This window comes from Pinus tabuliformis, chromosome 7, assembly GCF_031772625.1.
Source record: "Pinus tabuliformis cultivar Carrire ecotype Pingquan chromosome 7, CPIR1, whole genome shotgun sequence".
Lineage (NCBI taxonomy): Eukaryota > Viridiplantae > Streptophyta > Pinopsida > Pinales > Pinaceae > Pinus > Pinus tabuliformis.
In genome coordinates, this window is record NC_142293.1 from 1,558,022,959 (window position 1) to 1,558,095,047 (window position 72,089).

At 35.3% G+C, this 72,089-nt stretch overlaps 3 protein-coding genes and 1 pseudogene across 3 annotated transcripts; 2 read left to right on the forward strand and 2 right to left on the reverse strand.

The window, feature by feature from the left end:
• Positions 1-5,228: 5,228 nt before the first annotated feature.
• On the reverse strand, positions 5,229-8,675 carry LOC149253924 (benzyl alcohol O-benzoyltransferase-like). Its single transcript, XM_089454627.1, has 4 exons — positions 8,259-8,675; positions 8,077-8,171; positions 5,375-5,474; positions 5,229-5,285 (listed from the first exon to the last, which is right to left on the reverse strand). The coding sequence occupies exons 1-4, from the start codon at positions 8,673-8,675 to the stop codon at positions 5,229-5,231; spliced, it is 669 nt and encodes a 222-aa protein (XP_089310753.1).
• Positions 8,676-27,007: 18,332 nt separating this feature from the next.
• LOC149253925 (glucan endo-1,3-beta-glucosidase 14 pseudogene) lies at positions 27,008-37,882 on the forward strand (annotated as a pseudogene).
• A 3,325-nt stretch (positions 37,883-41,207) lies between these two features.
• Positions 41,208-42,774, reverse strand: LOC149253926 (benzyl alcohol O-benzoyltransferase-like). The gene is made up of 3 exons (XM_089454628.1): positions 42,564-42,774; positions 42,213-42,475; positions 41,208-42,122 (listed from the first exon to the last, which is right to left on the reverse strand). The coding sequence occupies exons 1-3, from the start codon at positions 42,772-42,774 to the stop codon at positions 41,208-41,210; spliced, it is 1,389 nt and encodes a 462-aa protein (XP_089310754.1).
• A 1,284-nt stretch (positions 42,775-44,058) lies between these two features.
• On the forward strand, positions 44,059-45,780 carry LOC149253927 (benzyl alcohol O-benzoyltransferase-like). Its single transcript, XM_089456966.1, has 2 exons — positions 44,059-44,590; positions 44,722-45,780. The coding sequence occupies exons 1-2, from the start codon at positions 44,159-44,161 to the stop codon at positions 45,598-45,600; spliced, it is 1,311 nt and encodes a 436-aa protein (XP_089313092.1). The 5' UTR covers positions 44,059-44,158; the 3' UTR covers positions 45,601-45,780.
• The last annotated feature ends 26,309 nt before the right edge of the window (positions 45,781-72,089 follow it).

Below are 72,089 nucleotides of genomic sequence, written 5' to 3' on the forward strand. Positions count from 1 at the left end.
TTGTCGGATTTATGATGATGGGTTGTACATTTTCATTCACAACACAAACTCTCTAGATACACTACCACTCAAATCAAGTCGCGAATTTCAAAACATTTAAAGAAATACTAATATTTCGTGATGACCGCTAGATAAGTGTGTTATTTCTTTCAATTGTATGATTTCTTTCGATTAAAGTCCTTCAACGAGTGTCATTCTTCTCACGAGTTATATTCGGGGGTCATCCATCAAGATTACATTTCCTCAATTTATATGTCCCACACTTGGCAGAGGTTTCTAAAATGAGCTTTGCATGTAACCTCCAACTGCTAAGAATAGATCCCTAGATCTAGGGATGCCTTTTGCATGCTGCCTTTTTCTATTTCAGGAAGAGAATCCCATGCATGCAAATCAGTTTTGATCCTTCCCAGAGGGAACTGGTCAACCTGAAGGCAAATGCGACAGCCTACTTGACTGAGAGAGGGATTTGCGCAATTTCTAAGAGGAACTGGGGTGGTTGTCCTAGAGGGATTGCACAATTTTAGGTAGGAGCAGGTCATCGCTGCCCAGAATTTCGCAATTTCTGGGAGGAGCTGGGCTGGCTATCCCAGAGGGATTACGCAATTTTTGGGAGGAGCAAGTGATTGTTGCCTAGAATTGCACAATTTTTGGGCTGAGCTGCAGTGCTGGGATAGATTGCGCAATTTTCCAAAGGAAGATTGTCTGACTGTATTGCACAATTTCTGAGCCCAGCAGGCTGGCTAGTAGATTTGCGTAATTTCTGGAGGGAAGGTTGGTTCCCCTCCAGAATTGCACAATTTTCTGAGGGAGCTGCGCAGCCAACAACTAGCCCAAGTCCGAAATGGCAGACTGTGAGGGGAGAGAAGAAAACTAACATGCACAGGCTGGCAAGATACTGAAAAACCAATGAAGCATGTGTACTTAACAGTGCAAGACATGCTGCTAGGATGGTTGGTAGGGAGGCTCCAAAATGAAGCTAAGGAAAAATTCTGGAGGGTGGTTGTAGCCGCTACAACACTTGGCGACACACTGGTAGAACTCTAGCCCTCTGAATGGACCTTGTTCGTGAAAGTCAAGTCTAAAACCTCTTGAAGTATTGTTCAACTCTCTGTTCATCTTGGTTTCCAGACTTGCTTGATTGTAAGATGTAGTATCTGCCATGCTCTTGGTCGGTCGACACACATTCCAAGCCAAGCCAACACAGTTGTTTTGATTGGGGATGAGGGGTATATTGGTGCACAAGCCACATGGTCGTTATAGTTTTAGTTTCATCTCTGGTTTTGCTCCGCTGCCAGCAGGCCTGGATAGTCCCCCGACAGAGTCACGCAGGAACACAAGCATCACTCCGCTGCCAACGAGCCTGGTCAGTACCCCAGCGGAGTTACTTGCATCACCTCTCTGCGCAGGAATCCTCTCTTCTTTCGCCTTATTCATTTTTCATTTTTTCGAAATTTTTCACATTTTCATTTTTTTCATTTTTCATTTTGTAACTGTGCATAACACTTATTCATTTCAGAGGCGGAAGAAGGATCCTGACTTATTGAGAGCATAAGAGGTTGTTCCTTCAGAGAAGTAGTTTATATATACCTCTGACGTGCTTGTTAAGGTTTTCCCCCTCACCTTACTGTACTTGACCAAGCTGACGAGGATTAACCCAAAAACAATCGACTAGAGTAGGTGACACTAGTTAGCGCGCAAGCGTTGTGTTTTCACCAAGGTTCACTTCGAACAGTATGTATTTTCCATCTACGTATCATGGATTGAAGATAACAAGTTCTTCAGAAAGAGGCAGGATGACAGAAGTAAGTGTGTAAGCAAAGCGAGTAAGCAAACAAGCAGGAAAATAAACAAAAATGCAAATTAAGAAGCAAGCAAACAAACCAAAAGCAAACACTACTCCTACTCCTAAGCTAACGGTGCACGGGTCTGCTCACGTGAAGTGATACTTCCAATGCAGCCACCGATGCATTGGTCGACCCATGTTGGTGAAGGCATGGTTCGAACAACACAGCTGTGTGAACCATCAAACAAGAAATATATAACAATGAAGACAAACACACTTTGAGTTTAAGCATCCATAGAACATAAGTGAGTGCAAGTGCATGACATGCAATCCATGGACTTACCATGATGTTGTGTGACACTACGTGCAAATGCTAAGCATACGCATACTCTTGACTGTGACATGCAAGAAAACAAAAGAAACCAAGACAACTTCCGTCAAGCACGTGTGCTTGCTATGTAAGATTCCTCCAATGCATGAGCGATGGGATCGTGCAGTTCGAGTGGAGGAATCAAAATCTGTGTGTGAGATTGATCTTCAATGCATGCAGATGAGTGATGAGGAGCCTTGGGTGTTTGAAAATTTTCCTGATTGGAAGTGAAACCAAACTCAGGACAGAGAGGGCCTGACATAACCATCATCTCGGGCTGAAGTGCCTCGACAGCCTAGGGGGTTTCGACTTTGTCGATAGGTAGATCATCGGAGACCAGTGTCTTAGACAGATTAACAATGGTTGAATCAACATTGTGATCAGATGAAGAAGTAGAGAGATCACGACAACCAAGATTAGAAAATTCAGGATGTTTGTCAGCATCCTCATGATTTGATGAATCACATAGAGGGGTAGATGAGAAGCAAGAATGTTCACCCTCTGCGTTTCCAGAAAAAGTAGATGAAAAGCCAAGTGAATTTTCAAAGAATAATTGGTCCTCTCCATTTTCGGATGATGGACTGACATCCAGTGTGTTTTGTGAATGATCAATAATGGGTGTATCCGTAGACGAAGATACACATGCGAAATTAGGGATGACAAAATCACCAAACCTGTCAGGAAAACACAGAGGAGGCTCGGACAGAAGGGAGTCATCCTTCGCCGAGGATTGATGCTCAAGCTTCTAGTCATACTCTTCATGAATGGCAACATAGGTTGGTTGTGCAACACCAACTCCGTCAATGGATTGATCCTCATTCACAACAAGTGTAGAGTCCAGAATGGGAGAACACAAGACAGTGCAATCCGGAGGATAATAAAATATGAAGACAGAGGTTGAGGTATGAAATACATGTGACAACCCATGGGATTCGCAACCCAATCTACATGGAAATTGAGAGAAGTGATGTTGGGAGGATGTGACAGTTGAATAGATGTGTGTGCCTGCTCTCCCACATCACTCTGCGGTGGTGGAGTTGTTTGATGAGGGGACGACGGACAATCACTTATGACAACGACCGTATCTGTCTGTGATTGTGCAGCTCCATCACCGAAGTATGCTGAGCGGGGACTTGGGCTTGAACTTCTTCCTTGGATTGAAAGCTTTGGTAAGGAAATATTCAAATCTATCCATGAGATACTAGAATTTCATATGACTTTTTGGAGCTTGAAACTGTAATACACGGAAGCGATCCCAAAATTCCATAGGCGATTCTTGCGAGGTCTTTCATTGTTGTAACAGTTTTTGGTCAAGAGGTTCTAGATCAAAATGATGGAAAGTAGATTCAATGAGATCACAGAACTGCTCAAGTGAGTGCACGCTGCTGGGAGGCAGACTCCAACACCATCGAAGTAGGGATTCGCGAAGTGTGTATACAAGCAGCACGCTAGCCTCTTCTGCATAGAACCCATCTACAAGAAATGCACAGAAGTCTTCTAAGTACTCAGGCCAGGCTACTTCACCTTCACCATCATACATGTACTCGGAAAAGAGATCAACAAACTCCCTTGTGATGTCGAGAGGTTCGGCATGCGAAAAGAATCGCGGAGGGATGAGTGTGATATTATCCATTATAGATGTGCAAAGGTTCAAAACTAGATGAGAGGACACAAATTGTCATCTAGCACTCTTTCTCGCACTAGAAATGTTGATGGTGTTGGACCCGCCAACATGTCAGGGGATCTCCCCGGTAAGAAGTCCCAACTAGACCTCAGACCGTTTGGTGTAGGAGTCCTAGCAGTGGGTTGTATGGTATCACCTTGACCGCGGTTGCATGGAGAGGCAAGTAAGATGTACATGTTGGTAGCAAGGGTGTGACATGTGCAACAATCCAAGGAAGGTGCATGAATGGTTCTAACACACGGAAAATGAGGTGAGTGCACCCCTTGGAAACCTGTGGAAGCACGCGACTTGGAAGGGAACACACGAGCAAAGATGCATCACAAACTGGAAAGCAAGTAAGCTAACAATCCAAAGTGATGGTTAAACCAACATCACATCTCAGTAATATTCATACATACTTATACAGAAAGAGTTCATACATGCATGCGTAAGAAAACAGATACATATATCATTAGGGTAACCAAGATAGATGAAATACAATAACAACATATGCATGAAACATATTGGCTTTGTTATATTAAGAAGTGAAAGTTCCAATCATACAGTACAACCACGACCAACCACTAGTCCTGATAGCAATTCGTTACAGTCACTGCTGCCTGCTCCTTCAAAGAGATGTACTAGCTCTGCACTGTGGAGAAGCCAAGGCTCGTTACAATACTCTCCAAGCTTTCTCTAAGATACTCCTATCGGAAGCTTGGCTGATCAAAATCCATTTAAATGAGTTATGAGGTTCTATAAATAGCAAAGGGTGCCGTGACCCTTGACATTCCCCTTATGCGCATCAACTTGTCAAAATACATGTTCAGCTCCAGTCAGACTTGCTTCTTGTCTTCACCTCGATGAGTGTGCCAATGAGTGGGATTACATGCATGCACATAATGACATCCATGCTCTTGAACACCCTTGCATGAGATTGATGACACTGCTCACCCTGTCTGCTCCATGCCAACTGCTGGGCTGGGTCTATAACCTGTATGGGTGCAATTGCATTAGTCTGTGGATGTTGCACCTCCTGATTTACCTGTTCCTGGTGCAACTCCTTCTCTCATTTGTGCAGCTCCTGTTCTTCCTTGAGTTGTTGCTTTCACGCGATCCTCTTGTCGCGCCATCGCCTCATGGCCTCAATCTCCAAAGCTGATTTCATCACGAGTGGATCTACTTTGAACTTGCAGTTATGCTCCACCTCTGTGTTGTCAACAACCTTCCTCTTGCATTTGTCGCACGCAGGTGTGCTACCTTCTGTTGTCATTGATGGTGCTTCTCGCTATGATGTCGTTGGCATTTCATCTTGATATCTTTGTCTATGAACAACTTGATGTCTTCATAGATAGGCAAGCTCATAGACACTTGCTCGGCTGCATCCCTAGTTTCACTCTCAACGGTGTCCTTTAACTCTGCTCTCCTAGAGGCCATTGTACATGTGCTGCTAAGAGGCAGACGAACACCTGTGATGCCTGGAGCCATAGCAACACTCATAGCAAGAAATTTGTTAGTTGAAAACCAAAACAAACTAGAGGACTAACATGCAACATACCTGTGTGACTGTTTGTGAAGATTGCTCAATTTTCATGGGGAGGTTAGGAGACTGACTGCCAAAACTGCGCAAGGCAAAGTCTGCGTTGTCGGGACGCTGACTGACTGCGAGAAATGCGCAATGCATAGTCCAACCTGGCCCGCTGAGGACTAAAACTGTGCAATGCGCAATTTCAGTCAGTAGTGACATGCAAACCAACAAACTGCATTGCGCAGTTTTTGGGGCCAACAAGGCACTGCCTCCCAAAGTTGCGCAATGAAAGCCTGGAGGTAAGTGTTGGGCTAGACTTGCGCAATTTATGGAGGGAAGGCAGAGCCTTCACTTCCAGAAATGCGCAATGCTAGCCAGGCAAGTCAAGGTACGGGCCAAGGTATCCCAGACCCGCCGAGTCGGGAAAATTTTAAGGATGGAAGTTTATCTTAAAGTTTAGAAACCTTGGCAAATCTTTCTGGTCCCTAATATGCAAATTGTAAAACTTTTGGTGATATTTTTGTAGAAATCTTTAGATTTCCAATGATTTTATATTAGTTGATATAATATTTTGGCGATTTTTAAGGTAAAATAATGGTGTACTATAAAATTTGGGCGAATCATTTTAGAGAAAAACGGAAATTGGTGAATCTTTTTTTTGGAAAAAACATGGAAAATTATCCCACTTGCAAATACTAGCCCCTAAAATTTTCCTGGTCACCGACGAGCGACTAAAAACATAAGAAGTTTGAATGCATGATGAAACTGAGTGTAAACAAGATTGAATGATCATGCATGCAAACAGTAAGTGCAGGATCCAGAAAACGGGAAAGCATGCATGTGTGTGAAGTGGGTCGCCACAACGGCGACCATTGGTGCAAAAACAGTGTCATGCATGCAACAATAGTGAGATGCAACGAAAATTGAAATGGTGCTTCTACAAGCTAACATACATCAAAACAACAACAAGTGCTCATTGAAATCAAGCAGAAAACACTCACACAAAGCGAAACACAAAAAGTGATAGAAATGCAGTGCAAGACATGAAAAGCATACTTACCCTGAAACAACTAAGTTGAAAGTGTCGAAGACTCCTGGATGCAATGTGGGATGTCAGAGTTGCAAGATCAATGTGAGGAATGAGCTCTACAAAGTCTGGTTCATAAGTTTTGACAAGATCGAGGTTATGACGTGCATGCCACAAATCTAGGAAAAAGTGACACTTGGCGAGAGGTTTCTAAAATGAACTTTGCATGTAACCTCCAACTGCTAAGAATAGATCCATAGATCTAGGGATTCCTTTTGCATGCCGCCTTTTGCTATTTCGGGTAGAGAAAACCATGCATGCAAATCAATTTTGCTCAGTCCTGGAGGGAACTGGTCAACCTAAAGGCACATGCAATAGCGTGCTTGACTGAGAGAGGGATTTTCACAATTTCTGAGAGGAATTGGGCTGGTTTTCCTAGAGGGATTGCGCAATTTTAGGGAGGAGCAGGTGAGTGCTGCCCAGAATTGCGCAATTTCTGGGAGGAGCTAGGCTGGTTGTCCCAGAGGGATTGCGCAATTTCTGGGAGGAGTAGGTGACTACTACCCAGAATTGTGCAATTTCTGGGCTGAGTTGCAGTGTTGGGCCAGATTGCACAATTTTCCCAAGGAAGACTGTCTGACTGTATTGTGCAATTTCTGAGCCCAGCAGGCTGGCCAGTAGATTTCCGCAATTTCTGGAGGGAAGGTTGGTTCCCCTCCAGAATTGCGCAATTTTTTGAGGGAGTTGCTCAGCCAACAACTAGCCTAAGTCTGGAATGGCAGCCTATGAGGGGAGAGAAGAAAACTAACATGCACAGGTTGACAAGCTGTTGAAAAACCAATGAAGCCTGTGTACACAATGCAAGACATGCTACTAGCATGGTTGGTAGGGAGGCTCCGAAATGAAGCTAGGAAAAATTCTGGAGGGTGGTTGTAGCCGCTACAACATGTTATCAACTCTTCCCTCGATATTTGTTGTTCATAATGATGAAGTGAGCAAACTTTGGCATGAGCAATTTGGTCACTTAAACTATCACTCACTTAAAAATCTATGTAAAGAAAATATGGTGGCAGGTCTTCCTATGATATCTTGCAGAGATGGTGTTTGTTGCGGATGTGTACTCAGAAAACATCATCGGGATAGTTTTGAAAAACGTGCCTCTTGGCATACCTCAACCCCTTTATAGCTTGTGCATAGTGATTTATGTGGTCCACTTCCAGTTGTTTCATTCTCTGGCTACAAGTATTTCTTAAGTTTCATTGATGATTTCTCCAGACGCACTTGGGTATACTTCTTAAAACTCAAGAGTGAAGTCTTTAACATGTTCTTGGCCTTTAAGGCCTTTGTTGAGAAACAATATGGACATGAAATTCTTAAGCTAAGATCTGATAATGGCGGAGAATATGTTAACAACAAATTCATCAACTTTTGCACTGAGCATGGAATTCAATTGCAACATACTACTCCATATACTCCACAACAAAATGGTGTGGCTGAAAGAAAGAATCACACATTAAAGGAAATGGCCAATTTTATGCTTCAATCTAAAGGACTTAGTCTTAATTTTTGGGCAGAGGCAATTAACTATGCAAATTACATAGTAAATCGCACTCCTACTAAGGTTTTAAAGAATAACACTCCAGAAGAAGCTTGGAGTTGTTGGCTTGATGGGCTTGGACCTAGGTTCGGAGTTAGTTGCGCTAACCAATAAAATCCTACACTAACGAGGCTAGGCGCGTCGCTCATGGTGTGATTCAAACGAGGGGCGAAAGTGAACCCTCCACATCTCAATTGCATTACCTGAAATATCGTGATAAGAAACACGTTAAGTAAATAGAAGTTCAATTGGAATATGAATTATGTTCATCAAAGCATGAGTGAATTTACCTGAATGAGAAGGACGAGAGAATTGGTAATAATTTCTGAGCCTCGCACATCATGCGGGAGATCAGCCAAGCAGGGGAAGGGTGGGTGCAGGTCTTCAAATTCCTCCATGGAAATGTCAGCATCAGCTTCCACAAATAGCATGCCTTCACTTGTGCAGTCCACGAGGAGCTTACCAAAGGGCACTTCTCTCAATCTTCTGGCAAAACGATAGTAAAACACCAAAACCTTCGCCAACACTTCTCTGATAACTTTGGCGAGATCCTCGCCTTTTTTCGACGAATCGAACCGATAAAATTGAAGGACGGGAATAGGAAATCTGAGATTCAGTGGATCATCTAGATTGGAAAGGAATAGCAACCCTTTGGGAGTAGGGAGGAGAGGAGGGACAAGGATAGCCGAATTTCTGGTGATTTTCATTTGCAGAGGTGCAATGAAAACAAAGTTGTGGAGAATCAATGAAAGGCTATGAAGCGAGCCCGCAATCGAAGATCAACATAGTAGGATGCAGTGCATTGCAGACACAAAGATCTTTCGAGAAGGAGGAGACGCCGAAGCCTGCATTTGGTGAGATATATAAATTGAAGCCCACGTTTCTCAAGTGATGTGACCAATATAATGAATATCATGTGCAATGAAAGACTAACCATGAAAGATCTACAACAAAGGTGACTTCATATGTTTTTATGGAATTGGATTCTTAAATTTTAATTTAATTATTAATAAGTATGTTGATAGGTTGGTTTATTTGTATAATAGTTTTTTTTTTAAATTTAAAGTAAATGGTATGGATTTAATCTTTACTAAATTTTCTAAAATATTAGTATATACCTCAATTTTTCTATAATATTTAGAATGATATATATAAGTTAAAAGTTGAAATTTATGAACAATTTTTTGTTTTTTTTAATTAAATGTATTTTTAAAAGGACACATGTCAACTCCAAGTTAAACACGAACATATCATACTAGATTGTAGAATCATGAGAATCTCTGCTCAACAACTATATATATATATATGAAAATATGGAAAATAAATAATTTAAAATATAAACTAGTACAACCACATTATTAAAAATACAATAATAAAATAATGCTTACATTAACAATAACAAATAAAAAAATAGCCATAAAAATCTTTGTATATCTTTCACAAATAAAATAATTCAATTTCCAGTTTAATTTCACAGAGAGATAATGTAATTAATGCACAATTTCCTCATTATTTAATATGGAGCGGACAAATTGTATTTAAATGATTATGCTAAGAAGCTAATAGACAAAATGACCTTTGCAATAGAATCTGGTGATACAATTTTAGATGAGATTGTGAATTTTTGTTGTTCAAAATACTCTTTTGAATATATAAATGGATTCAAAAAAGCCCGTGACACTCAAATTTTGTAGATTAAAAAATATAATCTTGTGATTCTTAAAAATCTCTGCTTAATATTGAGTAAAATTAATCCTAAAAAATAAAATAAAAAAGAGACCGTATAATTTAACTTTTTTATTTAAAACTAACAATTGGACGTGAAAAATGCATAGAAAAGAACCATATATATTTATTTTTGTCTTTGATTAACATGCAATATTTAAAAAAAAATATTAATGACCAAAAAAATATTTAATATCAATCCTAAATAAAAATATTTCTAAAAAATATTCTAATATCAATCATAAATTGGGATGGAGAATTTCCAGATAAAAGACATTTGAAGGCTGCATTGGCTGAAACGATTTATAAGCATCATAGAGTTAAAACTAGCAAAATTTAACCCCTTTTTTTTTAACTAACAATTGGACGTGAAAAATGCATAGAAAAGAACCATATATAATTCATTTTGTCTTCAATTAACATGCAATATTTAAAAAAAAATTATTAATGACCAAAAAATATTTAATATCAATCTTAAATAAAAATATTTCTAAAAACTATTCTAATATTAATCATTGAGATGGAGAATTTCTAGATAAAAGACATTGAAGGCTGCATTTGCTGAAACGATTTATAAGCATCATAGAGTTAAAATTAGCAATTGCACTGAGAGATGCAAAGGAACTTCGATAAGAGAAGTCAGGGAATGTGGAAGGCAATAAACAAGTGAAATATATTGAAAATGAAATACAATCATTAAACACATAGCAGAACATAGGTATTCCCTCTTAAAGGTTTCTTAGGAAAATTTTGTGTCTACTGTGGATGGCTTGTGTTTTTTTTTTCTATTTCTCTCAATTAATTAAGTAGAAAATCAACTAACTAAAGAATCTGGAATAGGAAAAATTAACAATAAATATTTGGGTGATGTTTTGACATTTGACAAACAATTCCAATGGAATATCTACATCAATTTGTGGATCATATGAATATTGTTCATGCAAAGGCTCAAACAAAAAGGTTGAGTTTGTAGCTTTATAGACCTTTCTTCATTTTTCAAGCAAGTAGGGAGTATCCAAATTAGAGGTCAGAGATGACTCTAAATTGGTGATAGATTGGACATGCACAAATGTTGTGCTGGATAATGTATGTCTTTCCCCTCTATTTTAGGAAATTGAAAATATTGTTCTACAGTTTTCAATGGTACTCTTTCAAACATAACAACAAAGATTGAATCAAAAGGTAGATGAATTATTAGATGAAGCTTTGGAATTATAGCCTATCCTTTTTTGTTTTTATGAGTATTGGGATAGCTAAGAACTCATCATTTTTTGTATCTCTTTGATGTGCAAATATTTCAGAGATGTTTCTTGAAACAAGTGGTTAAGCATCAACTTTTGTTATCATTATGGAAATTTTTTTTGTTTTGTTAATAAAAATGGTGAATTTAATGTCATAATTATAGTGGTTATTTGGACTTTTAGGAAGTGACTCTTTAGATAGTGAATTTTGATGAGTCATTCTATATTAACACACACACACACATATATATATATATATATATATATATATATATATATATATATATATATATATATATATATATATATATATTCTTTGTATTCAACATTCAAGGTGAGAAAGATTAATTTCTACATTATCATCTTCCCAAACTAAATTTTTCCATCACTCTAAATCTTCAATATTAAACACTATTTATTGATATATGGAATTCTTATATTTGATGTAACATCCTCTGCTCATTGTTATCATTATTCCCGATGACTCCAAAAAATGTTACCTCTACTTAAAATGTTGTTTCTATAATAAAATAATTTGCAAGCAGGATTACTCAGTCCCATTTTTATTATCTAATGATCTCTGTGATTTGGTTGAATCTTTCATTACTCCATTTTTGCAAACAAATTTCATTGGGAATTTGGTATTTGGATGAATTAGTCATTGTTATAGGCTTGTAAACAATCTTATTAGGATAGGGTTATCATTCTCAATGACCTCTAATGAAATGAGTAAACAAGAAATGAAAGGTTGGGTGTAGAGCATGCTTGCAAAAGTGGGGAACTCGTTGTTTTCGTGACATTATGCAAAGGAGGGCATTATGGTGGGAAAGATAATTTGGATTTGTTATGAGGGGTGAGTTGGGTATATGCAATTTTGAACCCTAGACCAACTAAGGATGTAATTTTGCTTCCAAATTAGTTATCTTGTTAATAACACATAAAGAGGGGGTACCCTCACAACTCGTTGACAAGTTAAAAGTTTGATGCGTTTGTTGAGATTAGAATGGTAGTTTTCAAAGTCTCAAATTATTTTAAGCGATAAGACATGATGGAGGCATTATGAAAAATGATCCATTTAATCTTTATATAATATTTATTCTATATATGGACAATGAAATACAAGGGAAAGTTACACTAACATAAATGTCCCAGAACAATGAAAACCCTTGCAGGCACAAGGTACATATTAGAGGAGTTCAATTTCTTTGGGGTTTTTTAAAATGACATGAAATAAATTCTGAACACGAAAATTATGAGGTATATGTCAGCTAAAGATATCACCAACACTAAGGAGAAATGAATTTTATCAATAAGCTATTGTAAATAGGAGAAAAAATCAGTTCACAGATAGAATTGTTGTATCAATGAATGTGGTGAAAGTACTTGTGAAAAACTCTGTGATCGGGACAACTGACTCGGGCATTTCTTTTAAGAAATCTTAGCATCTCTATGAAAAGGTTGTTGGATGAATATGTCATTCACATACAATAGTCCTTTGCAAAAGAATTGAAATATTAGTTAAGATGGTTCTCCTGAAATCAACACATGGTTCATCTTTGAACTTTTTTATTAACATTTTTGTTAAAATGTAATTAGGTCAATATTCTTAATCATAGGGAGTGTTTGGCATGGACCAATAAAACAAAACTCGATGCATTTTTTAATATGACACCAATAACTCAAGAGTTTATACTGTAACAACACAACAAAGTGGTTAATGGTCCTTTCCATATATAATTGTCAAGCTCAATATTTTATAGTATGGATCGTTTCTTATGTTGCATTCCAATGTTGCCATAATTTAGGATCTGCTCATAATACATTGATATTTACGTTGTTTACAATTAAGGAATGTGACAATAAAAAATCCCTAAGTCTTGAACTGATGAGGAAGGTATTTAAAGACAAAAGAAATGTCTTACGCGGAGCTAATTGTATGGTAGCTATATATGTATTAGTGACATGCATATGTCTTGAAGTGTAAGGGAGAAATGTAGGGTAGTTATATACCTAGGAGTAAGGGTAAAGGGAAATTCTTGGGTTTTCTCTGGGAGAGGAATGTTTATGGATTCAATGAATTTTGATTGTCTCTTTACTTGTATAGTGGAGAAGGCTTTGTAGAAATATGATGTAGAATTGAAAATGCTCAAGAAGTTTGATCTAAAATCAAGAGACACAATCCTACTCTACTAATTTTTGGAATTCAATTCACAATTTAGAACAACAATTGCACACATGCAATATGAAATAACACACATGCACAATATTTTTCCTCGGGAAAGCAACTTCTAAAAACGACTTATGTCTGCTTGCATTAATCAGATGAATAGATATGTATTACAAGTGAATAACCTATCTCTTTGCTAAATGAGAAGCTCTGACCCAGACTTAGTCAAATTTTACCTCAGCTTCAACCCCTATTTCCTTGCGCAATTCATGAGGAATTAGGCCCCTATTATTTAGGATGTTTCCTCCAATTGACTGCACAATTCCCATGGTTGATTATCTGGTTACATGCAACACTTATACACTCAAGACTAGTCCACAATTCATGTTACACTGCCTTGGAATCTCCACCACAGCTGGGGAACTTGAATTCCCTGCATGCACTAGCTATTTTGGGCTAATTGAACAATTAACTGGATTATCACTAAGTGAGACTGTTGTCCAACTGCACAACTGACCTTCCACTAGTTCTATCAACTTTGAGAACTAGTTTAACTGAAAACAACTTGAAATAACTGACCAAAGCTTCATTAATGTAACAACTTTGTGAGTAAATAGAAATGCAAGAATCAGAACGACAAGATACTCTCTGCTTATCCTTTTTCAAAATAGAAATTCGAACTGATTAACCACTCATGTGAATACGCTCATGGGTATTGTTGATCCAAATAATGACTTCAAAGTAAGTGGGTTTGGTTTTGTCTTTGTTTTCAATGCTAGAAAATAAGGAACTCTAAGTTCCTTTCCTCTTCTCTTAATTTCTTCAATTGTTTCATTACTTGATAATTATAGATAGTTTTCATTTACATGGCTCACTTTTGGAGTGGTTATCAGGAAACCCTACTCAAGTTCCTCAGCCTCAATATGTCGAAGTCCCTATCAAAATGCAGACGAGAGAAGAGAAAGGATTCATTGAAGGATGGTATGAATTCAATTCAGTTTCTCACTTATTTATATGCTTGGTTTGTTGAAATCACATGTATGTTCAATGATTTTTATAAAATTGATTTGTTTTCTTATTTAATGGATTTGCTGCTTTGTTACTTTGTGTTGTTGTGGGTTTTGCGAGACATGTTGCTGATGGCGAGGATTAGGTTTCTCCTGGCCTAAAATGAATGGGATTCTATGGATGTACAATATTTAATAAATTAATCATGTTCTATGGTTATTGTAATATATGATTTTACTTGGTATTGAAGAGGGATATCTGTCTTCAGGTTCATTATAATATTTTTAGGAGTTTACCATTGAAAAAGTTTTATGTATGTAACTTGGTTTTAAAATAATATATTAATGTATGAATTTTGTATGGTTTCTTCTATTTGATTCTCAATATGAGTTTTGTCTAGTTTCAGGTTAATTTACTTTACTGATCATCATTTGTTATGTGTCTTATACGTTACACGTATTTTGGGCAAAATCTTCTATGAGTTCATAGGTAACTCTGATATTTTACTTTTGATTTGTGTTGAGATGAAATATAAGTCTAAGCTTAAATCTTGATTGTTAGGTGTCTCCATGGACTATTTAATTTTACTCTCATTTAAGTTTTCAAGATTAAAATATTGTTTGACAATTAATTCTCAATGTTATGTAGGTTCATGTTCATGTATACACGGCTTATAAAAAGTTCATGCTTTATGAACCTTCTAGTGTTTAGGGGCTTAGCTTCTTCTTTATCTTTTTTATATTGAGAATTTATTTACACTTTGAATTATTTCTACTACTTAATGATTCTTAAAAACAAAAGTTAATTTCATTTGGATGAATGAGATTTGAACTTGGATGTTGGACCTTTATCTGAATTAGTTAATTTCATTTGGATGAATGAGATTTGAACTTGGACTTTTCTCTGAATTAGTTAATTTCATTTGGATGAATGAGATTTAAACTTGGACCTTTCTCTAATAATTATTAACATAACTTTTTATTATTAAATGGTGTTGTTATTGAAGCAACAATTGTGTTCAGTGGGTTATATTGGATTGAAATTTACTTATTTATTTTTCAAAAAAATCGATTTTGGAAGTGTTTGAATTATTTTTTAATGGTCAAAATGAATTCAACACCATCAAAAATTCCTAAAAAATCTAAAATTCTGAAACTTAACAATTGTAACTTAGATTTCCAAAAATTTCCACTAATTTTATCAAAATTATACTCACATTTCCACTATTTTCTAATAAAAATGTCACCTTCTCATTAAACTATTTGTACGTCATATTTTTGTTTCCAAAGAAAATTTAAACTACTGGTCATTAAACCATTTGTAGGTCATATTTTTGTTTCCAAAGAAAATTTAGTGCGTTAACTTCTCAGCGACACGACAGAAACTGAAACTCGAACTTGTGAGGTTACACTTTTTGGTGTTATGAAAAAATATCATTGGCATGGTAGTGAACTTATTGTATGTTCTTTACATTAAATTTGTACTAAAGGCACACGCACAATGCCTAAAGGAAAGTCAAAGCCTTAAATTACATAGTTTTTCTTTCCTATTTTGGGGTGATGGGCAGTACTAAATTGGATCTGAGTACCCATCCCGAAAAGAGAGTTTTCCAAAAGGTGGATGTAAATTTTACATCGCTATCGAAGATTACCACTTTGGGTATTCCGTGTAAACGAAAAATCTCCTTCATAAATATGTCTACGATCTCCACAATTTTGTAAGTGGATTTCACGGGTATAAAGTGAGTAGTTTTAATCAATTTGTCTATTACCACCATAATTGAGTCATGTTTCTTTTTGGTACGAGGTAAGTCGGTGATAAAATCCAGAGATATGGTCTCCCATTTCCATTCCGGAATGGGCAATGGCTGCAACAAACCTATGGGATGTTGATGTTCTGCCTTCACCAATTGGCACTCCAAACATTTGGATAAATATTCAATGATATCCTTCCTTAACCCAGGCAATAATACCCTTTTTTGATGGCTGAAAATAATTTCTGGTACCCCGGGTGACCAGCACATGGTTTTCTATGAAATTCATCCAATATCAATTGTTTAACCGAGTTTTGGTTAGGGACATAAATTTTGTTTTTAAAAGTAAGAAGATTGTCAGAATCTATTTCAAATTCGGATGCTTCCTTTTTCAGTAGGGCCTCCCTTGTCTTTTTCCAGAGGAAGGTATACTCCAGATCTTTCATAGCTACTTCCTTTATGATTTCAGGGATATTTGAGCTTGCTTGGCTCATTTGGACCTCATAAATGCAATGTACTTTTCTGCTCAATGCGTCGGCCACCCAATTTTCCTTTCCTTTAAGATGTTTCATGTCGAAATCGAATTCGCTTAAGAATGTTGTCCATCTAGACTGTCGAGCATTTAAGCTAGATTGGTTGAAGAAATTTGTAAGGCTGCTATGATCAGTTAATAGCAAGAATTTCTTCCCCAACAGGTAGTGTCGCCACATTTTAAGTGCATGCACTACCGCTGTCAACTCAAGGTCATACACAAAATATCGTTGTTCATATTCCTTCAATAAATATGATTCATAAGCAATAATATTTCCTTCTTGTGTCAGTGCTCCACCAACACCCTCTTTACTTGCATCTGTGCAAACCACGAAAGACTTTTCCGGATCTTCCACTTTTAACACTGGTGTGGTGGTAAGAAGGTGTTTCAGCTTTTCAAAACTTTGCTCACACTCGGTTGTCCATTTGAAAGCACGCCCCTTTTTTGGTAAGGAGGTCATTGGAAAGGCGATTTTTGAAAATCCCTCAATGAATCAACAGTAGTACCCGGCTAAACCCAAGAATGATCTGATATCAGCGACATTCTTTGGGGCTATCCATTCCATGATTGTTTTGATCTTCTCCGGATATACCGCTATTCCATCGGTTGAAATAACATGACCCAAGTACAGAATCAGATCTTTGAAAAAGTCACACTTGCTAAATTTAGCATATAATTGATTTTCCTGCAGTGTTTGTAATACTATTCTCATATATTCTTTATGCTCCTCCTGATTCATAGAGTATATTAAGATGTCATCAATGAAAATTATTACAAATTTATCAAGGTAGGGCTGGAAAATACCATGCATCAAACTCATAAAGGTGGCTGGGGAATTTGTGAGGCCAAATGGCAACACCACGAACTCGTAATGACCATAACAGGTATGGAATGTTGTCTTGTAAATGTCCTCCTCTTTTATTCTTATTTGATGGTAGCCCAATTTTAAGTCGATTTTCGAGAACACTTTAGCTCCTTGTACCTGATCAAATAGATCATCAATATGAGGCAAAGGATATTTATTCTTAATGGTTAGCTTGTTTAATTGACAATAATTGATACATAATCTCAGGGTAGCATCCTTTTTCCGTACAAATAATATCGGAGCTCCCCAGTGAGACACACTAGGGCAGATATACTTTTTGTTTAGGAGCTCCTGAAGCTGTATTTTGAGTGCTATTAACTTAGGTATGCTCATGTGATAAGGGGCCCTGGATATAGGGGCTACACCCGAAATGAGCTCAATATTGAAATTGATATCACGTTTTGGAGGTAAACCTTGAATGGATTCCGGAAACACATCAACAAATTCTTGAATGACAAGAATTTTTTCCAAGGATGTCATTTTATTTTTGGTATTGGTAAACCCCACCTGAACAACATATATTTGATAGCCTTTTCTGATACATTTTCCTAACTGATTAGCAATAATAGGACGTAACTTAGTGCTGGTTTTTATTCCTTGGAGTTCCTTACTTTGGCCTGATACAAAAATAAAACTTACAGTTTTCTGTTTGTAGTCCACTAGGGACCAACATTTTTCCAACCAGTCCATCCCGATTAAAATATCATAAGAACCCAAAGGAAGTATATTAAGGTCAACATAAATAGGTTGCCCTAAAATGGTTATGGGACAACATTCTATTTTTGTGCTTACCCTTCTTTTTGTCCCAGTGGCTAATTGAACTAGCCAAGGTTTTGAAAATTTTATGCTCAGTAGTTGACACTTTTCTACCGCCTTAGGACTAACATAGCTTAAGTAGCGCCTGGATCAAATAAAACAGAGACAGGTTGCTTAGCAATCATACCTTCACATTCAATCATGGTGGGTTGAAATTCTGCCTGATGATCATCAAGAGCAGCGTTAATTCTGGGCATGCTCCTTGCCACTTCCCCAACCGTGGATGCTTCTTGCATATTTGATAATTGTTTTGTTCCAGCCCTGTGTGGACAATTTTTGTAATAATGGGGTTCTCTGCATCCCCAACATTGCAGCGGCGGTTTTGATTGTTGATCATTGACAGATCTAGTGACTCATTCTGCTGGTCTGTTCTTAGAATATGCAGTTTTGGGTTGATTCCTGGCTGGAAACTTGCTGAAAGGTTTTTGCTATACATTCCTACTACTAGCAAATTTTGGGTGTCTGTTTGGAATCAGGTTTCTACCCTTCCTATTCAACCCCCCTTTTGGTCCTTCATTCTTCTATTTCATTTGATGGTAGCAAATGTGGGCTTTTCGCATGGCATCGTCCATTGTCTTGGGGTAGTCAAATTCCAGTTTTTCCTTCATAAAGTTGGGTAAGCTACTGATGAAGTGCTGAATTTTGGCCTTTTCCTCTTGCATGTAAGGCACATAACATATCAAGGAAGTGAATCGTGCCACGTATTCATCCATGGTTAAGGTTCCCAATCTTAACTCGTGAAATTCTTTTGCTTTTTCATCATAATAGCACTCAGTTAGATACTTGTCTTTAAAATGTTTTTTGAAACTCATTCCATGTAACCTGCTCTTTGTCAATTTTTCTTACCGTCTTGATTTCCTCCCACTAGAGGGTCGCTTTACCCCTTAGCTGATAAAATACCAATCGTGCCTTCAGTTTGTCAGTGTACTCATAAATCTGAAAGTACTTGCCCATATCGATTAACCAGGCCTCCGCTGCCTCTTCAGATTCTCCCTCAAAGAGTGAGGGCTTGATATTTTTAAATTCTCCTTGTAATTCTGACTTTTGTCTTTTGGTTTTACGTTGGTCGGAGACATTGTCTGAACGTCCTTCTTCATCTTCCCTATGTTTTTCAGCTAACTCAACATTTTCTTCTCCATTCTGAGTTGTCGAGGTCTTTTCCCAGTCTTCCGCACTAGGGTTTGGGTGGCGTTGATTCTATCGATTGGAAAGACTTCTTAGAATTCTCTCCTGCTCTAAATGCAACCATTCATTATATGTTCTTAAATTTGTCATTTCCGCAGGCAGCTGCTGTACAGTTTCGAGTAACATTGCATTAGCTTGCCGGGATTCCTCACCCAGTTGTATCCAAATATCAGATTAGCATTCACATATGTTGTTCCGGGTGATTTAGGTGGTCCGGAGCTCCTCTGCATTCTAAACTTTCTTTTATTTTCACAGTCTCTGTGTTTATACATACATTTACATAGTTAATTATTATATATATATTTATATACTCAACACATTTATTTGAAGTATAATTGTACATATATCCCAGAGAGTCTCGGTGTACGAACCTAAGCTCTGATACCATTTGTAATAGTCACTTTTAACAAAATATAATAACAATATATATATATATATATATATATATATATGTCTATATATATATATATATATATATATATATATAATTTCATTTACCCAGAAACTTGGTTACCGATACATATTTATATTTCTGCATTTAATTTCTGATATGATTTATGGCTATCGTAGAATCGGTCAGCTCACCCTCCAGTTGTATGTGCTTAATACATGCACAGATTACCATGTTGCCACGGAGGTTAGTGTTAGTGGATCACATGACCACATCGGTACCTTGGCATTTACTACCTTTCTCGGGCTTAGTTGGTCCTCGTACGTTGGGATACGTGGCGTGATCTCGGCCGATGATGCTATATTCGATCGCTACCTAGTTCAACATTACAGTGCCATCTGCTCGCCTCACCTCCTTCGATTCTTGTCTAGCGATCCAACAGTGGTGGTTGTTTATTATTTTATCACCTAACTACTTCCTCGCACCCAGCGTCGTGTGGATTCAGTGTTACCTTTGGTTTGCGGCTTCTTGTTGCTCTGCAATGGTGAAATGATTTGTTGAGGGTTACAGTGGGGCAGTCCCTCCTTCTGCGGCTTGCACTGGTTATGATGGTTGGTCCAGAGAAGGAGAGTGTTGTTTGATACAGAATATCAATAGTTCTTTTAATTTTTTGGAAGACATGGCTCTTACCGAGGCTAACAGACTGTTGCCTTTGTCTAGATTGGGTCAAGGGTATCTCAGAGCGATGCCAATAGTTATACTCCGGGGTTCGGAAGGTAAACTTTGTTAACTCGAAGACTCATGAGTTTTTGACAATTTCTTGAGCTTAGAATGATTTATTAAGGGTTTAGGTGAATGTGCAGGTGGTCGCTTAGAGAGTACATCCTCCAGTTTCAGGTATCATTCTTCTTAAAATGAAACATGTGTTTTCACAATTTTTATCTCTGTTAGATAGCCAATTAATAATTTTATGTTTGAATGTGGTTTATGACAGGTATTCTCTTTACCCTGTTCTGCTCATGCAAGCCTAGAACTTACCCTTCAAGATTCAAACTCTTATGGTTTCGCTAGTTGTTTCCAGGTTGGAATTCTGGTCCTCAGCAGTTTAGTTAAAGAGGGGTTCAATGTTCCACTAAGTGGAGAGTAGAGAGCTGCCTAGATTTCTTGTACTCCTTAATTAGTTAGTCGTTTAAGCAAGTTGACAGACTCTGTGTATGGTTTGAGCAATATGGGGAAAATTTACTTGTCCCTGAACATATTTCTTTTTGTTGTTGTATCTTCTTCTTATGTCAATTAAGTTATTAGCTAAAGAGCTCTAAGATTTTGGTCATAATTGACTCGAAGGCGTCATTCTGGAACTGTAATTGTTTGTTCATAGTGGAGTATATGCTGATATATAATACATTTGTAAGTTAACTGATATTTTGGGTATGCCATTTCATATTTCGCAAAGGGTCGGCTGACTCTGTTCTAATCTCAGAGTATTATTGTTATTGAATATTATTTGGTCCTTGTGGATTAACTGTTTTAATAAGGGTTTGTAGAATGAGGGTTTATTCGTAGATTGATAGATATTACATGGGTGACCGATGAGGTGGCACCTCTGCTTTTCAAATAGATCTTCATTGTGTTTTCTAGTTGCATGTTGTAGTTAAATTATGCAGCAGTAACATATGTGTATAATCTTGACACGTATAATACAACTATTCCTTAGGTGTATTCCATGAAGGTTTTGCACAATTCGTTCTGAATACTTAAGAGCGTAATCTCATTTGTTTTATACTAAGTTAAATCTTTCATACACGGCAATTACCTACAATATTCTTTACATAATTTCATCAAAGAGTTTTTATTGTTCCTTATAGTGAGAAACAAATTAAATATACTCCATCTACTGTTTTAATGTATCTTTTTCTAAATAACTTCCTTGCTTATCCGTACTGCATATAGATAATTTCTTTATACTAAAGACAGTAAGATGTTCCTACTTAATCAATTAAATTATTGCCATATAGCATAGTACCAATTCTTAAATTAAGCATTTCATGGTACTTATCTGTTTTAATAACAGCAACAGCTAGCCAACAATCCTCGTTGAAAAGTCTCTCCTCCCTGCCACGAGTTCTGGCAATTACGTCCAGACTCTCCCCCCAACACTTTCTTTTAGTATCACAGTTAATTATTTCCAGTTACAGTCAAGTACCTTGGGTTCCTGGACTACAATCCTAACCCCAAGTCCTGTACTCTTTTCTGACTGTCTTTCTCGAGAATTATCCCATTGGTCTGTTTCCTCCAGCTCCAGGATATCTCCTGGATTCCTTTTCTCCCTTCTAAATCTCCCTTCAACGAAGATTGGGTAACTGTCTTTGTAACTGTTTCTTTTAATCCTTGTAAAAAGTTTCTATTTTTTGTTAAAGTATCATTACCAAATATATAGGTAACCATAATTTATTTTTCTTGGCCTTCCAACCTCAACCACTTATTGTTACACAACATAATGTAATAAAACTTAAAGTAACAAATAATAAAATTAACTTATTGACCTTAGTAATTTCATGCACTTTGGGGTGTTACACAATTCCAATGGAATATCTACACCAATTTGTGGATCATATGAATATTTTTTGTGCAAAGGCTCAAACAAAAAGGTTGAGTTTGTAGCTTTATAGACCTTTCTTCATTTTCCAAGTAAGTAGGGAGTATCCAGATTAGAGGTCACTGATGACTCTAAATTGGTGATAGATTGGACATGCAAAAATGTTGTGGTAGATAATGTATGTCTTCCCCCTGCTTTAGGAAATTCAAAATATTCTTCTACAGTTTTCAATGGTACTCTTTCAAGCATAACAAAAAATATTGAATCAAAAGGTAGATGAATTATTAGATGTAGTTTTGGAATTATAGCCCATACTTTTTTGTTTCTATGAGTATTGGGATAGCTAAGAACTCATCATTTTTTGTATCTCTTTCATGTGCAAATGTTTCAGAGATGTTTCTTGAAACAAGTGGTTAAGCATCAACTTTTGTTATCATTAAGGAAATGCTTTTTGTTTTGTTAATAAAAATGGTGAATTTAATGTCATAATTATAGTGGTTATTTGGAATTTTAGGAAGGGCCTCTTTAGATACTGAAATTTGATGAGTCATTCAGATAGTAACACGTATATATATATATATATATATATATATATATATATATATATATATATATATATATATATATATATATATATATATATATATATATATATATATATATATATATATATCTATATATATATATATATATATATATATATATATATATATATATATATATATATATATATATATATATTCTTCGTATTCAAAATTCAAGATGAGAAAGATTAATTTCTACATTATCATCTTCCCAAACTAAATTTTTCCATCACTCTAAATCTTCAATATTAAACACTAATATTGATATATGGAATTCTTATATTTGATGTAACATCCTTCGCTTATTGTTATATTTATTCCTAATGACTCCAAAAAATGTTACCTCTACTGCAAATGTTGTTTCTATAATAAAATAATTTGCAAGGAGGGCATTATGGCGGGAAAGATAATTTTGGATTTGTTATGAGGGGTGGGTTGGGTATATGCAATTTTGAACCCTAGACCAACTAAGGATGTAATTTTGCTTCCAAACTAGTTATCTTGTTAATAACACATAAAGAGGGGGTACCCTCACAACCCATTGACAAGTTAAAAGTTTGATGAGTTTGTTGAGATTAAAATGGTAATTTTCAAAGTCTCAAATTGTTTTAAGTGAGAAGACATGATAACGACATTGTGAAAATTTATCCATTTAATCTTTATGTAATATTTATTCTATATATGGACAATGAAATACAAGGGAAATTTAAGTTTCTATATATCTTCTAAAGGATGTAGCGGGAGGTTAAATTTAAGAAGAAAGCTACACTAACATAAATGTCCCAAAATAATGAAAATCTTTGCAGGCACAAGGTGCATATTAGAGGAGTTCAATTTCTTTGGGGTTTTTTAAAATGACATGAAATAAATTCTGAAGACAAAAATTATGAGGTATCTATCAGCTAAAAATATCATCAACACTAGGAAGAAATGAATTTTATCAGTAAGTTACTGTAAATATGAGAAAAAATCAGTTCACAGATAGAATTGTTGTATCAATGAATGTTCTGAAAGTAATCGTGAAAAAAATTGTGATCAAGACAACTTGCTCGGGCATTCCTATTAAGAAATATTAGCATCTCTGTGAAAAGGTTGTTGGATGAATATGTCATTAATATACAGTAGTGCTTTGCAAAAGGATTGAAATATAAGTTAAGATGGCTCTCCTGAAATTGACAAATGGTTCATCATCTTTGAATTTTTTTATTAACATTTTTGTTAAAATGTAATTATGTCAATATTCTTAATCATGGGGAGTGTTTGGCATGGACCAATAAAACAACACTCGGTGAATTTTTTAATGAAACCAATAACTCGGGAGTTTATACTATAACAACGCAACAAATTTGTTAATGGTCCTTTCCATATATAATAGTCAAGCTCAACATTTTATAGTATGGATCATTTCTTATGTTGCATTCCAATGTTTCCATAATTTAGGATCTACTCATAATACATTGATATTTATGTTGTTTAAAACTAAGGAATGTGACAATAAAAAATCCCCAAGTCTTGAACATGATTAGGAAGGTATTTAAAGACAAAAGAAATGTCTTACACGAAGCAAATTGTATGGTAGCTATATATGTACTAGCCACCACATGCATGGGTAATCTGAAGTATTAGTTTTTAACATGCATGCTTTGTGTAAGGTTTGCTAGGATAGAAGGTTTCTCTCAAGGATAAAGGTTGTTGCATGTCGAGTAATGATTATCATGTTTCTTTACCAGGCATCTACGTTAAGAATGGATGCCATATGAAGCTTGCACCTAGATGCTTGGATGTGATTCTTTATGGATTGAATAGGTGTGGGTGCAATAGGGTTGATCTATCCTAGTGTGAAATTTGCAATGTGCATGTGAAATCATCTTTCTAATATGCATATGTCTTGAAGTGTAAGGGAGCAATGTAGGGTAGTTATAAACCTAGGAGTAAGGGTAAAGGGAAATGCTTGGGTTTGCTCTGGCAGAGGAATGTTTATAGATTCATTGAATTTTGATTGCCTTTTTACTTTTATAGTGGAGAAGGCCTTGTAGAAATATGATGTAGAATTGCAAATGCTCAAGAAGTTTTATCTAAAATCAAGAGACCCAATCCTACTCTACTGATTTTTAGAATTCAATTCACAATTTAGAATAACAATCACACACATGCAATATGAAATAACACACATGCACAATATTTTTCCCAAGGAAAACAACTTCGAAAAACCACTTAGGCCTACTTGCATTAATCAGATGAATAGATATGTATTATAAGTGAATAATCACTCTCTGCTAAATGAGAAGCTTTGACCCAAACTTAGTCAAATTATGCCTCAGCTTCAACCCTTATTTCCTTGTGCAATTCATGAGGAATTAGGCCCCTATTATTTAGGAGTTTTCCTCCAATTGAGTGCATAATTCCCAAGGTTGATAATTTGGTTGCATGCAACACTTGTACACTCAAGACTAGTCTACAATTGATGTTACACTGCCTTGGAATCTTCACCAGAGCTCCGGAACTCGAATTCTCTGCATGCACTAGCTATTTTGCGCTGAGTGACACTGTTGTCTGACTACAACACTGACCTTCCACTAGTTCTATCAACTTTGAGAACTAGTTTAACTGAAAACAACTTGAAATAACTCATCATATCTTCATTAATATAACAATATTTCATTTCTTTGTGAGTAAAAAAAAAAAAAACAAAAACAAAAACACTTCCTTATAAATAAATAGAAATGGAAGAATCAGAACACCAATATATCCTTTTTTCACATTAGAGATTCGAATCGATTAACCACTCTTGTGAATACGCTCACAGGTACCGTTAATCCAAATAATGACTTCAAAGTAAGTGGGTTTGCTTTTGTCTTTGTTTCCAATGCTAGAAATTTTGTCTTTGTTTCCAATGCTAGAAAATAAGAAACTCTAAGTTCGTGTCCTCTTCTCTTAATTTCATTAATTGTTTCATTACTTAAAGTTCGAGTCATATTTTTGTTTCTTAAACTACCTGTCATTAAACCATTTGTAAGTCATATTTTTGTTTCCAAAGAAAATTTAGTGCGTTAACTTCTCAGCGACACGACAGAAACTGAAACTCGAACTTGTGAAATTTGTACTAAAGGCACACGCACAATGCCTAAAGGAAAGTCAAAGCCTTAAATTACATAGTTTTTCTTTCCTATTTTGAGGTCAAATTGCATTCTGTTTTAGTAGCAAAACTTCAGGTATGTAAGCCGTTAAAATTTACTTGTCTTCAGATACCACATAGCCCTAACATAATTAAATGGCATATTAGCTAATATTTTTTTAATCAATAGTTTAGTTGCAACGGTTTATAGATATGTTAATTGCATTGTGATATCTAATCACTTTATATTTACAAATAAGATTACGGAGTGAGACCAAGATTGTAGGCTTTTATAGATATATAGATTAAAGCTGTGTAGGATTGATAACAAAAAAATATTTTTATTTTATTTTTCTATGAATATTAATTTTTGTAAAGTATATATCTTTATGTATATAAATTTTCTTTTGCATATATTATTAGTTGAAATTTATTTATAAATTTTCTAACATTCTATGTGAGACACATAAACTTTATTTAACTTTTATTATGTGTGTGTTTCTCTAACCAATTTGTTTCTCTAACTTTGCAGTTCAAATAACAACTATATAAAATATAAAATTGTTTTTGTTAGTAAGAAGAAAATGCCACTATTATATGAAATGATTATATTTTTATGATTTGTTAATAACATAATATCATCCATGTAAATTAACAATAACAAAACATAAATTCTTATTTGTATGCTTTCTTTATTCTTTATGATTCAAGTTTCTAACTAATTTATATATAAGTCAAATAGAGGATACATTCTTATTTAATTTCTATTTTGATTGGTCCTTCTAATTTTATCATTTATTGAAATCCTCAAGTTTACAATGAACTTTTCATATAAATAGAAATGAACTCTTCGCCACTCTACTTGAACTCCTACTTTCTCCATCATTGTTCAAAGCATTAATAAATATTGTTTCTTTAAATATTTTTCAAAGCATATTTAAAACATCAACTAGAAGTTATGAGATGGTAATGGTTGAAGCATCAATGGCTGCATGTTGTGTTAATGTAGGTTTTTGAAATTTGAAGGGTTCCTGCATCCATTAAGGCCAAAAATTAGGTTAATGTGGGTTATGGTTGTATGCTTTTTGGTATTTCACATTGCAGGGGAAAATGAGTCGGAGGAATCATCACAACCAAACACTGGAATTGGTGTAAACTATGGAACAAAAAGGAATAAATTTACATCACCGAAGCAGGTAGCCAAGATGCTTGGAAACATCATTGTCAATAGAGTCAATATCTACAACTCATATTCCTCTATACTGTAAGCATTTTCCAACACAGGCATTGCAGTTGTTGTGGGTCTTGAGAATGAGAAAGTCCATAGGATAAGTGAAAGTCCAACTACAAGCTAAGCTTGGGTGGCTTAGAGGATTTCTCATTATTACCCTTCAACCCTAATATTTATGATAACCGTAGGGAATGAGGTCCTTACAAATAGTTATGGGTCATTAGACTCTGAACTAGTCCTTGCAATACAGAACATTCATTCTAGTTTGGTTTCTTTACGCTTGGATGACAATATTAAGGTATCTACTCCACACCATATGGCTATCCTTTCAAGTTCCTTTCCTCCTTCGGCCTCCACATTTTCTACTAGTTTGCTACAAATTATGAATCGTCCCCTCCAGTTCTTGGATGATATAGGTGTTCTATTCATGTTGAATTCATATCCTTATTTTGCAAACAAAGACAATCCCAAAGAAGTTTCAATGGACTATGTGATGTTCGGGTAGTCTTTAGGGGTTTCAAATCCAAAAGGGTTCACCTATAACAATATGCTAGATGCTCAAATTCATTCCATTTACTCTGTTATGGTTGCTTTGGTTCACAATGACACTATCCCTGTAACTGTCTCTGAGACTGGTTGGCCTTCCAAAGGAAACCCAGATGATATAGGATTGAATCCTAAGAATGCTAGAAATTATAACACCAGAGTCATCAAACATGTTACTTCCAATGAAGGAACTCCAATGAGGCCTATAGAGTCATATATACCTTTATTTTTGCACTTTTTAATGAGAACCATAAACTAGGGCCAACCACTGAGAGGAACTTTGGGCTACTAAACCCGGACGGTTCAAAATTATATGATGTAGATTTGAGTTGTGGTTGGTGTGCATCTCCTCCTCCACCATATTTTCCTCCTACAAACCCACCACCTAACATGATTTATTTATTCTCAAGACCACCAAAAGGTTCAAGGGGAGGCCTTGGCAGTGTTTTTTATTGCAATGCCAAACCAAGTTCTGATCCATCTGTTCTTCAAGAGTCTTTTGATTTTTCTTGTGGGATGGGTAGTGAAAATCGTGCTTTAATTCATCAAGGTGGACCTTACTATAATCCAAATATTGTTCATACCCGTGCTTCATATACAATGAATAGTTACTATCAGATTCACAGTAGAAACTACTAGAATTTTGATTTCAAAGGCACCGGTATGGTCACATTTACCGATCCAGGTAAGGATTATTCCACTCATTTTATCTTCTAGGGAATGTCTTCCTTTAATTTTTCCTTTTTTTTGGCTACTTGAAAAGTATGATGCATAATTTGTTTTTGTGCCTCATATTTAATATGATTCCATACATTAAATTTCCATATATTGGGAATTGGACATGGAAGTATTCTTCTATATTCCAATTTATGCATTATAATCACCCTCATAATGTATAGTTCAAATTTTTAAACCAAAATCACCATGAAGATACTAGTGTGCAGGTCACTAAAATTTTCAATATAAACTATTAAAATGAGGACCTGACTGGTTAAATCATGTGTTGTTTTGGTTCAGGCTATGGATCTTGTCACTATCGTCAAGAATGAGCATCCAATAAAATTGGCAAGGTGCTTTTAGTAACTCAATCTCATCCATTCCTCTTGGATATCAAAGATTGTAAAAGCCAATCCTTTTTCCAGAACATTGGATTGATTGTAATACTCATTATCTGAATCAGTTGCTCGTTGTGATGGTGTACTTACAAATGATTTTGGAACCCTGAGGAATTTTAGTAGGTTATCCAAAATGTGATTTAAACTTAATCGTCACATGTACTAATAGAACCATTGGGAGCTTATTCGACATATTTATTTATAGTACCACTTCCTAGATATGAAATTCAGACAACTTATTTTGCTTCTCTAGTGAAGCTTTGTGTTTATGTTTTTCACGCGCTATAGGCTAAGCACAGGCTATCGCAACCCAGTGGATTGGATAATTTTGTATTGTTTTGAACTTATGGTGTAGAATGCTTATATTCAGTGAGGAATGAGAATGAAATTTTGATGTAGTGTCAACTTTGTATATTTTAGAGGATACATGAATTGATATATATGTGATGTCTGTAATTGGAAGATATATTTATTGTACTGGATAATGTTTGACACATTCTCCAAATGGGTAGTACTGCCTATATAGAATTGTAACCTTAATACAGATTAGGACTTATATTTTTCTGGGAAACTAACTATTTAGTTTCACTTGTTAAACATGGCTTATAATTGAACTTCTTGTGTATTATCCATGTTTTTTTATCAAATGAGTGGATCTACCCTGAAAGAATGCTTGAATTCTTCATTGTATTTGTTTTAGGCATGTTGATCAGCTAGTTCATTTTTTTTATTGTCGCCCTATCCACAATAATAAGGTCCCACGAAGAAGATTGTTTAGTATGTTTGATGGAAATTTGTGGAGATTCTCTTTTATGTAAATTCCAAATGGTTAGTTAAATTTGTTATCAATTTAAACCATCTAATAAAAATTAGTTCATACTAACATGACTTGACTAATATGAAGATATTGAATCAAAACTAGGTTTTTGTGATATGACTTAATTGATATGAATCCAATTCAATGATGGGTGACTTGTTGTGTTGATGAAATCTAGTAGGGATGTCAAATTTAATGGGCCATTGTTGAATCACTGAACAAAACATTATTTCATCAACTTTATAACTAATGCACAATGATGTAATAATCTGCTTCTTCAAAGGGCGGTTGCTTCAAAAATCTTGCTTTGAGCTTTCAATTTGGTTCCTTTGTTGGGGTTTTTCTCTTCAATTTAAGAAGACTATAATGGAAATTTTTAGGGAACCTGTGGGTTTTATGCCATTCCCTTACATCCACAAGAACATATGTTTTAGTTATGCTTTATGTGTTCTACATGCAATTTTGGTTCTGAGGTATGCTACCTATGATATTGTAATGAAATTGGTTCATGTCATTGACTGAAAAAGATCATTGTAACATTCAACAAAGTTTTAGGGATAGATGACTAGAATTGGACACGACAAATATTTATATGTATCTAAATTGGGTCATAGTAAAGCATTAATTATATGTAATTATGTAGTTGCTAACTTCCCCTTTTTGGTTCATCTTTATTCCTCATGGATGCAATAGGTACATCCCAAAAATGTTCTAACTACCTGTAAGCTACTGGTAGGGCACCAATGGATTTGTTTTTTTAACTTTACAAAGTGTTCAAACTATATTTGATCGTAAATAATGATTGATACTAAGATGGAGTATGGAATGCGATATTTGCATGTATCATGTGAATGTTAAGCTACTATCTATTTTGGTACTGGTATAAGACATTAGGATTTTGTTTTGTATCGGATGGGCATTTGTACATATCATGTGAATGATTGTAATAGATTATCAATATTAAGACAGAGTAATAATCATGATTGAATTATTTTTTCCCTGTTGGGCAAAGACATTTGTACTATTTAGCGAGATACATGCTAATCTTGATAGCTTATTCTATAGCATCACATATTTACAAATGTTGGGATTTATTTACCGAATAATCTTTTGAATAGGAATTTTGATGTACGTAGCAGCCATGAACATTGAAAAGTCTAAGTATGGTTGTGGGTGGCCTGTGATCGGAAAGTGAGGTAGCGAAACATTCATATGGAAAAGGATAAGTACAATAGTATGGATCAACATGGACATCATATAGTGCAGCATATAGTTTCAACGCAAAGGAAATAAGTTCACAATAGTCAAATAACTAGATAACTATTTTATGAAAAGGATTGTTCATCACATAGAAGACATGTGTGCTCTATTTTTTCCATTTGTTTTCACCAGATCTCTTCAATTTTGCATTGTGCATTAGTCTACATTCATCTCTACACCTAGTTTTTCTTGACCTAGGAAAAAAATTGTCGAGGATTACCTTGGAAATATTGTCTAGAATGCAGTCATTACTATGCCTTTCTATTTTAGTGATGCTGAGTGCTAAGCACCGAAATATGTTGGTAAAATTACAAGATTGGATGTAAAAAGAATTAGCAATTTAAGCCTACTCTAACAACCCTTTCTTATGGCATGAATGACAAGGAGGGCCTAGTTGTTGTGTTTAATCTTAGTGGGGGTACTTTCGATGTAACAATGCTTGAAATATCCAATGGTGTATTCGAGGCATGTTCCTTCCCTTGAGATGTTAGGTTATTTTACATTGATTATTTATTTCTTCTCCTTCTCTGCTTTTTCACACAAATTATTGTAACCTTGTTAGCTTTTTTTTGGAAGTCAAGGCCACAAATGGTGATACTTTTTTGGTGGGTGAGGATTTTGATAATGCTCTCCTTGAGTATTTAGTTGTTGAGTTCAAAAAGACAAAAAATGACTTATCTTAGGATAAGCTAGCCTTACAAAGGCTTCAAGAGGCTACAGAGAAACCGAAGGTGGAGTTGCCATATTCTTCTTAGATAGATTAATCTACCATTTATCATGGAATATGCATCTATTATAGAGCATTTGAATGTTACATTAACTCATTTGAAGTTTGAAATCTTAGCAAATCACTTAATCGAGAGAACAAGAATCCCTTCCAAGAGTTGTAAAGAAAAAGCAGGTATTACGACATTGGAATTGGATGAAGTTATTCTTATGGGAGGAATGTACCGGGTGCCATGGGTTCAAGAGATTATTGTTCAGATTTTTGGAAATATGCCAAGTAAATGTGTTAATCTAGATGAGGCTATAACAATGGGTGCTGTCATCCAAAGTGGAATTTTGTAGGCTAATGTAAGGGAACTTCTTATACTGGATGTGACTCCACTTTCTCTTAGATTAGAAACACGATGGGGTTTTTACAAGGTTAATAAGCAGAAATATAACAATCCCAATGAATAAGAGTCATATATTATCAACTGATGCAGATGGTCAAACTCAATAGATAGACCATGATGTTACAAGAATTAAACCCATTCAAGGAGGAGAGTCTTCATCCTTGGGAGAAGGCCCCAAACCTTCAGTTGTGGGCTTAGTATCAACTATCCATAATTGTCATGTGTGAATTCATCATGATGGACAGAGAAATAGTAGGAAATTTGTCGAAGTAAGAGACCACTTTAGGGTTCTTGTTGCGGGTCAATGCCTTTGCTTCTCTTGACACTCTCTTACAACTTGACTTCCTTATGTTAATGTTGTTGCTTGAAGGTTGAGAGTGTGTAGTGTGCTAGAGAATATCCTTGAGGTGACATTTTGTTTATTGTGCATTATCTAGTAGTCCATTAACTCATGTATGTGGATTATTTCCATCCCCCCCTCCACCATTTTTCTTGGATATGCAGACTCAAATGTGCACAAATGAGAGATCCTTCTTGTTAAGTACATCAACAATATGTTAAAAATCACTTGATACACATATGTTTGTTGTGTTCCAAAGATAAAAGATACCAATTCTAATCTAGTGTTGTGTTGTGTGAAAATATATGGTCCAGGGGAGAGAATCTCCCAATATGGAAATATATGAGGGAATATTAGATGAGAGCACGGAGGGGCTAACCTTAAAATGAGCATATTTTCAAAACTAAAACAAGTGCTTCAAGGTTTCATTCTTGCAACATAGTGGGCATTTAAGGGGTAGAATTGGTAGGTGTTCAAGCTCATATTATTCTTCTCGAATTTATTCCTTACGGTTTTTCATTTGCAACATCTGGTGTAATTGTTAGTAATAATATATTTGATTTTAATGTCACGTCCAGAGACCAAATTGGTGTATGAGAGTCCCTTGTTTGTGGGACAAGGGATGCACCTCCCTTAACTGCTAAAGTCTTCGAAGGCATACATACTCCTCTACCCCCCTCTGGTTGTGACCTCTTACTAGGAAACGCATGCTCTTAACCATTAGGCCACTCAAGTTGTATAATAATAAATTTATAATTTTTTAGTTTTATGATTTTTTAATTTTAGCAATGTCAGATGTGTCATGTAATAAGTTTTTTGTTACCTATTATAGATTAATGTCTATGGGAATTTACCAACCACTTAATTTATATGGTTGTGCTAGGTGGAAGGATTTAACCTCCAAGGAATATTCTAGAATACTGATAACAATATACACAAATCAAATCTTGAGATTTATCTCCAAAATAATTATGTGTTATTTTTTCCCTTTTAATTAAATTGATTAATTAAAAAATGACATATAAACAAGTGAGTTATGGGTTTTTTTGGGCATTAGTATTAATAAGCCATGGTATTAGCCCATGACATTGTAAATAATCCTATTTAAAATTTAAGAATCTCCATTGCAAACATCAACAATGGGGGAGGTAACTCTAGATATTGCTCTCGAGCAAAAATCATCTTCCACTAGTCTCTATTCTTTTTGTTAGTTGTATTTTTTTCTATCTTGTTATTTTCTATTGATTAAATCTGTTTGGATTATAGACTATAAATTGTTATAGTATTAATTTCTACCTTGAGTTTTATATCTCCTAAATAATTTATTAATAATAATCTAATTTTAATTTTAAATTAAAAGAAGAAGATTTAATTTTTCATATGGTAAGCCCCTTGTTACTATGTATATTTTATATATTGTTTAAAATACAAAATACAAAATTAATAATAATGTAGTAGTATTAATTGATTTTTTTAAAATAAAAATACTATCAATTTATTTTGTTTCCCTAATTTAAATTATTTTAATTATTTTCTTCAATATTTTAATATTTAATTTCCATTTTTTGTATTTAAATTTCTCACCTACCACTCAAGTTAAGGAAAAATAATTTTTAATATTTTAATTTTCTATTTTCTATTTTTCATTCCCTTAAAACTAAAAGATAATATTTAGTTTTTCTATATATATATATATATATATATATATATATATATATATATATATATATATATAATATGATTTTATTTTTTTATATTTTATATAAGGAATTTAGGACTTTTAGGAGAATATTGAGTATGACAACAAAGACAAAAGCTAAGAAGAGAATAATAAAATTTATCCCAACTACCCAAAATATATCCAATTCTAATGTTGAATGGAGTATGACAACAAAGATAAAATCTAGAAAGAGAATAATAACATTTATCCCAACTATCGAAAATACATCTAATTCCAATGTTGAATGGAAAAACGATCTACCCATAGCATCATAACATCCCATTAGTAGGGAGATCGTTTTTTCCATCCAACATTGGGGCTAGCCCTTGCCTAGGCTTAGACTAAAATAAAAAGATAATATTTAGTCTTTCTGGTAATATTAAACACACATACATACACATAAACACGCACACACACATATATATTCTTTGTGAAGACATATTTTTATAATTTATATGAGGAATTTAGGACTTCAAAAAGACTATTGAAAATGACAAGAAAGTTAAAAGTTGGGGAGAGAATAACAACATATCATAGCATCATAGCATCCCACAAGCAGAGAGATTGATCTTCCATCCAACATTGGGGCTAACACCTAGTTCGAATATATATATATATGTGTGTGTGTGTGTGTGTGTGTGTGTGTGTGTGTGTGTGAGAGAGAGAGAGAGAGAGAGAGATGACGTGTTTATTCCATTCACATATTTAATGTTTCATAACTTATCATACGTATAAAGAACACGAACATAAGATATACTTTGAAAAAAATCCAATATAAAAAATCCAAGTTGGGGGAGAGGCATATGATCTACTCTTTTCACATGTGTATAAGTGAAAATATAAAGAAAACACTGCCACTATGGAGTTTCCATGGATAATGTATATTTTAAATGGTTGTTACATTAAGATGATCTTCTACTTCCTTCTTATCCTTCAAAGTTGTTTCCTATAAACCTAGTATTTAACCCAATTTAACTCAATTTAACTCAGTTTTTAACATGATATGATAATAATTTAGGATTAAGCTAAGAGTTTTTACATGTCTCAATACCTAATAATGTGAAGGTTTTAGACTCTTTAATAACTTTTTAAAATTCCACATGTGAGTAATTCCACATTCTCAGTGATGCTAGTTAGCATGGCATCTACTTAGTATCAGGGTGGTCAAGGTGTGACTAGCTCCACATTGTAAGTAATGAAAATTGACCTAACATCTATTTAATATCACTTTGGTCAACAATATAAATTAATTTTCTCAAGAAATTCCTATTAAGGTGATTTTCCAGTTGGAAAGCTCTTAGTGTATTATGAACTTTGTTGACAAATTTTTGACTAAAAAATAATCATTTGAAGCTTTAAATGAGTTTCAAAAAGTTTTGGACCCCAAAGCATCAAAATTAAATTTAATAACAATAGAACAAAGTAACTCTGATTGTTTTCCAAAAAAATAAAATAACAAATTAAATCATAATTGACTTAAAATCCATATCTAAATATTTTGATTTTATAAAAAATAATTTTTTTTTTCAAAAAGCTATAATTGAAATCTATGTATTCATTTAAATATATTTGTTAATTTTTTTTTAAAATAAAAGAGGTCGTATGGGTATTAAATGAGGGAGACTATATATACCCGTAGTTCCCCCTTTGAATTTTAACACCCCAATTATCTAAAATAAACAAATACAACCTCACTCATTTAGTACCCAGTACTTGGTAATTTAGTAGCCAGTACTTAACCAATTGCCAAGCCACTTGCCATCAGATTTTTGATGAAAAAATGAGGGAGACTATATATTCCCGTAGTTCCCTTATTGAATTTTAACACCCCAATTATCTAAAATAAACAGATACAACCTCACTCATTTAGTACCCAGTACTTTGTAATTTAATACCCAGTGCTTAACCAATTGCCAAGCCACTTGCCATCAGATTTTTGATGAAAAAATGAGAGAGACTATATATACCCGTAGTTCCCCTATTGAATTTCAACACCCCACTTATCTAAAATAAACAGATACAACCTCATTCATTTAGTACCCAGTACTTGGTAGTTTAGTACCCAGTACTTAACCAATTGCTAAGCAACTTGCCATCAGATTTTTGATGAAGAAATGAGAGATTATAGATACCCTTGATTCCCCGATTGAATTTTAACACCCCAATTATCTAAAATAAACCAATACAACCTCACTCATTTAGTACCCAGTACTTGCTAGTTTGGTACCCCGTACTTAACCAATTCCCAAGCCACTTGCCATCAGACTTTTGATGAAAATTGAAAGCGGTGGGATTTATGATATACGTTTTGATAAACATAAAATCAAAGCTGTCGGATTTATGATGATGGGTTGTACGTTTTCATTCACAACACAAACTCTCTACATACACTGCCACTCAAATCAAGTCGCGATTAAAGTTCTTCGTTCAACGAGCGTAAATAATAAAATTTCAATTATTATGTTAATTCATGTGGTTTATTTTAAAATAGGTTTCTAGAATTTCTGTTTTAAAAATACAGTTAAATGATAGCGCTTCTAGTTATATGATCGTGTAATTTGTTTAATTGATGTCACCGAGTTATATGAATGAAGGAATGAATGCGGAGTGCTTCGGAAACATACGGTAAAGAATCAATTATCTGAACAGTTAAATGATAGTTTTTTCGTGTAATTTGTTTAATTGATGTTATCGAGTTATATGAATGAAAAGAATTAGAGTTTGGTGGAAAATTTTGCGGTGAAATTTTAATTGGTATTATTTAAATTAGTTTTTTATTGTATATATAAACTTAGCACTCTGAAACACTTTGCTAGATTGTAGAGAAGTTAGACTAAAAAAATCTACAGAAAAATTTCCAAAAAATCACATTAAAAATAACTCGGAAAAAAATTATTTATACATAAGTTAAATTGTTTATTTCTAAGAAAATTTTTGTAGGTAATTTTTTTACATAATTTTCGAGATGTGTGCAATCTTCTCCACTTTGAATTAGAGAGCCCAACAAAGTGTGACTAGCCATCTAGAACCATGTTAAAAATTAAAAGCCATCCTTATGGTACTTTTTATTTAAAAACAGACAAAAACAGATATTCCCCATTCGAAAAAGAGAAGTTACATATTTTTAGATTTGAGATAAAGAGACTAATCAAAAGAAACTTCGAATAAACAAAGTTAAAAGGATTTTACAGAGCAAATACTAAGACACTACACTTTATTCAACATATAAAAATTCAGCGTATTGAAAGTCATGGACTAGCGGAACAGACATCTAATAATCAAAACCATGAGAAAAAACCAGAAGAATAGACATCCAATAATCAGAGCTCGAAAAAGCCATATTGTAGATAAATCCATCAATCATGTGAAAAACTTTCTGCGAAGCCATTAAGAAACGCCTCTTTTAAACAAAACATCCAAGTAAGCATTATTCCACTCATTTTATCTTCTAGGGAATGTCTTCCTTTAATTTTTCTTTTTTCTTTTTTTGGCTACTTGAAAAGTATGATGCATTATTTGTTTCAGTGCCTCATATTTAATATGATTCCATACATTTAATTTCCATATATTGGAAATTGGACATGGAAGTATTCTTCTATATTCCACTTTAAGCACTATAATCACTCTCATAATGTATAGTTCAAATTTTTAAACCAAAATTGGCATGAAGATACCAACGTGCAGGTCACTAAAAATTTCAATATAAACTATTAAAATGAGGGTCTGACTAGTTAGATCATGTGTTGTTTTGGTTCAGGCTATGGATCTTGTCACTATCCTCAAGAATGAGCATCCAAAAAAATTGGCAAGGTGCTTTGAGTAACGCAATCTCATCCCTTCCTCTTGGATATCAAAGATTGTAAAAGCCAATCCTTTTTCCAAAATAGTGGACTGCTTGTAATATTCATTATCTGAATCAGTTGCTTGTTGTGATGGTGTACTTACAAATGATTTTGGCAGTCTAAGGAATTTTAGCAGGTTATCCAAAATGTGATTTAAACTTAACTTCCTAGATATGAAATTTAGACAACTTATTCTGCTTCTCCAATGAAGCTTTGTGTTTATGTTTTTCAAGCACTATAGGCTAAGCACAGGTTATCACAACCCAGTGGATTGGATAATTTTGTATTATTTTGAACGTATGGAGTAGAATGCTTATATTTAGTGAGGAATGAGAAGGAAATTTTGATGTGGTGTCAATATTTTAGAGAATACATGAATTGATATATATATATATATAGGGTCTGTAATTGCAAGATATATTTATTGCATTCTCCAAATGGGTAGTACTGCCTATATAGAATTGTAACCTTAATACAGATTAGGACATCAATTTTTCTAGGAAACTAACTATTTATTTTCACTTTGTTAAACATGGCTCACACTTGAACTTCTTGTGTATTATCCATGTTTTTTATCAAATGAGTGGATCTACTCCGAAAGAGTGCTTGAATTCTTCATTGTATTTGTTTTAGGCATGTTGATCAATGGGTTCATTATTTTTATTGTCGCCCTATCCACAATAATAAGGTCCCATGAAGAAGATTGTTTAGTATGTTTGATTGAAATTTGTGGAGATTATTTTTTATGTTAATTCCAAATGGTTAGTTAAATTTGTTATCAATTTAAACCATCCAATAAAAATTAGTTCATACTAACATGACTTGACTAATATGAAGATATTGAATCAAAACTAGGTTTTTGTGATATGGCTTAATTGATATGAATCCAATTCAATGATGGGTGACTTGTTGTGTTGATGACATCTGGTAGGGATGTCAAATTTAATGGGCCATTGTTGAATCACTAAACAAAACATTATTTCATCAACTTTCGAACTAACGCGTAGTGACGTACTAAGCTGATTCTTCAATGGGCAGTTGCTTCAAAAATCTTGCTTTGAGTTTTCAATTTGGTTCCTTTGTTGGAGTTTTTCTCTTCAATTTAAGAAGACTATAGTGGAAATTTTTGGGGAACCTATGGGTTTTATGCCATTCCCTTACATCCACAAGAACATATGTTTTATGTGTTCTACATGTGATTTTGGTTCTGAGGTATGCTACCCATGATATTGTAATGAAATTGGTATATGTCATTGACTGACAAAGATCATTGTAACATTCAACAAAGTTTTAGGGATAGATGACTAGAATTGGACACGACAAATCTTTATATGTATCTAAATTGGGTCATAGTAAAGCATTAATTATATGTTATTATGTAGTTGCTGACTTCCCCTTTTTGGTTCATCTTTATTCCTCATGGATGCAATAGGAACATCCCAAAAATGTTCTGACTACCTGTAAGCTACTGGTAGGGTCACAATGGATTTGTTTTTTTAACTTTACAAAGTGTTAAAACTATATTTGATCGTAAATAATGATTGATACTAAGATGGAGTATGGAATTAGATATTTGCATGTATCATGTGAATGTTAAGCTACTATCCATTTTGGTACTGGTCTAAGACATTAGGATTTTGTTTTGTATCAGATGGGCATTTGTACATAGCATGTGAAGGATTGTAACAGATTATCAATACTAATCTTGATAGCTTATTCTATAGCATCACATATATACAAATGTTGCGATTTATTTACCGAATAATCTTTTGAATAGGAATTTTGATGTACGTAGCAGCCATGAACATTGAAAAGTCTAAGTATGGTCGTGGGTGGCCTGTGATCGGAAAGTGAGGTAACGAAACATTCATATGGAAAAGCATAAGTACAATAGTATGGATCAACACGACCATCATATAGTGCAACATACAACTTCAAGGCAAAGGCAATAAGTGCACAATAGTCAAATAACTAGATAACTATTTTATGAAAAGGATTGTTCATCACATAGAAGACACGTGTGCTCTATTTTTTCCATTTGTTTTCACCGTAGCTCTTCAATTTTGCATTGTGCATTAGTCTACATTCATCTCTACACCTAGTTTTTCTTGACCTAGGAAAAAATTTGTCGAGGGTTACCTTGGAAATATTGTCTAGAATGTAGTGATTACTAGGCCTTTCTATTTTAGTGATGCTTAGTGCTAAGCAATGAAATATCTAGGTAAAATTACAAGATTGGATGTAAAAAGAATTAGCAATAAGCCTACTCTAACAACCCTTTCTTATGGCACGAATGAGAAGGAGGGCCTAGTTGTTGTGTTTAATCTTAGTGGGAGTAGTTTCGATGTAACAATGCTTGAAATATCCAATGGTGTATTCGAGGCATGTTCCTTCCCTTGAGATGTTAGGTTATTTTACATTCATTATTTATTTCTTCTCATTCTCTACTTTATCACACAAACTATTGTAACCTTGTTAGCTTTTTATTATAGGTAAAGGCCACAAATGGTGACAAGTTTTTGGGGGTGAGGATTTTGATAATGCTCTGCTCCAGTATTTAGTGGTTGAGTTCAAAAAGACAAAAAAATGACTTATCCTAGTATAAGCTAGCCTTACAAAGGTGAAGGTGGAGTTGTGGAGTTTTCATCTTCTTCTTAGATAGATTAATCTACCATTTATCACGAGTATAAAGCATTTGAATGTTACATTAACTCATTTGAAGTTTGAAATCTTAGCGAATCACTTAATCGAGAGAACAAGAATCCCTTCCAAGAGTTGTAAAAAGAAAGCAGGGATTACCACATTGGAATTGGATGAAGTTATTCTTATGGGAGGAATGTTCCTGGTGCCAAGGGTTCAAGAGATTGTTGTTGAGATTTTTGGAAAGACGCCAAGTAAATGAGTTAATCTAGGCGAGGCTATAACAATGGGTGCTGCCATCCAAAGTGGAATTTTGTGGGCTAATGTAAGGGAACTTTTTTTTACTCAATGTGACTCCACTTTCTCTTAAATTAGAAACATGGCGGGGTTTTCGCAAGGTTAATAAGAAGAAATATAACAATCCCAATGAATAAGAGTCATATATTTTCAATGAATCCCGACGACCTTTGTACTGTACACAACTCAAGATGTTGCAGTGTGCCAATTTACTTCACCGAAATACAAGGACACTCTTGCGCAGTGTGCCAATTTTATTCACGTAAGAGCAACTTAATATTAGATTTTATTCAATTAACAACAACTTAATATAATTAAGCTTAGAGATTGCTATTTTATAGGGAGGATAGTAGATATGGGGCTGCGTTCTCGATAACTTCATTGATTTCTGCTTCAAATATATGCATAGCAGCGGGCAGCAAACATACGGGAACCACTATGCCCTCCACCCCACTTCTGTTATTGTAAGGGACGAGGAAGCTTGTCAAGCCCGCCACTGCTGCTGGTCCCACTCCACCTTGTGCTGGTCTGCCGTAGGCTGCTCTTCCCCACCCCAAATCCACATCTCCAAACCCGATCTTAGTACAGTCGGAGATCACATAGGTGCCCACCACTGTGAAGAGAGGGTGCCCTCTCAACTCCATCAAATCTAGAACCGATCGCATGTACTCGCCATTCACGCTCATTTTCTCTTGGCGGATCAACTTCACAGCGAAGGACAATGGTTTGGTTGCCAGCTCTCCTGCGGTCGTCTTCGCGCACAGGAAAATGATCGCATTACCGTAGAAGTTTTCGGGAATCGGCGGGCCGAATCTCGCTCGGCCATCCAACATGAATATGAACCAAACTTCCTGCTGAGAGGGCAGTGGGAGAGCCCTCATTCTCGAACGCCACAAACACACTGATAGAACTTCAAAGGTCAGGCACTTGCCTTGCCCTACTGCTTGTAACTTCAGCGACTCGATCTCCTTCGGCCCGAAAAAGAATGAACTCTGACTCATCTCCTTCAGGTTCGCCATATGCTCGTCTTTGTCTTCGATTTGATCATATTCATGGTGGGGGAATTTAACTATGGGATTTGTCCATGGTCGAAGGATTTCTCTCTCCCAGACTGGACGAACCGAAGGCCTCGCAGCCCCTCTCGCCATTACGCTGAGAGCTTTCAAGAATTGAACGAGGCCAAGCACGTCACTCATGGTGTGATTCAAACGAAAGGTGGAATTCAACCCTCCACATTTCAACCGCGTTCCCTGAAATATCGTGATAAGCAACACGTTAAAAAAACATAATTTCGACTAGAATATGAATTGCGTTCATGAAAGAATGAGTTATCAATTAACCTGAATGAGGAGGAGGGGAGAATTGGTAATATTTTCCGAGCTCGGCACATCATGCAGCAGATCAACCAAGCAGGGGAAAGGTGGGTGCAGGTCTCTGAATTCCTCCATGGAAACGTCAGCATCAGCTTCCACAAACAGCACGCCTTCGCTCGTGCAGTCCACGACAAGCTTACCGAAGGGCGCTTCTCTCAATCTTCCGGCAAAAGGATAGTAAAACACCAAAACCTTCGCCAGCGCCTCTCTGATAACTTTGGCGGGATCCTCTAAAGGAATCAAAAGGACCGGAGAGCAATGTGCGGAATGAATTCGTGAAGTGGTTGTTTGGTGAATTAATCTTTATGCGTGTGAAACCCTGGAGTTGAGTTGAAATTGAAGAGCGTTGAAGCTGAAGGGCTGTGGACGCCGCTGAGGGTGGATCGAGCCAACTGGAGGAGAAGAAAGTCACTGCTGGAGACAATCGTTGTTGGAGTCTTTCCTGACAGATCGCTGTCGGAGTGTTGCCTGGAGTGGGGTAAAATTTAGCCAGCAGTAAAGAGTTGTGTTGTTTTTGGTATTGCTGCATAACCCATAGAGGGTCGAACAAAGCCGAAGTTGTTGAGAAGTGACAGGGCGCGTAGTGTGCCCGCCTGTGTATGTGTGGCTGCTGGGGCCAGTGGCGCTATGTGGTTGAGGCTTGTGAGCATCCGAGAGGGCCAAGATTTGTGAGGCTGGAAGCAGAGTAAGTCCATCCAGCTGTGAAATTTCTGTGTTTAATTGCAGTAACTGTGTTGATTTTTATAGTATCGTTCGCTGTCATGTATGAGGCAATTTAAGGAATGAAATTAGTTTTTTCCATAATCCTGATTTGATATTAGAAGAAGAAAAGCGGGACAAAACTCGGATTTCTAACAAGTTCTTGCAAGGTGTGTCTCTTTTGCACAAGGTAATTGTAAAGATAAAACCAGTGGTCAAAGATAAGAAGTGAGGCAAAGCTGAGAGGTGCTATTCCAAGAGTGGTGCTATTCTGTAGTCAAAGCTCACCAGAGTTTAAGGAAAATTTAAGCCCAGCAGAGATGTCTATCTTTTTAGACCTTTTTGACAATGATCCTTTCGATGATCATTTTCTTAGGAACCCATTTGGGATTAGCAGTATTTTTGAGTTCATTGACAAACAGTATCATGTTGCTGAAGAAATCACTCATGTTGTTGAGGATCATTTTGTTGAAGAAATCACTCATGTTGTTGAGGATCATGTTGTTAAAGAAATCACTCAGACTAAAAACACAATTGTTAGAAATTTTATTGGATCTGCTTTCAAGATGACTGCTACTGTGGAGGATACTACCATGGATGTTCTTCGGAGGCTGCTCATGTTCAAAAATGACTACACTTTGATGGCTCGTTTGCTGGTTCCTCATGGAAAGTGGGGAGAACTTGAATTAGATTACCTTGTTCGGGGTCTTGCTCCGGAAAAGGTTGCTGATATTAAGTACATAAGCAAGGAGCGGAGGAATTCTCTTAGGAAAGCCAGAAAGGTGAAGATGAAACTGCACCAGCAAATGAACAAGCATGGACCCCTTAGCAAGAAGTCAAAAATGAAATGTTTTGTTGTAAGTCTAGCTGAGACTTAGACCAGCAGGCATGACAATTAAGAGTATAGTGTCTTGTGCTTTTGTTATATGGTTGGAATTAAAGGGGCTGTTGGAAGACATTAATTCCAACCACCCTCATTAATGTAGTTGCTAGACTTTTCTAGATAATTCAGCAGATATTTTAGGCATAGTTTCTAGAAATGGTTGACAAAATGAGCAAGCTTGTTGAAGAAGCCACTAACCCACCAAATTCCATAAATCTCTCTGTTGTATATAAGAAAGAAAGCTTTGAGTTGGTTGTGTGCGCATCTCTCCAGCTCTGCTCTCTCTGTCAACACTGTGTCTCGGCACCTTCACCATCTTGCTTCACGTGTCATGGCATCTCTGCAATTCAAGGTCGCCAGAAAGCCGGCCGTTCTTGTCGCTCCTTCCTTGCCTACTCCTAAAGAGTCTCTATACCTTTCCAATATCGATGATCAACCAAGTCTCAGATATCATATTCCGATCGTTCAGTTCTATCGTTTCGACCCATCGAAGAAGGGTCAGGATCCTGCCAGAGTTATCAGAGAAGGGCTGGCCAAGGCTTTGGTCTTCTATTATCCCTTTGCCGGGAGACTCAGAGACGCACCCGCCGCTAAGCTCGTGGTGGACTGCACGGGTGAAGGCGTGCTGTTTGTGGAGGCTGATGCCGATGTTGCTCTCGAGGAATTTGGAGACCTTCAGCCGCCATTCCCCTGCTGGGAAGATCTGCTGCACTACGCGCCGGGCTCCCTAACTCTTACCAACTCTCCCTTGCTTCTTATTCAGGTAAATTCATTTATGCTCATCATCAATTCAATTAATTTTCGCTTGCATTTGCCATCGGCTGTTGCCTTGGCTGCTATTTCTTGGAGTCGGAATTGCGTTTTCTGAGCGTACTGGTTATCATGAACTTTCAGGTAACGCGGCTGAAATGCGGAGGGTTCATATTGGCCCTGCTGTTGAACCACACAATGTCAGACGGCACTGGCCTCGTTCAGTTCTTTACCGCTGTCGGAGAAATGGCGAAGGGAGCGCCGAGGCCTTCGGTTCGTCCGGTTTGGAAAAGAGAAATCCTCCGACCGCCGACGAATCCGGCTGTTAAATTCCCACATTACGAGTACAAACAAATCGAAGATAAGGATGGGCAGATGGTTCCCGTGAACGAGATGAGCCACAAATCATTCTTTTTCGGACCCAAGGAGATGGAGTCGTTGAAGACCCAAGCAGTAGGCCAAGGCACAAAGCACTCAACATTTGAAGTTCTGTCGGCGTGTTTGTGGCGTTCGAGGACCAGGGCTCTCCAACTGCCTTTGGAGCAAGAAGTTCGGTTCATATTCGCCGTGGATGCTCGAACCAAATTCGACCCGCCGCTTCCTAAAGGCTTCTACGGCAATGCTATCAGCCTTGCATGCGCAAAGACGACCGCAGGAGAGCTGGCAAACCAACCGCTGTCTTTCCCTGTGAAAGAGATAAACAAAGCCAGAACGGCTGTGAACGACGAGTACATGCGATCAGTGATAGATTTGATGGAATTAGAAGGGCGCCCTCGCTCTACAGTGGTGGGATCCTTTTTCGTTTCGGACGTTACCAAAATCGGTCTTGGGGATGTGGATTTCGGATGGGGAAGACCGGCGTTCGGAGGGCCTGCAAAGGGTGGAGCAGTGGGAATTTCAGGCGTAAGCTTCTTCATCTCCTACCGAAATATAAGTGGGGTGCAAGGGATATTGGTTCCCGTTTGCTTGCCCCCTGCTGCTATGGAAAGACTTGAAGCAGAATTACATATTTTTCTTTCCTAGTAGGAGGTCAAATTGCATTCAGTTTTAGTAGTCAAACTTCAGGTAAGTAAGCCGTTAAAAGTTTCGACATAGTCTCTCTATCTGATAGCCTTAACATAATTAAATGGGATATTAGTTAATATTTGTTTGAATCAGATTACTTTTGTTGGAACGGCTAATATTAGTTCATATTTGTTTGAATCAGAGTACTTTAGTTGCAAAGGTTTATATATATTTTAATTATATCGTTGATATCTAATCTGTCTATATTTATAAATAAGATTAGGAGTCTGTATTTATAAATAAGATAAAAGATTATGAGTGGGATAAACATTGTATGCTCTATAGATTAAAATTTTGTGGAAATTGAAAACAAAAAGTATTTTTATTTTATCTTTTTCATGAATATTATTTTATTTTTTGTAAAGCACATAACCTTTATTTAACTTTTATTATGTGTGTTTTTCTAACCAATTTGTTTTTCTAATTCTGTTGTTCAAACAACAACCATATAAAATTGTTGTTCTTACTAAGAAGAATATGCTACTATTATATGAAATGATTATATTTTTATCGCAAGTATATTTATGATTTGTTAATAAGACAACATCATCCAGGTAAATTAATAATAACAAAACATAAACTCTTATTTATACACTTTCTTTATTCTTTATGATTTAATTTTCTAACTAATTTATATATAAGTCAAATAAAGGATACATTATTATTTAATTTCTATTTTACTCTTGATTTTGATTGGTCCTTCTAATTTTATCATTTATTGAAATCCTCAATTTTACAATTAACTTTTCATATAATTAGAAATTAGCTCTTCTCCACTCTACTTGAACTCCTACTTTCTCCATCATTTTTCAAAGTTATTAGACCTAGTATGATAATTAAAAAAAAAACTAATGAAGCAGCAATAAATATTGTTTCTTTAAATATTTTTCAAAGCATATTTAAAACATCAACTACAAGTTATGAGATGGTCAATGGTTGAATGCTTAGGCAAAGAAAAACCCAAGAAAAATCATTTTCTCCATCATTTTTCAAAGTTATTAGAAGTAGTATGATAATTAAAAAAAAAAAAAAACTAATGAATCAGCAACAAATATTGTTTCTTTAAATATTTTTCAAAACATATTTAAAACATCAACTACAAGTTATGAGATGGTCAATGGTTGAATGCTTAGGCAAAAAAAACCCAAGAAAAATCATTTTCTCCATCATTTTTCAAAGTTATTAGACATAGTATGATAACTTTTAGAAAAACCAATGAAGCATTAATAAATATTGTTTTTTAAAATATTTTCAAAACATATTTAAAACATTGACTACAAGTTATGAAATGGTCAATGGATGAATGCTTAGGCCAAAAGAAACCCAAGAAAAATCTTTCACAATTTTCACATTGTTAGTCCTTCAAAATTCTAGCATCATGTTAAAGAGTCATGCCAAATTAACCAACACTATGTGTGTATTGCACTAAGCAATTTGTAATTCAGATCTATAGGAATGTGATATTCATTTAATTGTATATACACATAATGTAAATGTGATTTGAAAAAGTGAATTAGAAGATTTTGTTTTTCTTGGAAAATATTAATTGTGAAATTTTGTCATATAAATATGAATACAATTATACTTTGTAAAACAATTTCATAAAATAATAATAAGTTCTTAAAATAATAATAATAATCATGTTACCAATTTCTATATGCAAATTTTTATAGCAACATAATCTTTCAATTTCAATAATGAGAATACCTTGCCTTGCAACACTTTTTAAAACAGTTTTTCAACCTAACTTTTTGGATGAAAACAAAGGTATCGAGAATCAATGAAAAACTATGACGCAAGCATGCAATCGAAGATTAGTGGAGCATGATGCAGTTTCTGTTAAATTTCTATAAATGAAATCTATATTCCATTAATGAAATATGATATTACATATATACAAGAATATTGTCTCAAGATAGGAAAACTATCTTGGATGCACAATGTGTTGGTTGAGAGAATATCTCAACCACACACCAAACTAGGAAAACCACTCCTATAGGATAGTAACGGACTCTTTACATAGAAAATCACAATTGAGACAAGTAGGAATTAATATTCCAACAGTTGCAGACTCAAAGATGTTTCAAGATGGAGAAGACGCTGAAACCAATGTTTGGTGAGATATATATAAATTGAAGCCTTTTCTCATGTGATGTGACCAGTACAACATGGGTTCATATGTTTATTATTTTGGAACGGGGTTTTAAAATTGCAATTTAATTATTAATAATTTTGGATTGTTTTTTATTTTATAGTAGAGTTTTTAAAATTTTAAGTTAAATATCAATTTAAATAGTGATTTAATTTCTACTAAAGATTTTAGAATATTTGTGATAATATATATGTCAAATTGTCTAGAAAGTTCAAAGTGATATATAAATCAAAATTTGAGATTTATGTCCAAAGTAATTATTATTTTTTGTCATTTTAATTAAAGTGATAAATTAAAAAAAAAAACTTATATAAATGTGTGTTATAGTTTTTTGGGCATGTGATATTGATAACCCATGGTGTTAGCTCATGGTATTGTAACAAGCCTATTTAGGAATTAGGAATTTCCATGATAAAGTGAGGTAAGTGTTTTGATGTTTATTATGGATTGATTCATATCATATTTACCAACCATTTAATTTATATAGTTGCGCGAGTGATTAAGTGGGTGATAGAGATTTAATTTACCAAATATTTTTATTTTTAAATGAAATTTATTTTAGAAGTAGTTATGCTCATAATCTTTTAATTAAATTGATTAATTAAAAAAATGTGGGTTTTTGGGCATTTGGTATTATTAAGCCATAATATTGTAACAAAGCCTATTTACAAATAAAAAATTGTACAATAAAATGGAAGTAATCTCTATAATTAAGAATTTTGTTATCTATATATGTGTGTGTGTGTGTTATTTTTCTAATTAATAATAATAACCATTTAAAATAAAGTTGTAATTTAGTTAGATTTTATGATTTTTTAAAATTTTGGCAATGTGAAATGTATTATGAGTTACATGTTTCAATTTTATCAAAAGTTCAATTTATATGATCTAAAACCAGCCTAATCCATCTTAACTCCACATTTACTAAATCCTGAAAAAAATTAAATAGAATTAAAATGAATCTAAACTTGTGTAACTATTAATTATAATTAATTATAAAAATAAAAATAAATCTAATTATTAATTTTATTTTATTTTTGCCACATCTACGCTTTTGTATGCTTTCAAGAAGGAAACATTAATCATTTATGAATTTCATCACAGCAGGGTGGGGCCAAGCTACGACACATGGATACAACTAAAGCCCTATTTCCAACCCCATAACAAAGTAAATGCGCCTTGACATGTGCCCGATATAACAGGCCGCTATTTTATTCTCTCTCATCACCACGCGGCGTGTTATATCGAGTTATATCGGGCCGATGTCACGACGCATTTACTTTGTTATGGGGTTGGAAATAGGGCTTTCCCATACAACTACGGCAGCTACGGATACAGATACATATACAGATTAACTACAACCAGTACAGTCATTACAGCCCACAGATACGGCCATGGAAACCGCTACGGCGCACGACAACAACGAATGACACGCAACGCTCTCATTTTTCCACCCCACCAACTACGACGGAAAGACATGTGTTTTTTGGTTTACTTATGCTCCATAATATGAACTAACATAACATAAAATATATTTGGCATGACATAAGCAGAAGTCGGGAATACTTCAGTACTTATTATGTTGAAAACCTTTTTTATTTATGGATATGTTTTTTTGTTTGTTGCTATGTTCTCTTTTTGGTTGATATTTTTATCTGTCAATGAACAGGATGAAATAGATGTATATCTCCAGATTCTTTATTATGTATACATGAGGGTTTAAAAGTCAAAAAATTTGGCAGGACAAGGCTATGAGGACTTAAGAGTCCGGGCAGGACACCACCAACTCAGTCCAATTTTTTGGCAGGACAAGGCTATGAGGACTTAAGAGTCCAAATTTTGGGCAGGACACCACCAACTCAGTCCAATTTTTTGGCAGGACAAGGCCAACTTTGTTCACAGCTTTCAAGCTTACATATGTTCACATAAAAAAAAGTAATTTTCAACTCTAAAGAAAGTTACCATTTTTTCTTCGAAATAAAAAAATGTTAAAGATAATAGATATATATTTATTTTATCATTAATGGAAAAGATGGAAAATAAAAAATTTAAAATAAAACTACCACAATGTCGCAAATCCTAGTACTTTCACTCTTACCAAATTAAAAAAATGTAAAACTTCAAATCTTTTATTAGCATGCGAATATAAAGATGGTGTATTAATGTCCGTATTAAATGACATGATAATTTTATAACTACATTTAAATTTTTATTAACCAACATACAACGTGATTATGTTTCCATTGGCGACTGTATACTCTACATTACATACATATTTCTTTTATGATAAGATGACTATATATTTGCAGAAATATTGGAACATCGCTGTTATATATATTGTTATATCTTGTTGGTGGTATGATCTATATAGTGGACTTAACCACCCTAGTTATTTAAGCATGGTAAACAAGCTCATATGTTGGAAGCTTCGAGTTCATATCCTTTTTACACTTGGCACATGTTTGGGATTCGAGTCGCATCCACGACTTGGAGTGAAGATGCTAGATCGATGGTGGCGATTCTTTCTAACTAGATGTGATTATCGATGATTTTTCTATTGCATATTTTATTGTATTTTTATTAAAATCGTCCACTGAATTGCTTATGTAGTTTACACTGAATTCTGTGATTGCGGTTTGTAAAAGGACATCTATTTGTTAAACGGCTTTTTATCAGTATTAAATTCCAGTATTCCGTCTTTCGTATTTATAATTATATTGGATGATTATATTTATTGGTTTCGTTATTGTGAGATTAGCAAGTCAAGAACTATTTCCATGCTAAGTTGTTCCTCTGCTAGGCTAGGAAACTAACCCGGACTGCCAGAATGCCGTTCTTTAATAACCCTTGAATTTTGAATGAGGATTTTCACACTTGTTTGCCAAAAAGAGAAACATTTACTATAATTTAATCTTATTCAACTGTAATTATTTTCCACCACATACAATTATAAGGACAAGCAGGCTACTTTCCACAATATACTAATCTTATTTACAACATCCAGTTTGATCCATTATTGGCCTTCCACATAACAGACAAGTGCCCCTATTTATTCTGAATTTGTCATTAGAGACTTGTTTACATGACTCTTTTATAACTAATAAAAATATACACAGTTGCACTATACTCATATGTTCCTCTGATTTGTTCACCTTGACCTCATACCGATATTCTGAAACTCCTTTGGAAATAATGCCTTAACCTCCCTTCCACGAGACCATTGGCCATTGTGTCTCCCCTCATGTTATCCTCACAAGCAGGGTGTTAGCAGTGACTCTACACAGTTAGGGTTTTGTGTCTATCTGATCCTAACCAGACTTAGTCCAAGCCTTACTGTTGCAAGAACTTGTCTGATATTTCAGCACAGTTTCTTAGCACAATTCTTTCTTGTTACCATTCTCTCCTTGATTACCTTAGGTATCACTACCCTCTTGGTTATTTTTTTTCATTTTTAATTCTCAACGAGAGATTATGGGAAAGTAACTGCCTAACCCATAACTGACTAACCACCTTGACAGGTGAGGCACAACTAGGCATGGCTTCTAAGTGAGTTGTTCACAAATCATACATCACTATAAACATGATTTTCAAAAAAATAAAATTAAACATTCCTACTTGACATTTGACCTTTCCAAAGTCTATCAACATTATCTTGTCTTTCAACTGAAGTAACTATTATTTACAATTTTCTGAGGGGATGTTACATCTCCACCTAGTTTAAGACAAACATTGTCCCGATGTTTTCACGTTGCCCAAAATAAGCTTGCGTAAGCTTCTTTCATAAGTTTCATCTTCACAGGTAGCCTCTTCTGGGCTAAAGTGCTGCCACTATACTTTAACCAGGGTGATAACTCGCTTCTGCCCCGTTACTTCTCTCTAATCGAGTATGTGTAAGGGCTCGAATAAAAATTCGTCGTCCGACGTGACCTGTATGTCCTGCCAATTGATTATATGTTTAGGATCATATATGTATTTATTTAATACATAAACATGAAAATGTTATGTACATGTATGTGACTTGGCAAGACTAGTTGGTAAGCTATCAGACCAACCTGGGCCAAAATCTGGAAAGGACCACAAAACAGAGTTGCTAGCTTGGCACAACTTCCCCATTGTAAGGTGATTTTCTTGGGTCTTACTTGTACATATATAAGGTCCCCAACTTGGAATTCTCGGTAACTGTTTTTTTTTTATAGTGTATGTCTTTTGTGGATCTTGTGTGACCTTTAGGTTTAGTTTCACTTTCTTCACTGCCTCCTCCATTTCTTTTATCATTTCGGTCCCAACATTAATTTTCCTTTAGGCCCTCCCCAGTTTATGGGAGTTTTACATCTATGTCCATATAGTACCTTGAAGGGGCTCATTTTAAGGGAGGCATGATAATTTTTGTTGCAAGAAAATTCCACTAGATGTATATAGTCCTCCCATTTAGATGGTTGTTGCATCACATACATTCTTAACATGTCCTCAATCACTTGACTTACCCGCTCTGTCTGGCCATCTGTTTGAGGGTGATAGGCCATACTAAATTGTATTTGGGTGCCTAACCCCTCGAAAAGAGTTTTCCAGAATGTAGATGTAAACTTCACACCTCTATACAAAATTATTGCTTTTTGTATCTCATGCAGCGTAAAAATTTCTTTCATAAATATGTTAGCAATTTGAATTGTTTTAAAGGTAGACTGTACGGGAATAAAATGAGAAAATTTACTTAATTTGTCCACAAATACCATAATAGAGTCGTTTTGGCATTTAGTCTTGGGTAAACTAGTTATAAAATGAATCGTAACAGTCTCCCATTTCCATTCTGGAATAGGTAGTGAGTGAAGCAGCCCAGCTGGATGTTGGTGCTTAGTTTTTACCTGTTGACATTCTAAACAGTGAGCCATACAATCAACCAATTTTCTTTTCATACCGGGCCAGAAGCATTCTTTTTTAAATGTAGTGATTAGTTTCTGGTAGTCGAGGTGAGTTGTTTAAGGACTTATATGGTACTCGTCAAGAATTAACTATTTGACACTTTTTTGATTGGGCACATACATCATGTTTCGGTAGATTAGAATATTTTCATCATTTAGCACAATTCTTGTTGTTGTTCACTGTTGTTCATGATTTGGTCTTGCTGCCATAAAAACTGATATTCAGGATCTCTATGAGCAGCTTCCTTGATCTGCTCTTTAAAAGTAACTTAAAATTTGCTAAATGAAAGTTCGTAAACACAATTTAATTTCCGACTCAAGGCACCTGCTACTCAGTTTTCTTTACCTTTTAAGTGTTTAATTTCAAAATAAAACTCACTTAGAAAGGAAACCCAAAGTGCTTGTTGAGCATTCAAAGTAGGTTGCTTAAAATAGTTAGTTAAACTATGATGATCTGTCATTAGCAAAAATTTCTTTCCCAATAAATAATGTCGCCACATATTTAATACTTGTATTAATGTGGTTAGTTCTAAGTCATAATTTGAATATTTATGCTCATGTTCTTTCAGCTTCCAAGATTCATAAGCTATAATCTTTCCTTCTTGCATTAAAACTCCCCCTACACCTTCCTTACAAGCATTTGTGCAGACAACAAATTCCTTGTCTGGATCAACAATGCTTAAAATAAGAGCAGTAGTAGGCAAGTGTTTCAACCGGTCAAAACTATGTTGACACTCAGTTGTCCACCTGAAGCTTCTTCCCTTTTTTTGTAAGGAGGTAATGGGGTATGCTACTTGTTGTCACTCACTAGATTATGAGTTTTCAGTTGACCAAAGTTGCCAAATAGAAGTTAATTTTGAAGCCATCTTCTAAGCCACAGAAGCACTCAAATCCAAATCCGACCCTCTCTGTTGCACAGTGCTCGAAACGAGCTTTCCAACATTATATGGAAGTTTGAAATGGACTTCTGGATTAGAAGATATGGCTTGTTGAAGTTCAAGGGCTCTGTTGCCTTTTAAATGAAGGAGAAGAGCTTATCGGAGGTCCTGGAGCAGATCGCAAATCGCAATCGCAGTTTCCAAGCAGCGACAGCAAGGGAGGACACAACAAACCTACAATTGAGTAATCACCGATATCGGAAATCACAAAAGTCAAAGATCCAAGGCGCGGCATATCGACGATCGGTGGGATTTCAAAGTGCAGTACAAAGGGGCAGAGCTCTGATATCAGCAAATCGACGATTGGCGGGTCCAACAGACCATTCTTAAGGAATTGCAGGGAAATACGCCGATAGTGTTAAAACAACAGGGGAGGGCCAATGCTAATTTACAAAGGAAATCAGTTGCAAAACCGAAGGCAGGCGAGCCTTTTCTCTCTCCTACGGGGGGCCATGTGGCAGAGCACCATTGGTCCTGATGAACCCACATGGCAGTTGACATCAACATGACGTGGTGGTACGAAGGACACATGGCATGTAGATTTGGAATTTTCAGGGGTCCTATGGGGGCATATCCAGGTGACATGTGTCACCACTTAGGAAGTGCCATGTGGCATTGATGACATCATCCATCCCGTAGATCAGCAATTGGCGGTTGCAGAAAGCAAAGGTTCCTCCTCCGTCGAAGTCCCTCCCAGCCTGTGATTGCAATATGCGGGAACTCTCCCAGACGTGATATTTTATACAATAAATTTAAAACGTTGTCGGGTCCATCCCTTTTCAAAGTCCACATATTAATTAAACATCCCCCATCTCTGGATGACCTAGATTGACTCCACTCAGATCGACGGCTCCCGGGATTCCACCCCCCCCCCCCCCCCCCGCCATGTTTTCCTTTATCGACGGGGGGGTGGGGGTTCGAAAAGGTAGTCTCCTCATCGAGCTCCACCGCTACATGTCCCTCTCATATCATTTCACACCCCCCCCCCCTCACTTACCACTTATCGCTCATGCCCCCCTCTGAAAACCACTCATCCTCACACTCTGTCCCGCATTTTGATTGTGATATCCTAGGTGGACCCAATGCCGTTGATCGATGATTGCAAGTGTCAAGGGGAGATACAAAAGGTAAATCGTTATAAATCATCGGTATGTGGTATTCCATGTAACAAAGAAAAAATATCCCTGAATGGGAGTCCAAAGGCCCTAGTGCCCAAGGACTAAGGACTTGGTCATAGACCCCCCTCATTTGAAGCAAAAGGGGCTGGAGTGGATCCAAAGGTCCCATCTTGTAAAGGATTTTCAGTGAAAATCCCCGATATGAGAATCCCACGGCCATGTATTGCAGAACTTTCAAGAACTTTCAAGGCGTGGTGGGTCAAAAGCTATGGCATTTAATAAGGGAGATGGAGCATTCAAACCCAACATGGGCTGATCCAGAAAGGCCCTTTGTGACATGGAACCAGGGTCGACGCTAACAGAAATATGCAAGGACTTAGAAGTTGGGGAGGACTTGATTATCAAGCATGGTGTCCCATATAGAGGGAAGACGAAGTACTGCCCAGGGTTCTTCTGCTCCTGCACTGTGGCATGAAATTGACAATTGCCCACTCCCAATGTTAATGGATGAATGGTTCAAGCAGTAAAGGCCAAAGCATCAGGAACTGGCTGAGCAACTGACAAGAGGCCAGTAAATGAGAAAGCAACAACCTGAAGTAGAAGCAATCACAAGGATGGGCGTGAAGATATTTTGTTAGCATTCTTATCTGACTATTGACTTGTTTCATTACCCTGTAATGTGCCACCATTAAATGAGGCAATATTTCATAATTTTTTTGGGCCACAGAGCCGTCCCTAGCCGAGACAGCTAGTAGACCTGATAGTTGATACTCGGTCGAAGATATTTTGTTGGAATGAATGTTCAACACTACCCTCTCTAGATAAATAGGGGAAAACAACACTTTACAAAGGTTCAGAATTCCTGAAGAAAATGCTCCATTCTATTTTCAGACTGTATGAATTTATAATACAAATCTTTTAGAATATCAAGTAAATGGTGATGATTCCCCATTAGAGTATTACAATATGTTATCCCTCTGTTAAAGCACATTATGTTCATGATTCTTTTCTGAATTCATTTAATCATAGCTACTAGAAATATTTCATACTTCCTCACAGATTCATTTGTATTGACTTATTAGTACATGTGCCTGGATGGATTATTGAGATTATATATTTAAAATTGCGCAACATGAATCATAGCATTCAGTCTCTCTTTTGTCCATTATATCTATCTATAACTCAGATAAGTGTAGAAATTCTTGATGCATCAAGCTCTATGTGATAAGTGTAGAATTATTGATGATTTAAGCTCTATGTGATGAGTTACTTCTTCTCCTTATCCTCTCTCATTATTCTATAAAAGCTTATTAAACTATAAGTCCTTGAACTACTCGGCCTCCATTATTTTATGCATATATTTATGTGATTTGTATATGTGAAGAAGTACCAAAATTTCATGGCTTACTCTTTTAGATGAATGAACCAACCCATTCCATTTATATGTGTGTGTGTGCCCAGGCACTGGTCTTGTAAGCAATCTGAGGCTATCTTTGGGAGAGACAACACTACTTTTGAAAATCCTTCAACAAATCTCTTGTAGTATCCAGCCAACCCCATAAATGATCTTATGTCAGCCACCTTTTTCTAAACTGGCCTTTCCATTATGGTTTTTATTTTCTCTGGATCTACAACAATTCCATCCTTAGTTATGACATGCCCTAAATACTGAATTTGTTATTTAAAGAAATCACATTTACTATATTTTGCATACAGATGATGTGCCCTTAAGTTATGTAAAACTATCCACAAATGTTATTTGTGTTCTTCCATGTTTCGGAAATACACTAGTATGTCATCAATAAAAATCAATACAAACTTATCCAAATATGGATGAAAAATATTGTTCATAAGACACATAAAAGTCGTTGGGGCATTAGTCAGCCGCAAAGGGAAATATAACAAATTCATAATGGCCATAGCGAGTCCTAAATATTGTTTTGTATACATCTTCTTATTTTATTCTTATTTGATGGTAGCCCGAACAAAGGTCAATCTTAGAGAATATTGTAGCCCCTTTCACCTGATCAAACAACTCATCAATATGGGGTAGGGAGTACTTGTTCTTGTTTGTCAAACTTATTTAATTGTTGGTAACTAATACATAAATGTAAGGTTCCATCCTCCTTTTTCACGGAAAGTACAGGAGCTCCCCAAGGTGACACACTTGGGCAAATGTACTTTTTATCTATCAATTCATGTAATTTCATTTTCAATTTTGTTAACTCTAGCACACTCATATGGTAAGGTGCTCGGGACACCAGAGCAGCCCCAAGAACTAATTCAATGGTAAATTCTATATCTCATTTTGGGGGAAATCCAAGAATATCTTCAGGAAAAACATCAGAACAATTTTGTACAACAGGTAAATTTTCCAAGGTGGTAGTTTTTTCTTTCGAATTTGAATATCCTACTTGCACTGCATAAATCAGAAACCCCTTTGGAATACATTTTTCCAACTGGGAAGTAGTTATTGGTCTTAATTTCAAGGGTCTTTTCACTCCTTAAATCTCCTATCTTACTCCTTTTTCATTTAAATAGTTGATAATTTTATCCCTACAATTAATGAGGGACCAATGTCTCTCAAGCCAATCCATGCCTATTAGAATATCATAAGAACCTAAAGGTAAAACATTCAAGTCTGCCACAATTGGCTAACCTGCCAGCTCCGTGAGGCAGCTAGTAACCTTAGCTGACACCCTTCTTTTAGCCCCCGTGGCCAGTTGCACCAACCATGGATTTTTAAATCTAACTGTTTGCAAACAACATTTTTCCACCACTTTGGGGCTTACATAACTCAAACTAGCTCATGGATCAATCAAAATAGATACAGTTTGGTAAAAAAGCTTACCTTCAAATTATACCATAGTCGGTTGATACTCTGTCGGATGGTCTTCTAAAGCAGCATTAATTCTAGGTAAACTTCTTGCCACTTCACCTACGGATGATGCTTCTTGAATCTATGCAATTAGTTTTGTCCCCTTATGCTAAGGACATTTCTTAACATAATGTGGTCCCCCACATCCCCAACACTGTACTGGAGGTCTAGTTGTTGTCTCCACTTCAGTTTTATTTGATTGTTCATTGGATTTCGATTCATTTGGCAATTTGAACCTTTGCTGGGTCTTATTGGCATTTCGTCTCTACTAATTTTTATAAGATCCTTTAGCAATTGTGGACTTATTCCCTTTAGCACTTTGTGAAAACTTGGGTCCTTTCTTCTCAGTCCACTTCTTTCTTGCATCTCCCTTTTGCTTCATTTGTTGATAACATATATGCACCTTCCTTATAGTTGTCCATAGTTTTCGGATTGTCAAACTCTATACGTTCTTTCATAAATGCAGGAAAAATGCTAATAAATCACTGAAATTTCACCTTATCCTCACGTATATAAGTAACGTATTGTAGAAAAGATGTGAATTTAGTTATGAAATCATTCATGCTCAGCTGTCCTAAACGGAGGTCATGAAATTCCTTCGCTTTTTCATCATAAAAACTTTTGGTTAAATACTTGTCTTTAAAGTGTTTCTGAAATTTTTCCCAAGTCACACTCTGTTCATTAATTCCTCGTACTATTTTCACTTCCTTGCACCATAAGGTGGCTTTCCCTTATTGTTGATAGATTTCCAATCAAGCCTTTAAATTATTATCATATTCATACAATTAGAAGTACTTATTCATATTGATAAGTTAGGCATCAACAACCTCCTCTTGTTCACCATCAAATGTTGGAGGCTTTATTTTCTTAAATTCTCCCTACAACTCAACCTTCTGTCTCTTGTGCTTTTTATGATCTGACACATTATTTGATTCCTCTTCTTGGTTTTCTTGGTCACCTTCTAATTCTGGATTTTCATCTCTTTGCTCTTGATTTCCCATCATGTTTTCTTGCTCTGGACTGGGAATGGATTGTCGTTGGTTTTTTCTGTAAGACAAAATTTTCATATTTTTTTTCTTGTTCTTGCATCAACCTCTCAATTTCAGCTCGTAATCTTGCCATTTCATTCTTCAACTCTTGAACTATCTCGAGTATAGTAGCATTAGTGGTGTGTGATTCTTCTCCCAGTTGTACCCACATTTCCAAATTAGTTTTTGAAAAGGGTGTTGAACTTGCTCCCATTCCAAGCCTTACTGGTGTAAATCATGCTCTCCTCATAATATATCCACCTCTTCACTCTCTTTGAACATCACAACTATTGTTATTTCCTTGTTAACCTAGAGGCCACAGTTTTGCAACTATGGCTCCGATGCCACTTGTCATGACTCCTAGTACCTTCACTCTTACCAAATGTTATATTAATGTCAGTATTAAATTAAATGATAAATTTATGACTGCATTTCAATTTTTATTAACCAACATACAACATGGTTATGTTTCCATTTGCGGCTGTACACTCTACATTACATACATATTTCTTTTATGATAAGATGATTATACATATGCGGAAATATTAGAACGCCATTGTTATATATATTTCTATATGTTGTTGGTGGTATGATCTAACCAGTGGACTTAACCACCCTAGTTATTTAAGAATGGTAAACAAGCTCAAGTGTTGGAAGCTTCGAGTTCATATCCTTTTTACGCTTGGCACGTGTTTGGGATTCGAGTCTCATCCATAGCTCGGAGTGAAGATGCTAGACCGATGGTGGCGATTCTTTCTAATAGGTCAAGTAACTACCACTTGGGTTCTCTCTGGTGTGGTCTCATTTTCTCTATCCTCAGTAGAGTTTTGTTGTTTCTACCTCCATAGTCTCCTTGTTGTTTCTCCATGGAATGTTCTGTCACTAAGGCTCTTAATTGGCACTGGCATGTCAATATTAACTCGATAACCATAGAACTAAGGTATGTTCACTTGAAATTTTTCATTTGACTGCACACCAGGGTTTAATACAATGATTTCCTCAGTCCTACGATTATTTTCTTACAGGTCATCGTTCAACCAGTTGGAACGGGGTTCTTCAATGGTCGACTACACTGAAGGGTTTCTTGTTAAGAAGGTTGTATGATATCATGCCATCTCTCAACCTTATTATTTGGTGATTTATACCAATGGAAATTCTAATTTTGATGTGGTATTTAACTCTTCTTATGATTCTTGCTGACAGCAACATGATGACCCTAATCATCTTTCGCCTCTTTTCACCTTGTTCCAGGTACATTGAACCCTTCTGCTATTACAAGGTTTTCTTGTTATAGGTTATTGATGTCACCAGAAGACACGAAGTGTTTGAGTTTACATGGCTAAGTTTATTCTTTATGTTGAGCTAGAACTTTACGGCTGTAAAGGCTTGAACCCTCCGTATCTAGGAGGATTAATATTTAATGTGGAGTTATCACTCTTATTCTAATACAAATTCGATACTCATGTTATAAGATTTTATTAAAATGATTTCTAGATTTTTCCCTCTAGTAGTTCCTAGCACTGTAGTAGTTAAATTCTCAAGGCAATGGGAATTATAGTGATCTGTTATTGCTCTATTTGAGCAAGGGTTATCCATGGTTGGCATACAATAACTTCCACGATTTCAATGTGATTGTCGATGATTGTTCTATTGCATATTTTACTATATATTTATTAAAATCGTTCACCGAATTGCTTTTGTAGTTTACACTGAATTCTGTGGTTGGGGTTTGCAAAAGAATATCTATTTGTTAAAATACTTCTGATCAGTATTAAATTCTTGTATTCCGTCTTTGATATTTATAATTATATTGGGTGATTATATTTATTGGTTTCATTATCATGAGGTTAGAAAGTCAGGGACTGTTTCCATGCTAAGTCGTTCCTTTGATAGGCTAGGAAACTAACCCAGACTGCCAGATTGTTGTTCTTTAATAACCCTTGAATTTTGAATGAGGGTTTTCATACTTGTTTGCCAGAAAGAGAAACACTTACTATAATTTAATCTTATTCAATTGTAATTATTTTCCACCACATACAATTATAAGGACAAGCATGCTACTTTCCACATTATACTAATCTTATTTACAACATCCGATTTGATCCATTATTGGCCTTCCACATAACAGACAAGTGACCCTATTTATTCTAACTCTGTCATTACAGACTTGTTTACATGACTCTTTTATAACTAATAAAAATATACACTGGTCCAGTATACTCATGTGTTCCTCTGATTTGTTCGCCTTGACCTCGTGCCGAGAGTCTAGAACTCCTTTGGAAACAATGCCTTAACATCCCTTCCATGAGACCAGTGCCCATTGTGTCTCCCCCGTGCTATCCTCACAGACAGGGTGCTAGTAGTTACTCTACGCAATTAGCTTTTTATGACTATCTAGTCATAAACAGACTTAGTCCAAGCCTTACTGTTGCATGAACCCATTTCAACACGGTTTCTTAGCACAATTATTTCTTGCTACCATTCTCTCCTTAATTACCTCAAGTACCATTATCCTCTTGGTTATTTTTTTTCATTTTTAATTCTCAAGGAGAGATTATGGGCAGGTAACTGCCTGATCCATAACTGACTAACCACCTTGACATGTGAGGCACAAACAACCATGGCTTCCAAGTGAGTCGTTCACAAATCCGGCATCATTATAAACATGATTTTCAAAAAAAAAAATTAAACATTCCTACTTACATTTAACCTTTCCAAAGTTTTTCAACATTATCATGTCTTTTAATTGAAGTAACTATTATTTACAATTTTCCCAGTGGATGTTACACACAACCACATCATCAAAAATTTGTATGTGCATGTTGAGAGGCGTTTTACAATAAGAATAAAGAGGTTTTTTTGTAATGTTACATTTTAAAAAATCAAATAATACTTACATTAACAATATCAACTTAAAAAATAGCAATAAAACAAATCTCCTTATATCTTTCACAAACAAAATACTTTAATTTCCAATTTAATTTTACATCAATTTTATATTGAGAGGTAATGTAATTGGTAGTAAAAAAATTCTAATTTGGTTTATAATTACTTTTTTTTTAGTATGAAGGAGATGTGTGTTTTCCTCATTATTTGCCCTGCCGCATTACGCATTCATTTTTTGTGTTGATTGGGAATTAACCAGTTTTTGACTAAAAATTAAATAACAATTTATAAGGATAGCATTAAAAAATGAAATTCAATTATTTTTTTGAATATTTTAATTTTATTTACCTAGAGTTTTATTGGTTAAAATCCCTTTTCTTTTATTTCTCCATGATCACTCATGTATGAACATTGTTAGTTCATAAAAAAAAATGCAGGTAGGATGAACTAACGTGTCACCTCCTCCTACATGCGTTGTATCTAGCTTCAACATGCAGATCTTGGAGTGAATGCACTAAAGGACATGGAAATGAATGTAGGGGTTCATTACACGAGAACGAGAAGAAAGAACGAGAAAAATGGTAGCTCACTCAGTTTTACATGATGTCATCATACAAGTCACCTGGAGGTTGATTGATCTTTCTTTGGGAGAGTGCGAAGTAATTGCTTGGACGATAGTAGGAATATCCAGAACATCATGAGCTCCGCCAACAGGATTAGAAAATCGTGCTAATTATTCCGCCCACGAAACTATAGAGTTCACAACTTGGTGTGGTGCATGACATGATCCGCAACACTCTTAAAGTGGTCGCCACGTTGGCGATATTTGTCATATTTTGTTTTGTTTTGCAGGTAGGAATAAGATAAGTTTGCGATCTTTGTCATATTTTGGTTTGTTTTTCATGAAGGAATAAGATAATTTGGCGATCTGGATCATATTTTGTTTCCTTTTACCGATGTGATTTCTTCAGACAACCTTTTTTTTATCCAAATTGGAATTTCACCAATTAGGAATTTTGTATAAATTTGTACTTCCATTGGATTGATTTTGAATATATAAATTTTATTTTTAATAAAATTTAAAATATTAATATTAATTAATATAAAAAAATATTTTAATTAATATTTAAAATATTTACAAAATGAAATTCATTTATTTCTTTTGAATATTTTAATTTTATTTATCTAATATTTTATTGGTCCAAATCTTTTTGTTCTTATTCTGCAACTATAACTCATGTACGAACATCGTCAGTTCATAAAATATCTTGCAGGTTGGATGAACTAACGTGGCGCCTCCCCCTACATCCGTTGTATCCAACTTCGATGTGCAGATCTTTGGCGTGACTCCAAAAGTGGCATATTTACTTTTTACATAAAGCTATTTTATTTGTTTGCAAAGTTATTTGGAAGCATGCTAGAAAATAAAATTAGCAAGTGGGAAGAAGCAAGAGATAAGCATGCTAAAGGGAAAGAAGGTTTTAGACCTAAAAAATCCACAGTTGATCATTGTATAACTTTAAGGCACATCATTTGAAAAATTTTGGGAGAAAAAGGAAGAAGTCTTTTGTTGCTTTGTTGATTTTAGAAAAACGTTTGACATGGTTCCTAGGGATAACATTTGGCACAGAATGGAGGAACTTGGGGTTCCTAAACATTTGAGAGCAGTTGTGCATAGGCTGTATGAAGAGGTGAAAGTCAAAATTAGAACTATAGCAGACATTTCTGAAAGTTTTAGAAGCTATATTGGGGTCAAGCAAGGTTGCCCGCTGTCTCCTACCATTTTTGGTTTATATATCAACAAGCTTGAGGAGTGGTTAAATTCACAAGTGGGTGATGGTATCTATTTGGGAAAATTTGTTATAAGGCTTCTTTTGTATGCATATGACCTTATTTTGATTGCTAAATCGACTCTTGGTTTGTAAGAGCACTTACTATCCCTTGAGCATTTTTGCAGAAGTGTGGGGATGCAAGTCAATATGAACAAAATGAAAGTAGTGGTTTTCTCTAAAAAAATAAAACATAACCAACATAAGTTCTACTTTGAAGGAAACATTCTGGAAGAAGTTACAGATTACAAATACCTCGGAATTGACTTCAGCAAAAATATAAGCTCGAATGGTTGTAGAAAGAAAAGAACTTTGGGGGGTTGGAAAGAATTTTATGCTTTTCAAAATAGGTGTAGAGAGGCAGAGTTATGGGATTGGAAAACCACTCAAACTCTTTTTGGGCTTTTAGTTATTTTAGTGATTATATATGGTTATGAAGTATGGGCCAACAGTACATTCAACATGCAACAAAAAAAAATTGAGAAAATTCAGAAGCATTTGATTACAAACAAATTCAATATTAAAAGTGCAGTTCCTTATGCTATCTTGTTAAGTGAAAAAGGGGTTGCTCCTATTGAAGCAATTGCTATGGTGAAAGCCATAAGGTATTTAAAAACAATTGAGTAAATGGAATAGGGTAGATGGCCTAAGGTTGTCTTTAATGACATATTGTGCAATAGAAAAAAGACTTGGATGCATCAAAATAACAAATGGTTTAGTAAATGGGGTATTTGCTTGAACGTGTGTCCCATAAACAACAAAGAGATAAAAGCTTTTGGTATGGATAAGTTCCAAAAGACCGTAGTTGGGATAAGGATCTAGGAAGAAAGAAAAAGTACTATATCGAAGTGTTTAATCCCACTCATAGTCATCAACCAAAAGCACACGTAGAGGCCAATATCTCTTGGAGAGCCAAAATTCTTATTACTCAGTTAAGGACTAATTCTCATCAACTCCGTTGTGCAAAAAGGCGCTAGAAAAGGCCAAAAGAAGGGTGGGAGGAAAGAGTATGTAGTTTTTGTTCTTCTGGAAAAGTGGACACAGAAAAGCATTTTATTTTAGAATGTGAGGCCTTCAAAGACAATAGGGAAAGTTGTGCAGATATGTTCACAACTAGCTCTTGGGATAATCTATTTAGCGAGGGGTTTGTCGAGAAGCTGGGAGCATTTATTGTGAGGCTTCACAGAAAAATGGATGAATACATCAAGCAGATGAAGAAGAAGTCTGTCCCATAGGATATCTTTAGCCTCGTGGACATTAAAATAATTTTCTTTATGAAAATTATGAAATTATGAGTGAAATTAAAAACTCTATGGTCATTTTTTTGATGTTGTCACTATCTCAATTATCTCAATTATTTTAATCACAATTGAATAAAATCTTTACAAATGTGGCTAATATAAATGTTGTCCCAAGAAAATTGAACTCAGGATCTCATGGGCATTGCTATTTCCCTAAAAAGGGTTTCAAGCTCATGAGTTCAATAAAGTATAGGGGCTACATGTAGTTGATCTTTTCATAACTAGTCAAAAATTAGTTTTGGAGAAAAAATATGAATAAAAAATATATTTCTTGTAGTAATTTAGCAAAGATAATTATTCTTTAACAAACATCAAGAAAGGTACCTCAAATTAAATAGCTGAAATCTTTATAGTATCTTCATGAAAATACATAGTTTTTTAGAACTTTATAGCAGGAGTTCTTTATTATTAGTTTGTAATTTTTGTTTTATTATTATTTTTAATTTAATATTTAATATAGAACTTGTATCTGGATTTTTTACTTATTTTATTACATTATTATAACAGGAAAAGACCTTGGAACTGGAATACCAAAGGTCACCATTCTACTTGTATATAATCACATTCACCTTAATGAAAATAACACATTGGGAGTTACCTTCCTAGCCTGACATGGTATCAAAGTGCAGGTCCCAAATTTAAGTGTTCTTCTTCCTTTAAACTCTTCTTTGGCTCTGTTTTTGTTCCCTTCCTAGTTTATCTACTCATTAGATCTACCATTCTGGCTAGCCTGAGAGCTATGATGTTTAGAATTCCTATTGACTGGGAAAAATGTCTCGCTAAGAGTTAGGGGTCTCCCTGATGTGAAGTCTCAATTAGACCTCACACCATTTGGGATAGGAGCCCCTCCGATATGTGGGATCAATTGCTACCATGTGTGTTTTTCTCCTGGTTGTTAAATGTGGATACATTAGTGCAAGGACAAGAATGAAATTCCTAGAGCAATGGGATGATATCAACCCATGATTAATAAACTCAAAAAGCAATGTACAAGAATAAGGAAAAATAATAATAAGAAGAAGTATGTCTCAAAGAGGAGTTGGTTAGCCAAGACCATCTAAGACATACAATTAAGAAAGTGCTAGATATTAACTGCAAAATAGTTCACAATAAATTACTAGCATTAACGTGGAATAAATAGCAGATATTTGAAAGAAAACACACATGCAACATCTATGAATTAGTTCACAAACATATCAATTGCATGAAAGAACACATACAAACATAATGGAAATATTGAATAGTCAATACAACTACTATGAAGATGCATGGGAATCAATGCCAAAGGTGAAGAACTTCTCATTATTCATGCTACAAATTCAAGTACATATCTAGGAATTCCATCAAATCTTAGTAGTGGAACATAGGCCGCTCATACCATCTTCAAGGGAAAACCCTAGCCTCACCACAACTCACCCTACTATCTACCAAGAGCTAAGTGCCTCTAGCTCCTACAACACAAATTAGCTATTTAGTTCCTAGCCTAGCTCAAGTGCTAAAAGTCCCCTTAGAAATGAGGCATGAAGATATATTTAGAGAAGTGAGGAAACCTTTCACCTACCATTATCTTTCACATACCCTCATGACTTGAACTTCCTCATGACTCTCTAATGTTTAATGAATTTTGGTAATTTTGCATTTTTATAATATGGATTAATAGTATTTATAACAAAAGGAAGATTATGAGGTATCCACATGTGCTTTGAACCAAAATCCTATTGAGAATGTTGTTGAAAACCGCGAGATGGTTTCCATTGGTTTATTCTCCTAGAAGCTTGTATGTAGCCAACTTGCTTGTTGTCATATTTGATTCCTCATAAGCATTAAAATTCTCTACCTTTATTGATATAGTGAAGTATACAATGCATATCATGTGGGGATGTCCTGGATACTTTGTTGAGTCATTCTACAAATAGGAAAACCCTAGTTGTGCAACCCTCTCATGGAATAGAATATTAAATTAATAGAATAAGTTATGAACTTTGACGCCTTTGATGCAGTAATGTCAAAGGGATGTTATTTTCCTACAACCTTCATCCCTTGATCCTTTGTGGAATTAATTGTATATAAGGTAGGGAAAGACACCAACAATTTTGAGCCAAAAGCGATAACATTAAGCTAGAAGCCACATGGAATATGATGTGAAATTGAAGAGTTGAAAAAGCATAGAAAACGCCAAGTACACAACCCTGGTTACAAGACCAAGTGACTCTGGCCTTTAATTATTACATCCTAGGCAATTTACCATTCCTAATGCAAATAATTGTTGTAGATAGATCCCCTAAAATTTCAGGTACATCTGCCACTCTCATACAACAGTTGGACTAGATTTGCTATCCCTTTATGCCATCAATACCTACCCTAACCTCTGTGTGATTATCAACTTGCCAAGACAACTAATTACCAATTAGAGGGAATTCCAATCTTAAATCCTTCAAATTATTGAGACATCTGTTGTTTTTCCTATCTCTCTGGATCCAATACAACGACATTCCTAGAACTTTATACTTCTGAATCACGATCATCTCCCAAAATTCCTCTTTTGTAATCATATTCCAATGTGTTTTTGCTACAAGGAAGAGGCCATATATATAATATTTTGGTCTCTAGCCTACCATAGCCTTAGGCCTCACTAAAGCCTTCAAGCTTGTTAAGTGTGTGCAAAACTTGTCCATGAAAATACAACAAATCATATATGAGTTGAGAAAATATCCTTTTAGAGTATATGGAGCCTTTGTTCTCGATTGTCCAATTATTGGTAGCTAGATCCAAAAAAATTTCATACCATGGTCCCACAATCTTTCCAAAATGATGATCAAGCTACTCACGCTGATCCACAACAATGAAAAAATGACAAATGACCCTCTGGCACTTACACATTTAGCAAGGTCGTTGTATTATGATGAAACATATAAGAAAGGAAGTCAATTTTGTTCTCTTACCATCATTGTAATTGTGAATTTTCCTTCCCTTATAAAAAATTATTGGATATATGCAAATCCTTGACAGGATATGGGGTTGATGGCTTGAAACTTGTGTATGTTCTGCAATCATATATACATGGAAAACTCAAACTTTCTAGTATGCCATTGAATATTGGAGATGACATAATATACCAAAATCTAGCATCACAAAGGTAGGCCTCCCATGCATGTGAATTTGTTGTTTCCCAAACAAAGATTTAGTTTTGGGATCATTTAACATTATGAAATTATTTTATTTCCATCTGTGGTGCCAAGCGCAACTCACCTAAACAACCATTAGCATTTTCTTTTGACATCCAACTTTGAGCCACGGTGGAATAATGACCATGCAATAACGAATTTTACACATCCTGTAGTATTAGACCTTTTGCAGCCCGATCGCAAGATAAAATCTAAACAGAATTCCATAATTTTAGGTAGCAGAATTTTGTCCCAATGCATTAGTAATAAATGTTGCATAGTTCTTTGAATATTGTATGTTGTTCCCCTAATAAAATTTCTTACAGGTTTGTCAAGAACACATATGATTTAATCTCTACAAAACTCTAGATAGCCTATCAGTCTCATAGCACATGAAAATCGCTTTAGATGCACATGAATATGTGAATATGACCCAACTACTACATATTAACTGGCATTTCTTATTTTTGAGGTTCTTTATTCCTTCATAATAGTTTTTCCTTTGAAAGTAATCTCGGTTCATCCCTGGACATTAGAGTTGTAAGAAATATGTGGCAACACATTCGATGGCTAGAACAATGTGTACAATGTGTAGTTTATATGGGATAAATATGTGTTAATGTATTTAATAAGGGGTTGACTTCATGATGTATTAGTTTAATGGGTTATAATAGGTGGAGTTTGATGGGATCAGGGAGACAAAAGGTCACAAGATCACAAGTCACAATGAGAGAAGGGAGAAGGGAATTCACTTGAAATAAGGTTTACGATTTGCGATGGCAAAGGAGGTAGTGGTAAGTGATTATGGGAGATATATCACAAGTCGTTGTTGCATCTTTCAAAGATAGAGACGGAAGATATATTGTGAATTGTGCATGAATTGTGCTTTATTAAATGGTGACAAGCTCTAGCCATAGGCGACAATTTTATGTCATATTTCCAGAGTGCTGTGAGGAGAAAATAGAGTTGCATGTCCAAGTCAAAGATTGTAAAGGCGAGATATGGTGAGTTTCATTGAAAATTGTGAAAGCTATTTGTGATGGGGGAATCACAAATCACAATCACAATTTTTAAAGGAAAATCACGATCCTTGGATTATGTTTGTGTCTGTGATTTGAAACAAGAAATTCACAGAATGGTTTGTGAATAATATATTTCTTTATTAAGAAGATACATATCCATATAATAAGTTACTTTGCAAACATCATCTAGGGTGAGGCTTAGAACTGGTTCAAAATAAAATTTAACGGAAGTAACAGGTATCCTTTATGACTCGCCAAGCCTCAACTTCTCATCTGGCCCTTCTTCTTGTGCTAGATATGTTGATGGGTAAAAATGTCCCACCAACAGCTAGGGGACCTCCCTGGTGTGAAGTCCTAATTATACCTCACAACGCTTAGGATAGGAGCCCCATCCAGTATCTGGGCCTGGCTACCGCCATGTGTGTTTCTCTCCTAGCTATAAAATGTGGAGATGTTAGTGCAAGGACAAGAATGAAATGCTCAGAGAAAGAGGATGAGATCAACCAACGATTGATAAACTCACAAAGAAATGTATAAGAATAAGGCAACAAAATAATAAAAAGAAGTACATCGCAAAGAGGAGATGGTTAGCTAAAAACATCATAGACATACAATTTATAGGTTAAATGCAAAATATTTTGTAATAGATTACTAGCATTAACATGGAATAATAGAGAGAATATGTGAATGAAAAAACACGTGCAACAACTATGAATTAGTTCATAAACATAGCGCATGCATGAAAGCACACATACAAACATAATGGAAATACCAGATAGCCAATACAACCACTATGAAGATGCACGAGAATCAATACTAAAGGTGAATAACTTCTCATTATTCATGCCGCAAATTCAAGTACATATCCAACAAGTCCATAAAATCCCAGTAGTGGAACATAGGCTGCTCATACCATCTCCAAAGAAAAACCCTAGCCTCACCACAACTCACCCTACTATCTACTAAGAGTTGAGTGCCTCTATCTCCTTCAACAAAAATTATCTATCTAATTCCTAGGCTAACTCAAGTGATAAAGGTCCCTTTACAGATGAGACATGAGGGTATATTTATAGAAGTGAGGTGACCTTTCACCTACCATGACCTTTCACATACCCTCATGAATCTTCAACTTCTTGACGACTCTCTAATGTCTGATGATTTTTGGTCATTTTTCATTTTTATAATATGAAAAATAGTATTTACAACAAAAGGGATATTATGAGGTATCCACACGTGCTTTGAACCAAATTACTATGGAGAATGTTGTTGAAAACCTTGAGACAATTTCCCTTGGTATTATTATCCCATAAGCTTGTATGTAGCCAACTTGCTTTCTGCCATATTTGATTCCTCGTCAACATTAGAATTCTCTATCTTTACCGATATAGTGAAGTACACAACATGGCTTCATGCACAGGAGCAAACCCTGGTTATGCAACCGTCTCGTGGAATAGAATATCAAATCAATAGATTAAGTTATGAACTTGGATGCCTTTGATGCAGTAAATTTCAAAGGGATGTTAGTTTCCTACAACCTTCATCAGTTGATCCTTTGCAGAGTTAATTTAATGGAAGGTAGGGTAAGCAACCAACAATTTTGAGGAAAAAACATTAACATTAAGCTATAAGCCACATGGAATCGATGTGAACTGAAGAGTTGAAAATGTATAACAATCGCCTAGTACACAACTTCGGTTACAATACCAAGTCACTCTAGCATTCAAGTCTTAGATCCTAGGCAGTTAACCATTCCTAATGCCAAATAGTTTTTTTTAGCTGGATTGCCTAAAATTTTAGGTACATCTACTACTCTCATACAACAATTGGACTAGATTTGCTATCCCTTTATGCCATCAGTCCCTACCATAACCTATGGGACATTATCAACTTGCCAAGCCAAGAAATTACCAATTAGAGGGAAATCCAATCTCAAATCCTTGCAATGATTGAAACATTTGATGTTTTTCCTATCTCTCTGGATCCAATCCAGCAACACTCCCGGAAATTTATACTTCTGCATCATGATCATCTACCAAAGTTCCTCTTTTGTAGTTAGATTCCAAAGTGTTTTTTCTACAAGGAACATGCGATATATATCTAATATTTTGGTCTCTAACCTACCTTAGCATTAGGCCTCACTAAAGTCTTCAATATTTCTAAGTGTGTGCCAAACTTGTCCATGAAAATATAACAAATCATATATGAGTTGAGAAAATCTTTTTTTATCGGATACTGAAACCTTTTTCTTGGTTGTGCATTTCTTCATTAGTTGGATCCAAAAGAATTGTGTACCTTGGTATTGTAACCTTTCCAAAATGATGATCAAGCCACTAACATTGATTCAAAGCAATGAATAATTGACTCTTATTTGAATCTAACCCTATGACACTTACACATGTAGCAAGGCCCTTGTATAACAATGAAATTTGTAAGGAAGGAAGTCAATTTTGTACTCTTACCATTGTTGTAATTGTGAAATTTCCTTCACTTATATGAACATTACTGAATAACCGAAAATCCTTAGAAAGATATGGGGTTGATGGTTTGAAACCCGTGTATGCTCTAACCACCTTGTATACATGGAAAACTCAAACTTCCTAGTACACTATTGAATGTTGGAGACGAGATAACAATGCCCAAAACTAGCATACTAGCATCACAAAGGTAGCCCTCCCATGCATGTGAATTTGCTATTGCCCAAACATAACTTTAGTTTTGGGAGCGTTTAACATTATGAAATGATTTTATTTCCATCTATGGTGCGGAGTGCAACTCACCAAAACAATCATTAGCATTTTCTTTTGACATCCAACTTCGAACCATGGTGGAATAATGCCCATGCAATAACGATTTTTACACATCCTCCGGTGTTTGACCTTTTGCATCCCGATTGTGAGAGAAATTCTAAACAGAACTCCATAGTTTTAGATAGTGGAACTTTGTCGCAATGCATTAGTAATAAATGTTTCACAATTCTATGAATATTTTCCATTGTTATTCCAGTAAAAGTGCTTATAGGTTTGTCCAGAATGCATATGATTTAATCTCTGCAAAATTTTGGATAGCCTATCAACCTCATAACACATGAAAATCACTTTGGATGCACATGAATATGTTAATACGACCATGGCGAAGCTGGCCGCGAAGTAAGGTCGAAGATTAATTCCTCCAATAGACAGGAAAGGTGCGAGTTATATCTTTTGAATCAAGTA

What these genes read in the sequence shown, in the direction of transcription:
- LOC149253926 (XM_089454628.1), bottom strand. Translation starts at nt 42,774, where the DNA reads ATGCAGCAATACCAAAAACAACACAACTCTTTACTGCTGGCTAAATTT. An exon ending in AATTTCAACTCAACTCCAGG is followed by an intron (nt 42,476 to 42,563) that starts GTTTCACACGCA and finishes TGATTCCTTTAG; the next exon opens with AGGATCCCGCCAAAGTTATC. An exon ending in CTCCCCTCCTCCTCATTCAG is followed by an intron (nt 42,123 to 42,212) that starts GTTAATTGATAA and finishes ACGATATTTCAG; the next exon opens with GGAACGCGGTTGAAATGTGG.
- LOC149253927 (XM_089456966.1), top strand. Translation starts at nt 44,159, where the DNA reads ATGGCATCTCTGCAATTCAAGGTCGCCAGAAAGCCGGCCGTTCTTGTC. An exon ending in CTCCCTTGCTTCTTATTCAG is followed by an intron (nt 44,591 to 44,721) that starts GTAAATTCATTT and finishes ATGAACTTTCAG; the next exon opens with GTAACGCGGCTGAAATGCGG.
- LOC149253924 (XM_089454627.1), bottom strand. Translation starts at nt 8,675, where the DNA reads ATGAAAATCACCAGAAATTCGGCTATCCTTGTCCCTCCTCTCCTCCCT. An exon ending in GTTAGTGTAGGATTTTATTG is followed by an intron (nt 5,475 to 8,076) that starts GTTAGCGCAACT and finishes TCTCGCAGTCAG; the next exon opens with TCAGCGTCCCGACAACGCAG. An exon ending in CTTCACAAACAGTCACACAG is followed by an intron (nt 5,286 to 5,374) that starts GTATGTTGCATG and finishes CAGGCATCACAG; the next exon opens with GTGTTCGTCTGCCTCTTAGC.